Raw genomic sequence first — 72,089 nt, forward strand, 5'->3', positions numbered from 1 at the left:
GCCACACAGCTCCTCCATTACAGCATTTCCATTCGCTATTGCAGCATCTATCGAATACTACATAGGCTCTTTCAGGGCAAGGTCGCGCCTCATTCCCCAGGGAACTGCTAGGTGCCTGTCCAGTGCCCAGCACCTGACAATCAGCGGATGATGCATTAACACGGTTATTACTTAAGCTAGTTACCACCTAACTCTCCCGGGCGAGTCTCGGTTCCTCCAGGTTGACTGCCCCGCCTAGCGCCCACACCCGAGCACGTCGGACGGAAGGACGCATGCGTGACTGGTGGATGGGGGCAGGATGGCCCGGCACGCGCAGGCGCGCGGCCGCACCGCCCGGTCACGCGAGGGGGCGGCTGACGCCTACGCTGGCGGCGGCCTTAAGGGCGGCGGCGGGTCCCGGTCCCCCAGTCGGCCTGTCAGCCGGCTTGGAAGTGCGGCCGGGAGCTCGCGTGGCGACGGCGGCCATGGCGGCTGAGGAGGTGGAGGTGGACTCTGCGGACGCTAATGAGAAGTAAGTGCGGCGGGGGCTGCGTCAGGCTCGGGCGCGCGGGCAGCGCCGAGGACTCTTTAACTCGCCCGGCGGCTCTGTCGTCCGGCCCCGGCGCGAATCCGCGCGGCGCCGGGAGGAGAAGCCCTGGCCTCGCTCTGCCCACGGCGGGCGCCCTTCGGGTCTGAGTGTGACCCAGGCAGCGCCGGGAGGCCACTTGACCCCCGCGCGGAGGGGCCGCCGCGGGGTCGTGTCAGCGGCTCGGCGGGGCGGGCGGCGGGGGTGACCCGGCACTCAGTCCGGGCTGGTCGTCCGCTGAGGTCTCCTTCCGGGCAGAGACGGCTGCGGACCCCAGCCCTGCCCCAGCGCGGCCCGCGAGTGCTGACCGGCGTCCCTGCACCTGACTCGAGTCACGGGAAACGGCTGAGTCACTCTGTCCACTTTCCGAGCGCGGCTCCGGACCTCAGGTACGCGCTGTGTTCGGTCCAGTCCGGGGCGAGATGCCACCCGGCCGAGCGTCTCGGGAGCCTGAGGAAGGGGCGGCGCTTCCTCGGGACAGTGTTGGATGGCGAGCCCAGGTTCACCCCAGAAGCCGCGGGAGGGAAGGGGAGGCTCGGGGGAAGGAGGAGCCCAGAACGGGGGAAAGGGGCTGGGGGAGTGAGTCTGTGGCTTGAGCTTTCAGAGAACGTTTAATTATAGAAAGAAAATTAACACGATACAGGTAGCAAATTCAGAGTCAGTAATCTCTCAAATGGAGATCTTCCTTTGCTTCCAAGTGTTCTGGCCTTACTGGAGAGATGTGTGCGTTTGCTTCTCAGAAGACACATATGTGTAGGAAGCTTTATGGAAGTGGGGGGACAGATGTCTAACGGGAAGCTTTTTTTAAATAATTTTTTATTTTATTGAAGTGCAGTTGATTTACTATGTTGTGTTAGTTTCAGGTGTATAGCAAAGTGATTCAGTGCATATATATATATATATATATATATATACACACATATATATATACACACACACACATATATATATACACACACACACACATATTCTTTTCAGATTTTTTTCCACTATAGGTTATTACAAGATACTGAATATAGTTCCTTGTGCCATACAGTAGGTCCTGTTGTTTATCTATTTTATATATAGTGGTGTGTAGCTGGTAATCCTAAACTCCGAATTTATCCCTCCCCCCTTCCCTTTTGGTAATAAGTTTGTCTTTTATGTCTGAATCTGCTTCTGTTTTGTAAATTAGTTCATCTGTATCATTTTCTTTTAGATTCCACGTGTAAGTGGTATCATGTGATAGTTGTTTTCCTCTGATTTAGTTCACTTAGTATGATAATCTCTAGGTCCAGCCATGTTGCTGCAAACGTTCGTATTTCATTAGTTTTTATGGCTAGTATTCCATTGTGTGTGTGTGTGTTTGTGTATATACACAGACACAATGTATATATATACCACATTTTCTTTATCCATTCATCTGTTGATGGACGTTTAGGTTGCTTCCATGTCTTCCAGCAGTTGTAAATAGTGCTGCTGTGAACATCGGGGTGCATGTATCATTTCAAATTCGAGTTTTCATCTTTTCTGGATATATGCCCAGGAGTGGGATTGCTGGGTCATATGGTAGCTCTATTTTCAGCTTTTTAAGGAATCTCCATACTATTTTTCATAGTGGCTGCACCAATTTACGTTCCCATCAACAGTTTAGGAGGGTTCTAATGGGAAACTTTTTGATATACGAATATACTGTTTGTATTATTCTTTTGCACCTGTAACTTCATGCACTTGGCAGTAGATGAATAGCAGTTAATTAGTGGAAAAATTAAATTGCTATGAACATTATTGCTGTATTTCTCAAGGCCGGTCATTCAGATTGGAAAGTAAATAAACTTCTGTGCTACCCCCCATATATGTTTAATATTTTGACAACAATTCTATTTCAGATGTCGTGAGAAATTAGCATATGAAACATAAACTAAATGACAGAAGGGAATATAAAGTATCATAATAGACGGGGGTATTTGGAAAGATGACAGAGGGGAAAAGTTGTGAAATATTAGAAACTAGGTTCTTCCCTTGAGTTTTGTTTATATGATGAATAAGTCCATTATTTTGGTTTGTTGATGAACTTCCTTGTTAAGGTAAGATGCTGCAGGCCGTGTGAATACAAGTCAGAACCTGTTAGCTTGTTACCCTCTCCTTTGTCACAACATTTTTGGCTCTCAGATTGCTTTTAGGAGGACTCTTTGGCCTCCATGTTGTTGTGGGACTTGGGAGTCCAGGGCACAACCGTGAAAGGAATTTGTGCTTTTGGGTGATAGCAGGAGGTCACTGGGGCAGACTATAAACTATCCTTAGCAGCTAACCAGCTGCAGTTCCTTGTTAGAGGTGGGCCTCCTTGGTGCTCTTGGCAATACAGTTGAGCAATGTCCAGTGTGCAAACTGGTATGGCATTATGAACTGTACCAAGCAAGTACCTGTTCCTGCTGGGTGTTCCCTAATGTGTTCGTATTAAACCTTAAGGTTGACCCTGTGTGCTGGGTATTACTGTTCCCATTTTTCAGGTGGAACTGCAACTGGGACTGCTGCTAGCATCCCACCAGCAAGTAGCAGGGATGGATTGGAGCCCCCTAGGTATCTGGATTTAGTCTAAGGAGCTTTCACATATCTCTGCTGCCTCTCACCGCGATTGGGCTTACTAGGATGTTTGGTTCATGTTTCTTTTGCTTATTCCACTTCATTATTTAATCCTTCATTGATACAGAGCTCACTTAAAATTTTTTTTAATTGGTTAATCAACAATAGAACTATCCCAAGAGCCAAGTGGATTGTGGGAAAACTGAAGTCTTTGAATCAAGTTCCCTATTCTCAAGACATCTCAGATTTATAAGGGATGATGACGTTAACAAAGGAAACAATTATAAAAAAGGTCACCTGAAGGCTTTTTGGAGTATATAATTCTTGTTGTTTCCTTCTTAGTGAAGACAGGCATGCCTGGGAGCCGTTTGGCTTTCAACATCTAACCCTTTTCAGTTGTAATACAGTTGAGAAAGCAATATGTAACAAGAGCTGTGTAGACATCTGTGAATTGCTGCAAGGTTGTCCCAGAGAGTAATTAAGTATCAGTTGAGTTTAGAGGAAGGCTGTCACGGAATTGCTGAGTTGCAGAGTAGACCACAGAGTAGCAGTTTGCAGTGGTGGTCCAGAGTTATTACTAAATTTTCAGGAATTTTGCCAACCATTGGCATCTTGAAATCAGCCATGGTGGTAGTACTTACACCATGGAAATCATCAAATAGTAATAAATAAGGGATTTTTTTCCCCTCCAGTGGGTTTGCACTACTGGATTTCATTAGAGTTTTACTGTATTTCTTTGCCTTGGAAATAAGATAGAGAAGTCCACTCTCCTATCTTTTAAAAGACTTCTAAGATAAGTGGCTCCTCTCTGTTGCCATCTCCCCTTTCCAAATCGTTACCTCCTGACTTCTTAAACATCACAGAACTTCTCAGTGCCACATCCCAGTGGACTTTTATTTTTCTCAATACTTACATTCCTTGGGTCCTTTTTAGTGTTTGACACTAAAGATAGCTACTCGCTTTTGAGACTCTTATCAGACACTCTAGCGAATGTCTGATAAGAGCCATCTTCTGACATTTTGCTTCTTGTCTTACCTGAGATCAGTAGTTAGTTTTATTTGCCCCCCCCATTCTCTAAATGGAGTCATTCTGCAATCTGTCTCCATCTATGTTTTCATTTTTGCCTTGTTTATTCACACTCCTTTTAACTATCCTGTCTGTGGAGAGGGCTGAAATCTCCTCAGGATGGAGCCTTCTTCAGTACTCTAGTGATGTTTCTAACTGTGTGGCAAATGTTTGCAACTGATTCCTCAAATGTAACAAGTCCAGACCAGAATCACATTTGCACCACCTTCCCCTGAACTAACAATACAAAAAGCTCAGTTTTCCCCTTGACTTCCTATTTTTGTTAGGGCACTTAGGTATTTAGTTTCTTCTGGTCATCCAGATTAAGAACTGTGGCACCGGCTTCCCCTCCCCCTCCCCTGCCTTCATTGCTCCAGATGCCAACTCCTTTACCACGTGCAGTAGATTTTAAGTGCAACATCACCTTTCCATTCCCACTGTCACCTGGGGGCCACCTGGTTCAGATCCCGGTTACTCCCTTTTCTGATTTATTGCAGGCTTTAGTAATACGTTCTGTCCCTATGCTTTCAGTGTAATTTGTTTGTTAACTTTCACACCCTCAAGAGGCACAGTCTTGCTTGTAGCACAGCCACACACAGTGGCTTTATTATATGTCCTCAGCCTGACTTCAGAGCCCTTTACAGGCGGCATGGCTCCTGTCTTTGGAGTCTTATTTCCTCCCTGTGCGCTGGGCTCTAGCCAAGCTGTGTCTTTCATTGTTTCATAAACATGTTTCTTGCTCACTTCCCATTTCCCCATGACTTGGTTCAAGTTGTTTTCTCTGACCCAAAACAGATTGTGATGTTCCTTCTCTAAAGGTCCATGGTATTTTCCAAAACTTTCTTCATGGCATCTTCACCATGTCTTGTAGTATAGTTTTTCTATGTTTGTTTTGTCAGCTCATTGAGGACAAAGCTTTTGTCTTATTCAAATGTCTGATAGAACCTAAAGAGGCTTTACAAATAGAAAGCTTCAATACATTTTTAAGAATCAAACACTTCAGCTGTTGTAAACTTAGGCTGACACAAACATTAAGATCAAAAACCTAGTACTTGATTATTCATTTTGCAGTTTGTGATTTAAATTTTTTAATCATAAAATATCCAAAGGACATCAATAGATATATTCATAAGAAATTCAAAGTTTGAACTTGACTAGGACGAGTTTGAGCCATTAGGATCATGAACTTAAATTATATTGGAGGAGTTGGGAATATGATTCTTCTCCTTGACCTTGGATGAACCAACAGGGAACCATGCTTCACTGTTTCGCCTATTCTCCAAAATGCCAATTACAGACCAGCAAATGCAGATTTCATTCCTATGACAAAGAACTTAACAAAAGAGTGTAGGGGCTTCCCTGGTGGCGCAGTGGTTGAGAGTCCGCCTGCCAATGCAGGGGACATGGGTTCGTGCCCCGGTCTGGGAAGATCCCACATGCCGCGGAGCGGCTGGGCCCGTGAGCCACTGAGCCTGCGCGTCCGGAGCCTGTGCTCCCCAATGGGAGAAGCCACAACAGTGAGAGGCCCGTGTACCGCAAAAAAAAAGTCCCGTGGATGGTACACTTAGGAAAAACAACACTGAATAATACATTTCAGAATCAACTGTGTCTCTGAATGAGTCCTTAAAGTCTGTATTATTTATAATAGCCATTCAGAAACATTGTGTAGTTAGATTTTTAGTCTGATTCCACAGTTCTATAATCTCTCACTCCTGATTGTGAATCATAAAAAAAAAATTATATAGAAAGATGATTTTATTAAAACTTATTATTCAGTTTGAGACTTAGGGTTTTTAGTTTTTATTTTCTTTATCTAGTGGATGAACTTATTTTGGAATTAACACAAAATATCACTTGGATTTATTAAACAATGTAAATCTAAAAGTACACATGTAGTTTCTTTAATTATGTATGTTGGATGATGATGTGTCTGATTCTAGAATGGCTTGTTTACTGTGTGCAAGAAGGTAGGAAACAATTGGGGGAAAATATTACCAGCACGTGGCTATGTCTAAAACACCAATTCTCCAGCTCTAGGTCTTTAAAAGTCACAGGTTAGGACAGTAATGTTTAAAAATTGTATAAAATTTTCTTAAAAAATAATAGTAAAAAAAGTAAAAGTTACAGGTTAGAAATGAAAAATAGTTAAAAGAATGCTAATTAATGTGTTAAAATATACTAGAGGGCCTGTGTTGTCATTGGTCTAATGGTTATGATAATTTGAATCACTAGTATTATTTATTTAAAATAAAATGGCATATTAGTCGCTTAAATTATGATTGTGTGAGACATACTCTATTTTTTTTTTCTTCCTCTTTTCCAGGATAGGATTTAAGAAGTCATTTCCCAGGAAAGAAGGTCTTTATTTGCCCAAGTGTGTTATCATTTTCAGCTTGGAAGTTTTCAGTCATTCATTGGTTGAGGAATTATTTCAGAGGAACGTGTATATTCATACGTCTAATAAATTTGGATATTTATAATAAAATCAAAACCTCATAGTTTCTCTAAATGAGATAGACTACTGTGCGTAGAGTGCTTAGAATAGCTTATAGAGAGCAGTAATAAACATAGTTTTTCTCTCTTGACAGTACCAGTATAGGGAGGGAGGCCATTTTAAACAAAATTGTAATATAATGAAATCCTGTTTACTTATAACCTAATTAGAAATGTTATTTAAGTGGCCAAGAGTGTGTGGAAATTGACCAGACTTCTGTATATTTTCTTCAGAATACTTTGAAACCTCTTTCACTGTTTCACAATATTTACAGATTGTGCAAATCAGATTTAGTAATACTATAGATAGTCAGAGAACAAAACAGGAATTATTAGCCAATTTACATGTTGATGTCCTAGGATACAAGTACAATGTTAATGATATTTTTTTTAACAAAAGATTACATAGAGAGTTAAGGGAGGACTTCCCTGGTGGTGCAGTGGTTAAGAATCCGCCTGCCAATGCAGGGGACACGGGTTCGATCCCTGGTCCGGGAAGATCCCACATGCCGCGGAGCAACTAAGCCCGTGCACCACAACTACTGAAGCCCATGCGCCTAGAGCCACAACTACTGAAGCCCGTGCGCCTGCAGCCCGTGCTCTGCAACAAGAGAAGCCACCGCAATGAGAAGCCAGTGCATCGCAACAAAGAGTAGCCCCTGCTTGCCGCAACTAGAGAAAGCCTGCGTGCAGCAACAAAGACCCAGCACAGCCAAAAATAAATTAATTAAAAAAAAAAAGTTAAGGGAAAAAAAATTCAGTTTTATCTCTCAAACTCAGGATACTTAAAATCACATTCTTAAGTTAATAAACTCTGTTAATATGCTAAGCACATCCTGTTTGGCTTCCTTACAGTTGCCACCTTTAGTGTAGTGTTTTAAAGCTTTCAGAAATCTGCTCACTAAAAAGATTCCTTATATCTGTTACAGGTTATAAAGCAAGATTATTTAGTTTTTTGATAAGATGCCTTAGGGCTTAGATCATCAACCTTCCTAATGAGGTCAGTTCTCAACAAATGGACAGTGTAGAAAACCTTTTGGTGCACATTGGTAAGCCTTCCTGATGCCATAGATAGATATAGTTCCTGTAGTGAATGGCTTATCTTTACATTGCGACTGACACTTTTCTTCTCTTCTGAAGTTAGGGCCTCAGCAATGTATGATGGTGTTTATTTTTTATCTGCTTAAATAAATTAGAGAAGTTAATTTTTGCTTTTCTGTGTATTTTCCAAAGTTCTGAGGAGGCAGCCCTGTATCTTGTTCACTGTATTGTGGCCATGGTAAATTTAATTTTTACTTTGGTTTTTGTGACCTCAGAAGTATGGCTGGATATCTGACAAACTTCAGTCTGTGTCCTTACTTCCAATCTCATGTGCTTAGTTGCAGTCTTCCACACACGAAGCCTAGAAATGCAGAACAACGCTGAATGGCATAGGAGATTCTGTGGAAGAGGCAGAGGGTTTCTTTGAAGATGAGGTCATTTTACCCCAAAGACAGGAAGTGAGGTTGGATGGGTGTTTTAGAGCAGGGGTCCCCAACACCCGGGCTGCGGACCTGTACCGCACAGCAGGAGGTGAGTGGTGGACCAGTGAGCGGAGTTTCATCTGCCGCTCCTCATTGCTCACATTACCGCCCGAACAGCCCCCCACCACCCAGTCCGTGGAAAAATTGTCTTCCATGAAACTGGTCCCTGGTGCCAAACAGGTTGGGGATCGCTGTTTCAGAGGGTTGAAGCAATAGAGGTTGCAAGCTAAGGTGTGGGAACTCAGTGAACAAAGGGTGATAACCTAAAGGGTGGAAAAGATAGACCCTTGCTTTTCACTCTTTAAAAATGTTCCTTTGGACCTACTATGTGCTAACAATCCTGTAGAATAACTCTAAGAAAGAAGTAAAGGCAGTTTATATAAAACATTGTCATCTGGTTAAGGCAAAAACTGATTAGATAGAAACATTATCGTGGCTTAGGGGAGAGAGGTATCTTTACAGTTCCGTTAACAGTGAAAATAAAATATTTTACTATGTTTTGTTAAATATAGATTTTTCAGTTTAAATATACTTTAGAAAAGCTCCACTTAAAAAAAATTATCTACTTTGATGAAAAAGCTGCTGTAAAAACTTGGAGAGTATTGGTGCCTCTTGTGGTTGAAGAGCCCTAATTTTTAATGTAATACAGTAGCCTTGCAAACATAAAAACATTGTTTTGCCCCTTCTCTTTGAGTTAAGCCAATCACTAAGAGGCAAAATGCATAGACAAGACAATCCTATCCTTTGAAAGTAGGTTTTGTGATGAGTGGTAAATAGGTGGAGGTAGGCATGAGTCCTGTATTACCGGCTGATATATCACATTTTAAACTCTAGTGCCTTGTGCATAGTAGGTATTCAGAGACTGAATTTTTTTTTAATATTATTTTTTTTGAAGACTGAAACAAAGATTGCATTTGCGTTTTCTCTGCCCCAGCATGTCTATGATGTAAGTGGGAACAGTAATAGGTTATAGTTCATTTCACTTTTATTTGTTGTTGTACTGATCTCTGATTCTCTTTGACCAGGGATTGTGCTATTATTTGAGAGATATTTGTTGAAAAAACTTGATGAGATTGAGTTGTAAGTAAATTCCTGTTGGTACTAGTTCATATATTTGTGACCGAACATAGACATTGATAACCATGTTGTCAAGGACTTTTTTTATTTTAAGCTCCAAAGATCATGAGATTCTTTCCTTTTAGTTGCCCGTTAAACTGCTGTTTTCAACAATTGAAAAAATTGTTGAATAAATTGAAAATTTCATTGCTGAAGGCTTGAGTTGTTTTTCCTTGATAATTTGTAAATAGTTTATATATTTACCATAAACTAATAGTAGTAATGTTTTCCATTATCTTGATACCTTGATAATAAGTTACAGGTAACATTTGTCAGATATGCCTAGAGGTCTTATCTCCTGTTAATTCAAAAGATTTGAAACTGGCAGCAGAGAACATTAGACTAGAGCCTTATTATAATGTAGGCTATTATGGATCTTCTGTTCTATCATTCTTTTTTTTATTATTGAGGCATAATTGACATATACCATATATTTGTTTCAGGGGTATAATATAATGATTTGATAGTTTTATATATTGCAAAATGATCATCCCAGTAAGTCTAGGTAACCATGCATAGTTACAGAATTTTTTTCTTGTGAACTGAACTTTTTAGATTTACTCTCTTAGCAACTTTCAGATACGCAGTACAGTATCAACTATAGTCACCGTGCTGTACATTACATCCCCATGACTTACTTTATTTGTAACTGGAAGCTCTTACCTTTTGACCCCCTTCACCCATTTTACCCATTTTCCACCTCTGGCAACCAGGTTTGGAGGCGTCGCCTGGGCAGCAGTCACACAAATCAGGGCTCCAGAGGAGTGTACAAGCTCCTTTCTGGGAGATATTGGTGAGCTATAGCAAGGCAGAGGGTGAGTGCAAAATGGCATTCCCCAGCCTCTGTTCCATGAAAGCACCTCTGTAGTCGTTAATGTGTGCCAAACCAGAAACCTGCTTCTAAGGCCAAAACTCCTGGACAAATAAATAGGCCACTTTGTCAGAGAGACTAGGGATGTGTTTCAGTCAACTGTCTGTGCGGTGTCCTGAGAGTGGCAGTCTGCCAAGAACTGTCTCTCTGCTTGTTACAGTCCCATGGGACCCAGGAACACAAGCCCCTCTGACTGCCAGAGCCAGGTGAACAAGGGGTGTCCTCTGGGTAGCAAACATAAAAACTGGGTCACCAATCGTAAAATGGCAGAGGGGGAGCAGGAAGACGGTGTCCACCAGTCTCCATCCCTGGAGAGCATCCCAGCAGGCCCCTGCTCCTTCGGCCATTGCTTTACAATTAGGAAATTAGTCTCTTTCACGTAAAGCCCGGGTGCTTTCAAAGGGCTGCTTCTGTGCTGGTGAGTGCAGGTGAGTCTGCACACAAGCCCTTTAAGAGCCATTCCTCGATTTGCCACACCCCATGTATTTCATGGGCTTGAGCCCCATTGGTCTTCAAAGCCAGACATTTTGGGGGCTCATCTTTCAGCTGCCAGTCTTAAAAATCGGGGTGCCCAATGTGGGTTATGAGCCCTTCGCTCCTCAGGGAGAAGCTCTGGGTTTTGAGTTCCCTCCTGACTGTGGGTCGCTGCACCAGGGTGGGGTTTATGGTGAGATTGCATCTCAGCCTTTCCCACCTGCTTCCATGTGGTTTCTCTCTGGTTTGGGTGATGTGGAGGGCCTTGCTCTGCCAGTTTTTAGGTTATTGTCAGAGGAAATTGTTGAATATGTAGCTGTAGATTTCAGTGTGACTGTGGAGGAGGTGAGATCAGGATCTTCCATCTTGAACTGGAGCCCCCACATTCTTTTTTTCCACATAGTATCTCCGTAGTATAACCCACATGCCATGAAAACCTGACCAAATACATCTGCTTATAGTCCTGTCCTTTAATCCTGTGTTTGTGTGTGTGTGTGTATGTGCATACATACATATATACATGCTTACTTGTGGACCTTACTAGGAAGTTTTTATATCTGAAGATAAAGAGACAAGAAGAAAGTTGACTAGCAGATAAAAAGGAAAAATTTATATATATGAGAAAAAGTGTGAGTTACACTGCTTCTCATCACCTTCGTAAATTGTTCATTCTGTTGATTACCCTTTTCTTGACTGATCTTTTTGCATTGACATTTGTTTGTTTTGTTTTGGGGGTTTCAAGCCCGCATCTTGCCCATATCCTGTCGCCTAATAAAGAACTAGTGGAACTGTAAGTGCTCTCTGCCTATAGAAATGAACCTCATTTGCCTTCCTCCATCCGCTTCTTGTATTTCTTTTGACCAAGGCCTTCATTTCACACACACAGTTACCAGGCACTCACATGGCCACAAGCCGGTTAGTGTGTTTGGCACTGGCAATATAAGAATAACTTTTTTTTTTTTAAGAAGATGTTGGGGGTAGTAGTTTATTAATTAATTTATTTATTTTTGCTGTGTTGGGTCTTAGTTTCTGTGCGAGGGCTTTCTCTAGTTGTGGCAAGTGGGGGCCACTCTTCATCGCGGTGCGCGGGCCTCTCACTATCGCGGCCTCTCTTTTTGCGGAGCACAGGCTCCAGACGCGCAGGCTCAGTAGTTGTGGCTCACAGGCCTAGTTGCTCCGCGGCATGTGGGATCCTCCCAGACCAGGGCTCGAACCTGTGCCCCCTGCATTAGCAGGCAGATTCTCAACCACTGCGCCACCAGGGAAGCCCTAAGAATGACTTTTAACGTGGGTTTAGTATTCACTGTGCTCAGAGTGCAGTAGGGCAGATAAATAGTAGACAAGTAACCACAGCAATAGTAACTATACCTGTAACAAGGGCCAGAGGACTGACTAATCACCTGTGCTCTTGGCATCAGGATCAGGGACAGTATCTCAGAAAAGACAAGGTATTCTGGGCAGAGGGAAAAGCCATAGAGGCATAAAATAACATGAAATTTTGGGAGTTATGAGGTATTGAAAAGTACAATGTGTAAAGACAAGATGGGGCGAAGTAACCTGTGGATGGATTGTAAAGCATCTTCTGTGCAGATTTAAGGAATGTGATTTTATTCTGTAGGTAATGACAACTCCTCAGACATTTTAAGGAAGATAGTCACCTGAGAAAAAAAGTGTTTTGAAGTCACTCAGAATTCAGGTCACATCTCTGCTTATGTCACTTAGTAGCTGAATACTCCTGGGCCTGGTCCTTAACGTTTCTGAACCTCAGTGTTCACATCTGTAAAATGGGTGTAGCTTGGACTGAGAGTACCTTGGATTGTGAGTGACTTATCATTCGGCAAACATTATTTATTGAGCGCCTGTTATGCATAATGCCCAGAGAAATTCTACAGGGAAGAGAAATGCAGTAGGATGAGCCTACAAAGCTTAGAAAAGGTAGATGCTATATCAACCCATTCAAAACTTAGCACATTTCTCTATTCACAGCTATTCTTATTCATGTGTTCTCTGTCATTAGTGGCACCTCAGACAGAAGCCTGGGAATCCTCTATTATACCTTCTTTATAACCAATTATCAAATCCAGACTGTTTTACCTTTTTTTTTTTTTTGGTATAAAATTTTATTATGATGAAACGCTAAAGTTTTATGTGTTCATTTGTTAAATTTTGACATATATGCATACATCTCTGTAATCCAATTGTATGTTAAGATGGAGAGCTTCGCTATCATCTGCTTGTAATTCATTGCAACCAGTACACCTCGGATGAAGCAATAACTTTATTCATTCATAGCATGAATGCATATTAATATGGTAGGTATTGGGATAGAAACCGAGAATGCAATGAGTCCTTACCTTCAAGGATCTTATAGTTAGGTGAGGATACTGATGAGTAAATATGAACTTGATGACACACCTTGAGAATTAAGAAAATAGAGCTTGAGTACAGAGTGCCATTGTGTCACCTTGATCTAATTCTCTTTGGGTATGTGGGCAAAGGGGAAATGGAATCTAATCTGAGGTTGGTAAGAAGTATAATGAATCATGCAAATAAGGGAGAGGCATATTCCAAGGATATTCAGGGCCAGGAAGCAAGAGGACAGAGAATGTTGTATGTCTAGAGGATAGAGAATAAGAAATAACAAAAATGATATTAGAGTGTCAAGTAAAAGGCTGAGTTTCCCATTGTAGGTCAACCAGAAGTAGCCTTACCTTCGAGGCAAGGAGTGATGCAAAATGACGATTCTTTGTCAGTTCTTATCTTTGAACTCCCTCTGAACCTTATATAAAACTCCTATTTTATGCCTCATAAGTATTAGTGAACCATTGTTATTGTTGTCATCAGTATAATATCAACTACTGTTTATTGAAGGTTTCTACATGTCGTATGGAGAAGAGGGACGGCACTGTGGTAAGGGGCACAGATAACTGGAGTGACGCTGCCACAGGGTGAGGAATACCAGCAGACACCAGACCCAGAAGAGACTAGGAAAGGGTTTTCCCTTAGAGCCTCTAATGGGAGTGTGGCCCTGCTGACACCTGGGTTTCAGCCCAGTGATGCTGATTTCAGACTTCAGGTCTCCAGAAGTGTGATAGAATAAATTTCTGTTGCTTGAAGCCACCAAATTTGTGGTGATTTGCTATCGGAAACAGTGCCCTTGTTACCTCACAACACGCATGATATACTTCTTTCTGTGCATGTGCTCATGCCCTTTCCTTCCCTGGGAATGCCTGAACCACCACTCCAGCTTTTCTTTTTGGCTGCATCAGGTCTTAGTTGCAGCACGCAGGATCTTTAGTTGTGGCGTGCGAACTCTTAGTTGCGTCATGTGGGATCTAGTTCCCTGACCAGGGATTGAACCTGGGCCCCCTGCATTGGGAGCGTGGAGTCTTAGCCACTGGACCACCAGGGAGGTCCCACCTCATTTTTGAAGTATCCTGTTTATCTGTGAAGATCCAGTCCAAAAGCAACTCTAATCCCTTAAGGGAGAATTAATCACTCTTACCTCTGTTTGGTAACTGATATGCCCCAAGTGAGTAGAATAGTTTCTCAAAGATAGTAAGTGCTCGATAAATAACTGCAGAGTGAATTAATTCTATCATGTATTACAGTTGTTGAGTCACCTATTTCTTCCATTAGTTTTTTCTTTGCTTTATTTATTTTTTAAATTGAGATATAATTAACATATAACATTGTATAAGTTCCAGGTGTACAATGTGTTGATTTTACAGTTATATATTGCAATATGATTCCCACAATAGCTTTAGCTAACACCTCTACCACTTCACATAATTATCTTTTTTTTTTGAAGTAAGAACATTTAAGATCTAGTCTCTTAGCAATTTTGAAGTCTACAATACAGTATTGTTGACTATAATCACTATGCCGTGCATTAGATCTCCAGAACTTACTCATCTCCTAGTTGTAAGTTTGTACCCTTAGCCTGTTTTATTTTTAAATATTCCTCATCTTCTTGTCTCCATCCCTGTTGCCAAAGCCTTCGTTCTGGCTCTTACCTCTCATCTGGAATCTGCAGTAGTTGGTTTCTCTTCTTCTTTAATTCATTTTCTCTTTGATAAAGTTCTCACTTTAAGTGATACTGGCCATATGCTGAGCGCTTGCTAACTGTCAGATGACTGCTAATGCCCTGCATTATCTCAGATTGTTAGGATATGCCTGGGGTCTGCTAGACCAGGAGTTGAAGGCTCACCCTCTCCTTGGTTGGCTACGAGCAAAGTGTGTCAGTTCCAGCCTCCCTATGCCTTTTGTCTCCTCTTGCGCAAGGCCTGCTTCCTTGTTCTCTTTGTTTCGCTGTCTTCTGCCAGATGCCTGGGGCCTTCTTATCATCTACTGTTTGCTGGAATCCAAAGCTTTCAAAAGTTAACCGGTTCATGCTAGGTAGATTGGACATGGGCCCGTCCTCTGCATTTGTACTAGGGGTATGTTCTACACTTAACCATGAGATTTGAAGCTTTAAAAAAAATCTCATATTTTAATAAGATGTCTCTTCTCTCAGCCCTCATAGTAGGTATATTTTGTACTTGCTGTGAACCTGCCATTGAAATGATCGTACTCATGGTCTTTAACTTTTTTGTACTTCCACCCTGATAAGAAACTGTCTTGCAGTGGGGTGGGGGAAGGCCTTTTTTGTCTTTTCTTGTTCTGCCCATTTTTAGTCTCTGCTTGATTATGTGGAATCTGACTATCCATGAAGGTAAGATGGACGTGGAGATCTACTTGTAGGTTCTCAGGTTGAAGGTATCTGTATCCCAGTACTTTATCACAATGCTTTGTACCTATTAGGTGAATTTGTCACATACAGATAGATAGCTTCCTCCTCACACAGATAGTAATCTTTCTATTCTGCTTTTCTTCTCTCTATGTAACAGTTGGGAGTTGAGAAGAGCATTAACTCACTTATTTGTATTTTGTTTTTGATGCTGCAGGTCAGGATGGCTAACTGGTTGGCTTCCCACATGGTGCCCTACGTCAACATCACACCTTAAAGAAGCTGAAGAGAAAATTTTGAAATGTAAGGTTTTCTTCTTATAAGTTAACTGAGCCATTTACTAAAATAGGGCCAATATAAAGCATCACCTTGAAACTGAAGATCAGATTCTGTGGTGTGTTAGTTGTCGGCAAAAGAACTTTTTTTCCTTTTACATGTCATCAGTAAGTGTGTAAATGTGGGAAGAAGGCAAGGGTTCTCAAACTTTTTGGTCTTGAGTCCCTTTTATACTCTTAAATTAGGAAGTACCCCAAGGAACTTTGTTTAGAGGTTATAGCTATCAATATTTACTGTATTAAAAATTAAAACTGAATAATTTAAGATATGTCAACTTATTAATTTATTTTAAAACAATAGTAATAAACCCATTGCAGGTTAAAATAAATAATATGTTTTCTAAAAATAACTGCTTTCTAAACAAATGTAGTGAAAAGAGTAACATTGTTTACAAGTTTACACCTCTATAATACCTGGCTTAACTAAGGCAGCTGGATTCTCATATCTGCTTCTGCATTCAGACTGTTGGTAATCACTTATCATGTGACCTCTGGAAAACTCCACTGTATACCCATCAGAGAATGAGAGTGAAAAAGGCAAATAAAGTCTTAGATTGTTATGAAAATAGTTTTGACCTCCTGAGACCTCCTGAAAGGATCTCTGGCTCACCAGAGGTCCGCAGACTGCTCTGAGAGCAGGCTGTAGGTGTCACAGAGCAAGTAGCCTTGTCTAGTAGAACACATACTGGACTACATCCAGGTAACCTGTTCTAGGCCCAGGGCTGCAGTCCATGGGTTACGGGGTCTTGGGCAAGTTCCTTTTCTCACCTTCCTAGTTTTTGCCCATAAGAGGAGTGGGTGGGGTGATCCTTAGTCTAGTATTCTAGGATTCTTTATGTCTACATTTATAGTAGTGTGGAAACCTTTATCTTTTTTGTTTCTTGTGAGCACTGAAATTTACCCACACTTGTACTGCCAGAGTGTTCCCAGATATCTGTGGGTATACTTTGAAGTAATGGTGTTTACTGTGCAGTTTTGTTTAGAGGAAGAGCTTAAGTGGTGCAGTGCACATACATGATTATTATGTATATTTGTGCATATACTTGTCCACACCTGTTTTTCATACTCTCTGCCACAAATGAATTTTGTTTGTGCATTTGAATGATTCAGGAGTAAGTGACCATAACTGGATATATCCAAAGAAGGGGAGAATTAGCCATCTTATATGGATTTTTACCATGAAAATGGATTTCTACTCTGTATGGTTGGGTAATCTTGTTCTCTACAAAGCTGGCAAAGTTGTCATTGTGATTTACTAAATGAAAAAATTCTTGTCAAGAGATAAAACAAAAGGGTGCTAGATACTCAATTCATGTATTTAACAAACATACTGATTTCCTACTGCTGGGTTCTAGGGATGCAAATAGGAGTGAGAATTGGCCCCTGCTTTAATATCAGACATGGAAGCAAGCAACTAATACAGTGGGGTGAGCTCTCTCATAGAGGTCACACATGGTTTTTATGGGAATACACAGACATCTGTGTTCAGAATGTGGTTTGGCTTGGCACTAGTACCGGATCACCTCCTTTTCTAAACTGGTGTCATTTCCACTCACTCTGGGCTCTGTTAATATTCTGAACAAGTGCTGGGTTTCCCCTTCTGCCACTATGTGGGTACAAAACTAGAGATTATTTGGTTAAAGGGCAGAAACTCCTGGTTCTCCGTGTTTGTCCACTGCAGATGTATATGCACAAATAATTACGATATATCTAAAGTGTAGCTATTCAGTTGATAATTTAGTGTAAAAGAATTTCAAATTGGTTTCCTCTTTAGTCAGTTTTGGGGGAGATTTAAAGCATTTAGTCCTGTAGCATTGAGGGCAAGAAAGATTTTTTATCTACAAAATTGTGATTATTTGCTTTCTCTAGAGAGATTGTTGGATACGAACTCAGACTACCTGGCACCTCATGCTGAGGAGTTCCTGCCATCTTTTTCTACTAAACATTATGATGACTTAAGATTTCAGTTATGTGTTTAATACATGTTAATCCTTCCCTAAATTCATGATGATGTTTTAGGAAAAAAATGTTTCTTTTGAGTCTGAGTTCAATGTTCATTGCTTAATCCTCAAGTGTTCTACACATACAAGGTAGTATTCTATTGTCTGTAAAGCTAGAGACTTTAAAATAATGGATTCAGCAGCCACTAAGTTCCACTCCAGTACCCTCAACTGATAGATATGGAAAGAAGTCCAAAGAGCTGACATGACTTGCCAGAAAACCTAGGCCACAGTTGCTTGAGACTTGTCTGAGATAGATCTTACCACCAAGATGTAAAATATGGTAATTAAGAAATACTTGCTTTGGGACTTCCCTGGTGGTGCAGTGGTTAAGAATCTGCCTGCCAGTGCAGGGGACATGGGTTTGAGTCCTGGTCCGGGAAGCTCCCACATGCTGTGGAGCAACTAAGTGTGTGCACCACAACTACTGAGCCTGCACCCTAGAGCCCACGAGCCACAACTACTGAGCCTGCATGCCACAACTACTGAAGCCCGCTCACCTAGAGCCCATGCTCTTCAGCAAGAGAAGCCACTGCAATGAGAAGCCTGTGCACCACAATGAAGAGTAGCCCCCGCTCGCTGCAACTAGAGAAAGCCCGCGCTCAGCAACGAAGACCCAACACAGCCAAAAATAAATAAGTAAACAAACAAACAAATAAATAAAATTAAAGAAAAATAATTGCTTCGATAAAATGTGCACTCTTTTTTTTTAGGACTGATATAATAAAGGCTAAACTCATATAAATGAATACCAGATGGTTTCTAGATTATTAATTTCTGATTGCTCTGAGAATACTCACCTTCTCAGAAGTAGTGACACTAAGCAGAATTTCTCTTTTATGTTTCCATTAGGTGTCCCCTGCACATACAAAAAAGGACCTGTTCGTATATCTAATGGAAATAAAGTATGGACACTGAAGCTTTCTCATAATATTGCAGATAAGACTCCACTTGTCCTCCTCCATGGTTTTGGAGGAGGTCTTGGACTCTGGGCACTGAATTTTGGAGATCTTTGCACCAATAGACCTGTCTATGCTTTTGACCTGCTGGGCTTTGGACGAAGTAGCAGACCCAGATTTGACAATGATGCAGAAGAAGTAGAGAATCAGTTTGTGGAATCCATTGAAGACTGGAGATGTGCATTAGGATTGGACAAAATGATTTTGCTTGGACACAACTTGGGTGGGTTCCTGGCTGCTGCTTACTCACTGAAGTACCCATCAAGGTAAGTGATGGTGACAAAAGAGAGGCACCCAAGAGCTGGTTTCCAGTTCCCCTCTCTGGTAGTTGTTGGTGTCTGAACCTTATAAGAGACATTGTCTTAAAGGACCCTGTAGACTGAATAGCCACAACTGCTGGCCAATTTAGTAGCAGAAATAATGTTGTCAGGTTTTCCTATTACATATGCTACACATTGGTAGGAGGCTTGTGAAAGGACTTTCTATTTGTTAGACTTAGAATGTGCACAATTTAAGCCACGAGTAAAAACTGTTGTGTTGTTACTGTTTACAGTTACTATTATCATTAGACCTATGGATCCAGCAGGCTTTTCCTAACCTTTTCCAGGTTTTAGTAAGCTGCAGTGGGAAACCAGAGGTTAGAAATTAGAAGACGTAGGTGCTAGTGCTTTCTTTATGGCTTAGAGCAAATCACTTAATCTCTAAATTTTAGTTTCCTCATCTCTAAGCTACAGAAAATACACCTGCATAGAATATCTTTTAGCTTTTTAAAAATTATTGTACTGTGCCCTAACCTTTATTGCTATAGAATTTTTTTCTGAGTCATTGAATTAATTGCTGTTTACTTCAGAATCTTTGTAACATCTCTTCCTTTCTTTACCTTATTTTCTTATGCTATTTCCTATTATTTATGTTGCTAATCTGGGGGGAGGTCACAAAATCATATTTTGTATGATTAGTAAGTATAGACCAGATGATACCGCAGTGTAGCACACAGTATAGGAAGGCGGCAGTTAACCTCTAGGGTTCTCCTTCCCCCTAGCTTTTTTCCTATGTTGCTTTTCGGGATGGCTTTCCTTGGAGCACTTCTCTTTTACCGGAGAAGAAAGAGATCAATGAATAAGAATGTCTCTGTTCTTATAGAGACATCATCTCCTTTGCTGCAGACGTCCTCACTGCTCCGTAATGGTCCCCATTTGTGTTAATTTCTTACCTTACAGAAACATTTTCTGCTTGATCCTGACTAAGCAAATTCATCTAGATTTCCATAGAAGATCAGATGTTATGGTTAATAGCACAGTTCAGCAGACTCACAGATCCAAACGTAGTTAAACACAATTGATTGCTACCAGTATAAGTGTTCATAATTATAGCAAGCCTCATAGTGAGAGATTTACCATTAGCTGTTTCTTCAAGTTGCACTCCTACTTAGCAGACGGGTGGTTGTCAGGGTCTCCATCTGTGTGATCTGAGAGGTTTTACCTGAGCCAGAAAAGCTGCTTGGTGGCATACACATATTTTCTCTGGTGCAGCGGAGTGGTCTGTTTTGTACTGTAAGTAACTACCTACTCTAAATGTCACTTATCCAACTTTAACTTGATCCAGCTACCTTTTTAAAAAGCTTTTTTTAGAGCTGTTTTGAGAGGGAGGTACAGAGATTTCCCATGTAATCCTTGTTCCTACACATGCATAGCCTCCCCTACACGGACCATTTCTATTATGCTGTCATGAGATTAAATCTTTGAGTTTCAGGAAGATTTTGGTGGGGTGGGGTGAGAGGAGGGGAAAAAATGGTCTAATAGAGACCAAATGAGGTTCAGTTAATTTCCTTCACTCACTGTGCATCTTTTCTTATCTCTCTTTCTCTCTTTTTTCTCAAGTGGACTTTGAGAATATGACTTTTTTCTTTGCCTCCTCGGGTATGACAGATATAATCTGTACTTTTTTTTTCTCCTAAGTAAAACCACAGCTCTTTAATTTCTGTTGTTTCTGTGCATGGAGGAAAAAAACACAAAGACAACACTTTTTATACTTGTTGGGACTTATGTCCCAATCCATACCTATTTCTGCCCTTAATCTTTTATGGGCAGCCCCATTCTTTCATTCTTTGTTTATTTTTATAGGACAGTTTGAGGAGAAGCATGAAAATGCCTAGTTTAATGTACTTGTTCAGGAAGGCTCCTAATAATAGAAAATAAATAAAAACTAATTTTTTCCAATTTTTGGTACATGAGGTCAACCTGTGTGCTTCATCTCTATGAGCAGCAGAGTGCCTCTGTCCATAAAAGTTGTTCTGTAGCCTAACTTGTGGCAGTGATCCCATTTTTTCCCCAGATTCTTGATATTGATTAAAAACTGAGTATTCAGCAATTGTGATTCTTTATGTAAAAGTACCTGGATGAGTCCTCCATTGAAATAAACAGGTTGGTTCTGTTTAAATAATGTTGAGTGACTTTGTGTGCTTGTAAGGCTTAACAGTGCATTGGGGGGAAAGACACAAATAACCACATGAGGAGCATGACAGCTGTGAGAAATCTTGATGAATATCTGACCCAGTCTTGGGTCCATTATGGTACCCTAAAGAAGTATAATTTGAACTGAGGCGGAGGTCTCAAAGGGATGTAGCAGGAGGGCATTCTAGGCAGTAGGGACAAAAATTGCAAAGGCCCCGTTCTAGGGGGACGTCTGGGCCATTCTGGAAAGGCCGTGTGGTTGGTGGGCAGAGAAGTTATGAACTGATTAATAGATAACTCCAAATGGAGGCACAAACCTCATGTTCCTTCCCCTAAAATGACCTTAGTTCGTCTCCGTTCTCTTACCGTGATGTGTGATAATTAGAGATGTTGTCTGTAATTTTACTTGTAGATTAATGTGCTGCATTAATTAAACAGGACCACTGTGTGAGGTGTCTTGGGCTGCCACTCTGTAAACTCTTCTTCATCAAGCAGTGTCTGATCACCTTAAGGGGGGAACAAAGGGAATAGAGGAAACCAGCAATAATAGCCAAAGATACCATCTCCTTTCTTTCATCTGTGTACTCAGTTTTTCCTTTTAATTTTCCTTTTCATTCTGGCCCCTGCTGTTCAGAATGCCATACAGAGACTATCTGTATTTTATAGGTATTTGTTATAAACTAAGGAAAAGGACACTGTGAAAACTTTTATTAACTTAGAAAGTGTTTAGCAAAGAGATCCATTCCAAGTCACAACAGTATAGGTTACAACTGGTCTTCTCTACTAAAAGCTTTTCAGATCATCTTGCTTTTGACCTTGCCTGGCTCTGTCTCCTGTCTCCAGACTAAGTGGAGCTGGGCTGAGCATTTCTTATCAGCCTGTCTTGAGAAGAAAGACTGTTCTACTTGACTCGAAGTTGGAGGTATTTAAGTTTATTGCTCTGTGCCCCATCCTCCCCGCAGTGGCTTGGAACCAATGGGAACTATCTGGGGCTGACTTCTTTTTGAGAATGCCTCATTTGTGCACTGACTCGAGTTCTTTCTGGTTCTTTTCCTTGTTCCTTAGTAGGTCCTGTAAACTCCTTTGTACATTTTGGTTCTGGGTCTGGTCATTCCTGTTGTTGTATTATTTCTGGCTGGTTGCTGACTTTAAGTCTTGTGAAAGTCAGGTTTCCATAGACTTGTTAGCATTTAGACTCAGCTGTCCCAGAATGTTGGAGCAGGTGTTACCTAATTCTTTGCCCCGTAGGCTGTAATCTGCTCACCATCTTCAAACTCAAGACCTACTGTAATGACTAACCTGGAGAAGAATGCTTCATTATGTTTCTAAACTGATGAGCTCTTCTCGTATTCCTGCTTTGCTGGTTCTTTGTTTTTCCTGTAGTTTACATTAGCCTCTGATTCTTTCTTTTTTTTTTCTCTTTCTTTTTTTTAGGGGAGGGGGGCACTGCGCTGGGTCTTCATTGCTATGTGCAGGCTTTCTCTAGTTGTGGAGAGTGGGGGCTACTCTTCATTGTGGTGCACGGGCTTCTCATTGCAGTGGCTTCTCTTGTTGTGGAGCACGGGCTCTGGGCACGTGGGCTTCAGTAGTTATGGCATTAGGACTCAGTAGTTGGGGCTCGTGGGCTCTAGAGCGCAGACTCAGTAGTTGTGGTGCACAGGCTCAGTTGCTCCGTGGCATGTGGAATCTTCCCGAACCAGGGCTTGAACCTGTCTCTCCTGCATTGGCAGGTGGATTCTTAACCACTGCGCCACCAGGGAGGTCCCTAGCCTCTGATTCTTGATAAAGATGTCTGATAGGATGACTCACATGCTGTCTGGCTAGACCTGTTCCTTAAGCCTAGATGTGAACTAACAATCCCATCAGGCTATCCTCTATGGGATATTAGAGGGTCAAGTCTGAATTCGTATATGAGTTTGGATATATATTAAAACTAAATAATGCCTGGCAAATGAGGAGATAATCTTCTTACTAGAGAAGCAGGTGAGAAGATAGCCTGGAACTTGGTCTGGTGCAGGATTATAAGGAGTGTGAGCCAAAGCCTGTGATAAAGCTTTTCTGAAGAATAAAAAAAGTTAAATTACTCATTCCTTACATGGTCCCAGCCACTGTCTTCCCATGCTTCTGGAATGAATTATTCTCTAGTAATCTTCCTGTATTTGCTACTATAACTAGCTAGCATTTACTGGGTATTTGTTATTTGATAGCCGCCAGCCTAAGTGCTTTGCATGGTCTCTCATTTAAAATCCTTACAACCAAAAATAAGTGACAGTTATTTTCTGAGGTTTTTTACGAGTGGAGGCAGATGATATATAACTACAGTTTAGACGTTGTTGCAGAGCTTTTAAAAAATTGTTTTCCAACTTTTTTGACTACAGCCCTCAGTAAGGATTATATGTGTGTGTCTGAAACAAAAGTTTTGTTATATGGTACATTTTTCTATTCCAAATTATACAATTTTATTAAAAAGCAGACTGGCTCTGACTCTGTAAGTGGATTTTACTACCCACTAATGAGTAATGACCTGCAAGATCAATATGAGAAATAACAGTGATGTTCTAATGTCATCCAGGGGACCAGAAAAATTCAGACTGGACTAACTCCTATGCTTACTCTGATTATACTTTATAAAGTTTGTACATCATTATAGACAAGGATCAAAAGGAAACTGGAAAAGCACAATATTCCAAATGTTTACTGAGCATCTACCATGTGTTAGGCTGAAGGCATAGGATCAAACAACTAACCGTTGGGGCAATTTACTCCATTTCAAAAAAAAAAAAAAGGTTATCTGCTCCTGTATATATAGTCTGTGTAACTTGTTAAAATCTCATAGATCCATACTAAACAAGGCAAGCCAAAACTAAGGCAAAAACAATACCATCAGTTAACCAGAGATAGGTGAGACTTTCCTCCCTCAAGTTTCCTTTGTCCTGCCCCTTCTTGGGTTAGCAGGTCAGTAAGAGCCCAGAGCAGTCTGGGCAAAATCCCATAACAAATTTGTAACAAAACTTAATCATCTTTTCCTGTACAGTATGTTTTAATAAAGAGTTCGTTTTTCTCTTTAGGTAAGTCAGTAGTGAATAATACCAGCTATTTCCCCGAAATGAATCTTTGCTGCTTTCAATTAGGTGGCTGTTTCATTAATTCCACTCATACCTCTGGCATGTGTCCCCCTCCCCGACCCTCAAATCTCACTGTGGGCTGTCAGGAATTTAGGAGGCAGTCAGAATATGAGAGATAACTTTTTTTAAAAAAATTCATTTTCACCTCCATTTCCATACACTATTAGAAAATAGTCTTATAAAACTTTTAAGCAGTGATGTCACTCTAAGTATATGGAAATCTCACATTTGACATATCTTCACACAGATTCATAGTTACATTCTACAAATCTTCTGGATGCTATGAAATTTAGAGTATACTGTTAGGACTGGCCTAGAGTTGATAAGAGTTAAGCTCTACCTTTACTAATATGTTTATCTTATGTTGCTTGGCCTATTTTTTTTTTTTTATAAATTTATTTATTTTATTTTTTAATTTATTTTTGGCTGCGTTGGGTCTTTGTTGCTGCACGCGGTCTTTCTCTAGTTGTGGCGAGCGGGGGCTACTCTTCGTTGCAGTGTGTGGGTTTCTCATTGCGGTGGCTTCTCTTGTTGCGGAGCACGGGCTCTAGGCGCGTGGGCTTCAGTAGTTGTGCTGCATGGGCTCAGTAGTTGTGGCCGCGGGCTCTAGAGCACAGGCTCAGTAGTTGTGGCACATGGGCTTAGTTGTTCTGCGGCATGTGGGATCTTCCCAGACCAGGGCTTGAACCCGTGTCCCCTGCATTGGCAGGCGGATTCTTAACCACTGCGCCACCAGGGAAGCCCCGGCTGGCCTATTCTTAGGAAAGAGAGCCTTCTGCCCGATGGCTTGTCGGCATCTGTTAGTACTGGGGTTGGGAAATAAGGATCATAGCCCTAGTTCTGCATTGACTAGCTTTAGGTTCTGGAGTGAGTCACATAGTACATCTCAGCTTTCTTCTCATCTGATGAAATGAAAGATTGGGCTGAGTATTCTACAAGGGTCCTTGGAGCTCTGTGCTCTGGGTCTGTGCTCTGAAGCTTTCTGTTTGAGAAAATGCAGTCAGAGCAAAGGATTCATTACTAACTCATCCTTATCTATACTGACAAAAATAAGAAAACTTCTTATATTGGGAAAATAATAGCTGTCTGTTCCCATGTTCTGGTTTTTTTACCTTTCTATTTCAATTATGACTTAAGAAAGGGACTTCAGAATCAGTGTTGGTTCACCCTTGGGAGATTTTTGCTGCCAGTTGTTGACTGTTTTGGCTACAGTTGAATATCGTTTTGTGTCAGGACATTTATGTTTTGTTGAAGATCTTTATGGTGTGTTATACCGTGATACAATCACAAGGACGTGGTTCTGGTTTTCCCTCATCAGAAAGATGCTTCCTAAGATGGAAAAATTAAAACTATTAGTGACCTGAAACAATTTTTATATGAGTTTGGAATGAAGCTTTTCTGTCTCTTTGAAGTAAAGAAGAAGATTAGGAAAGGATTAGGAACAGAATCTCATGCCAGTATATCATGATGTTATGCATAGGGTAAATGTGTTCCTGTTCACCAAACTGAAATCTGAGACTAGGGGTATCATTTCACCCCATATTGTTACATTATCTTCGTGTTTGTCAAACGTTCATTCAAAGTCCTTTTGAATCCACGAAAAGTGCTAATGCCTCATAAATTTTTAGAATGATTTGGTTCATAGGAGATAACTATTGTTGGTGTCCGAAGCTATTTTATGAGTGTAATATTAATCTCCAGTCATTTCTGCAGTGTCAACCATGAGATACATGGAAACATTGGATTTTTCTGAATGGTCAGTGATCTACATCATCTGCCAGAGTATAGCTTAAACAACAACAAATGCTGTCTTTTCTTGTTTCTCAAGAATAACCACAGTTATCATATACCCTTTCACACATCTGTTACTATCCACATTTAGACAGATTAAAAATGAAGCCCTCTTTCTACCATAACAACTCTCAAATCCTACCAAATCTCATCAATTTATGCATAATAAGAGCATGATGTAACCTGTTCAGTCATTAGTTTTTTCTTTAATGCAAGGTTTTTGAAGGAAGTTCATTCTATTTTTACTTTATAAATCGTGTAAGTTCTTTATAGTCCTAGGGTGAATTTGCCAAATGATCTGAAGTCTTTTCTTTCCCCAACAGGGTTAGTCATCTCATTTTAGTGGAGCCTTGGGGTTTTCCTGAGCGACCAGACCTTGCTGATGAAGAGAGACCAATTCCAATTTGGATCAGAGTCTTGGGAGCGGCATTGACTCCCTTTAACCCTTTAGCCAGCCTCAGGATTGCAGGACCCTTTGGTGAGTGCTTGCTTGTATCTGTATCCTAGGAAAGCAAAATGTTTATACATAGCAATAGAGGAGTATTTGCTGATCACCATTGTTAGTTAAAATCTTAAAAACAAACAAAAAAACTGAACCTTACTTTTTCTCCTCCTCCTCTAAAAAGTACCAGTCCATGCACAAAGGTGAATGAAACCAGGCTCCTCTCCTTAAAAAGGAGTCTTTAGGGCTTCCCTGGTGGCGCAGTGGTTAAGCATATGCCTGCCAAAGCAGGGCACACAGGTTCAAGCCCTGGTCCGGAAAGATCCCACATGCCACAGCAACTAAGCCCGTGCTCCACAACTACTGAGTCTGTGCTCCAGAGCCCATGAGCCACAACTACTGAACCTGCGTGCCTAGAGCCCGTGCTCCGCAACAAGAGAAGCCACCACAATGAGAAGCCCGCACACCGCAATGAAGAGTAGCCCCCGCTCACCGCAACTAGAGAAAAGCCCATGCGCAGCAATGAAGACCCAACGCAGCCAAAAATAAAATAAATAAATTTATTTTTTTTAAAAAAGGGTCTTTATATTGTAAACATTACAGATAATTAGCAAGCAGAGGAGGTGGGCAATGCTAAGGATGAGGTTAGGTGACCTTGAACATTCTGAAAAAAGCCAAGCAAGCAGTGTCTTGGGGAAGTTTACCTGCTAGCCCCAGGCATGGGAGTTTATCTGCTAGCCCCAGTGTCCTGTTGAGGAGCCTTTGGCCAGTTAGTGATGTCCAGCTGGCAGGTCACAAAGCCTGACCTGACCGACAACCGTGGGATGACAGGTACCATCACTCAGATTCCTTTCTTGCCCTGTAATGTAAGAGTGTTAAGACGATAAAGTCATCCTTTCCCACAAAGATTTGGGGGACTCCTGATTTGTGTTTCTGGTCATATTTTGAGTTTAGTCTCTGATTTAAGTTATTTGACCCTCAGCTCTTCTGTCTCAGCCTCACAGCCAAGGGAATTTCCTTCCCTCGTTGTCACAGATGGTGATGGTCTGCACCTCTGCCTTTCCCTCTTACAGCTTATGTCAGTTAAGAGGGCTTTTGGCTGAAAGTGACTGGAGACCTCAGCGGTTTAAACCAGAAAGCCTTTTATTATTTCCTTAACAAGCAGTCTGGAAGCAGGTGGTTTTAGCATTTGTTCCCAAAGCTAGCTCCTTGATGTTGGGGTTTGGGTCTGTATATGTGATTCTCTTGACCTTTTACCTCACAGTTGTTCAGTGGTTGCTAGGACAGGAAGCATCATCTCACAAGCTCTCCGAACAAGAAGAAAAGCAATGATGCTCTTTGTCAGGGAAGGAGGTCTTCCCTGGGAGCCCCAGCACACTTCTCCTTATGTCTCTGCCCACCCCTAGTTCTTCCATCAGCAAAGAAGAAGAAATTTCTATGACTGATCAATCATCATTTGTTTACAGGGGCTGGAGTGAGGGGCCTGCTTTCCTGGGCACGTTGCTGCCTAAATGATACACAAAAGTCAGGTTCTCTTAGCAAGAAAAGAATAGAGGTGTGGTGGGTGGGTGAGGGTGTGGCAATACCTGCTGCATAGGTGACTGTAGATTCTGCTACCCCCTGTCCAGGCCTGCCCCCACCCTTGCCTGAGTGCCATCCCTTTGGGAGAGCAGCGGGACTGCAGCAATGAGAAGAGGGCACAGGGACTGAATTGGTGACTACGCTATATGCCCTCAGTACTTGTGTAGGTAGCCTCTTTTCACCGCCCCCCCCAATAGAGCCACACCTTCTTAGGTGCCTGGTCCTCCTTTGATGAGCTGCTTAAGAGCTTTATAGTCCTGACATGTAAGTGGATTTTGCTTGATCACAGTTACACAGGTAGCAATTACGGGGAAAAATAAAGCATAAAAAGAAGTTAGGAGATAAAGATGGGGGAAGGAGGATGCCTAGGAGGGGCCCTTTAAAGCCATGTCCTCTGCCTCCCATTGTTGTTTGCACATGGTGGTGAGGGTGATGCAGAATGTCCACTGTATCATGAGAATTCTTGGTGGAGCTGTGTAATTCCTTCAGAGATGGGAAGGCAGGGCCAGTGAAGAAGTAAGATCTTGCTAGAGTATTGGGCAGTGATAGCAGAGAGGGAAACCGGCCAGTCCCTGGGTCCCCGAAGGGAAAACAGTAACCAGACAAAAGTTCCTGCTCTTCATCCTCTTTCCTTTGGGGGCCTTGCCCCTGTCTCTCACCTCAGGGGTGGGACCGTGGGAGCCACTGTGGATGGCCTTAGTGGGGAGTTCTGCTAGTGTCCCAAGCAGAAACTCTGAATTAATTTTCCCAAGAAATATTTATATACCAATTCACTTCATATAGATGCTAATGTGTTGTAATTGTGGAAGAAATACAAATTATTAAGTTAATTTTATGTATAAGCTGTCCTATTCACCTCCCTTGTTTAATAGAATTTATTTTCCTACAAAAACAAGTCTTAGGCAACTGTTTTTGAGCTCCTAAAGCATATTAGTAAGTCAACATATGACAGACTTCTATTCTTATTTTAATCTTTCCTTAGGGAACTTGAGGAGAGCAGTTTCTAGAATCTGTGCTTTTTTCCACTTAAAATACATATTTGAATACATGTGTAATGTAGCATGTAGTGCTCATTATAGAAGCAAACACTAAACCCTTCTATATTTGTAAATAAATTAAATTATAATTTAAAACATACATATAATTTAAAATGTTTGTTTTCTATTAAATAGGTTTAAGTCTAGTACAGCGTTTAAGGCCTGATTTCAAACGGAAGTATTCTTCAATGTTTGCAGATGATACTGTGACAGAATACATTTACCACTGTAATGTCCAGACTCCAAGGTAAGATTTATCTAAATTTACTGTGTTTGTGTTTTAGGCTTTTATTTTTTGAAAATATATGAATAGTCCAGGAGGTTTTTATCAGTATGTAAATAACTAAATTTAAAAGGACAAGTAGTTAAATGACTAACGCTTCCTAATTTACTCATCTATTCAAGGAGCACCTACTATGTAAAACTTTGTACTGGATTCTGATGAGAGATTAAAAAGCCAGACATACTTTCTTCCCCTAAGGTGCCTGTGGATAGTTGAGGGAAGTCTTGGTCTTGGGCATCTCATTAAGGTGGTCAGAGTTGAGAGAGAAAGAAGCATTTCAAACAAAGCAGCATTCCCAAATGAGTATGAATGTTCTACAAAAAAGGAGTTCTGGGTTAAACAAGAATGGTTTTCTGTACCATGGATCTTCTTAGAACCGTTTTTTAAGCCAAAGATTTTTGGTGGTGTTGTTGTTTGTTTGTTTTTTATTTTCGGCTGCGTTGGGTCTTCACTGCTGCATGCGGGCTTTCTCTAGTTGCGAGTGGGGGCTACTCCTCCTTGTGGTGCGTGGGCCTCTCATTGCGGCAGCCTCTCTTGTTGTGGAGCACGGGCTCTAGGCTCGCGGGCTTCAGTAGCTGTAGCTTGTGGGCTCTAGAGCACAGGCTCAGTAGTTGTGGCACACGGGCTTAGTTGCTCCGCGGCATGTGGGATTTTCCCGGACCAGGGCTCAAACCCGTATCCCCTGCATTGGCAGGCGGATTCTTAACCACTGCGCCACCAGGAAAGCCCAAGCCGAAGGATTTTGAATCTCCCAGGTGCATGGGAGATACTAGGCAGCATTTTCAAGTTCATTTGCTGATCGCGCTCTTCTTTTACTCAGCACTTCTTCACGTCTGTATGTCAGCATGAGAAACACTGCTGCAGCGGTGAGGAGTAAGTGAGGGGTGAGGGGAAGGGGAGTCTGCGTGAATTTTGACAGTGATTATGAGAGAGAGCATAGTAGAGGGAGCAAGAGGGCCAAGCAAAGGTATTTCTTTTTCTTTTTTTTTTTAAATTACTTGTGGATGTTGTGCACGAGGCACCGGTGGGGAAAACAGAGGCTGAAAGTCTTGACGAGCTGGGAGGAGCCTGGAAGACAGAGTCTACAGTCGTTAGGGAGAGGATCAAGAATGGAGTATGAGGGCTTCCCTGGTGGCGCAGTGGTTGAGAGTCCGCCTGCCGATGCAGGGGACATGGGTTCGTGCCCCGGTCCGGGAAGATCCCACATGCTGCGGAGCGGCTGGGCCCGTGAGCCATGGCTGCCGAGCCGGCGCGTCTGGAGCCTGTGCTCCGCAACGGGAGAGGCCACAACAGTGAGAGGCCTGCATACTGCAAAAAAAAAAAAAAAAAAAAAAAAAGAATGGAGTATGATGATGAGAGCTCGAGTTCTTGTGCTGGGTTCTGTACCAGAATTATTGGAGGAGTTTGTCAAAAATATGGTGCCTCAGCAAAGGAAACCATAAACAAGATGAAAAGGCAGCCCTCAGAATGGGAGAAAATATTTGCAAACGAATCAATGGACAAAGGATTAATCTCCAAAATATACAAGAAGCTCATGCAGCTCAATATCAAAAAAACAAACAACCCAATCCAAAAATGGGCAGAAGACCTAAATAGACATTTCTCCAAAGAAGATATACAGATTTCCAGCAAGCACATGAAAGGATGCTCAACATCACTAATCATTAGAGAAAAGCAAATCAAGACTACAATGAGATATCACCTCACACCAGTCAGAATGGCCATCATCAAAAAATCTACAAACAATAAATGCTGGAGAGGGTGTGGAGAAAAAGGAACCCTCTTGCACTGTTGGTAGCAATGTAAATTGATACAGCCACTATGGAGAACAGTATGGAGGTTCCTTAAAAAACTAAAAATAGAACTACTATATGACCCAGCGGTCTCACTACTGGACATATACCCTGAGAAAACCATAATTCAAAAAGAGACATATACCACAACGTTCACTGCAGCACTATTTACAATAGCCAGGACATGGAAGCAACCTAAGTATCCGTTAACAGATGAATGGATAAAGAAGATGTGCCACATATATACAGTGGAATATTACTCAACCATAAAAAGAAACGAAATTGAGTTATTTGTAGTGAGGTGGATGGACCTAGAGCCTGTCATACAGAGTGAAGTAAGTCAGAAAGAGAAAAACAAATACTGTATGCTAACACATATATATGGAATCTAAAAAAAATGGTTCTGATGAACCCAGGGGCAGGACAGGAATAAAGACACAGATGTAGAGAGTGGACTTGAGGACATGGGGAAGGGGAGGGGTAAGCTGGGACGAAGTGAGAGAGTAGCATTGACTTATATACACTACCAAATGTAAAATAGGTAGCTAGTGGGAAGCAGCCGCATAGCACAGGGAGATCAGCTCCATGCTTTGTGACCACCTAGAGTGGTGGGATGGGGGGGTGGGAGGGAGACACAAGAAGGAGGGGATATGGGGATGTATGTATGCATATAGCTGATTCACTTTGTTGTACAGCAGAAATTAACACAACATTGTAAAGCAATTATACTCCAATAAAAATGTAAAAAAAATAATTATAATTAAGACCATTGAATATTAAAAAAAAAAAAAGAAAGTGGTACCTGAACTCTGTCTCTAAGACTCTAATTCAGCAGTTCTGGGCTGCATCTTTAACAAATGCTTCAGATGATTCTAGCCATAGACCATACTTTAAAATATAAAAGTGGTACCTCATCCTTTCTAAGTCTGAAACTTGGGTGAAAGGCTGAGAGGTGAGACAAAGAGACAGCCTCCTTCACTTTTTTTTTTTTTTGTGCCTCTCTCACTTCTGTCAGAGAATATGTACACCTACTTTATTAAAAAGATTGAGGCCATGAGAGCACTTGAGATATAGCTGTAGCCTCAGTCTTTTTAATAAAGCAGGTTAGAAGTTCTCTGCCAAAGGTGAGGGAGGCTGGAGAGGTTTGGGGGTCCCCCAAGGGTTTGATGTTTTGTGACTCACCAGGCAGTTGGGTCTGGTGGATTAGGTCTACACACTTCATTGACTTGTTTCAACAATTTTTAGTGGCCTGTTCCAGGGACATCATCTGTTTTCCTGCATGGTCTTAGTGGTTTGTTCTTCAGTTACTCACATTTCATGATTACGTGTGCCTGTGTAATCCTAGTTTGTTGCCTTTCTTGTGGTGGAACTTGAATTCATAAACGGCCGTTCAGAAGCACACCTAGTACAAGGAAAGAAGAGAAATGACGGCAGAATGGATCTGTCCTAGGAGTTTGCCAAATGTTCTGTATTTTATGTGATCGTCAGTCAGCTGTGGCCATGAGAGAAGACATAGGAGAGGCTCAAGAAAACAAAGTTTAGTATACTCACAGGTCCTAGAGAGGGGGTCACTGAATGCTGTGAAGGGTCACGGGGGATGCACCAGATTTTGGTCAGGTAGCAGAAGACAGGAGTGAGGGGAAGTCCAGGCAGGAGCCTTTACTGGGTTCTGCAGGAGAGGCAAGGCAGCGCAGGGTAGGCAGTTTAGGATTTGCTAGTGGAATAATTTCGGTGGGCACTAAGATATAGGGGCGGTTTCTAGTTGTCTGGCACCTGGCCCTGGGATGATTAAGGCAGAGGAACATTGCCTCCGGGGATGTGCAAGCCAGACAGAAGAGGTGCAGCTCTGGATTGGTTAGTTTGCATATTAAGGCAGTCCCAGTTGAGTCCTTTGCTGTCTCTACGAATTGGCTAGCTCCAGGAGGCTGTCTCTCCCCAGCCGGAAAGGTTTTTTGTTGTTGTTGTTTTTGTTTTGTTTTGTTTTGCGGTACGTGGGCCTCTCACTGCGGTGGCCTCTCCCATTGCGGAGCACAGGCTCTGGACGCGCAGGCTCAGTGGCCATGGCTCACGGGCCTAGCCGCTCGGCGGCATGTGGGATCTTCCCGGACTGGGTCACGAACCCATGTCCCCTGACTCGGCAGGCGGACTCTCAACCACTGCGCCACCAGGAAAGCTCCCGGAAAGGTTTTTAAAGATGGCAAACATCAGAACAGGCAGAAAATTTTAAATATAAACAATACACAAAGAATATTTAAGCTGAATTTGTTCTTATCTTGGTATTGGTTTTGCCATTGTAGGTAAAATGCTGGTGCGATGAATATGTGGAAAAGCTGCCTTGTAAATAAGTTAGAGTGAAAAAACATATTTCAGCTATCCCCACAGGAAATTTGATGATTTTATGATAGGGACTTAGGGTTGCATGTTTTGATTTGGAAGATGATCATTTTTTTTAGAGTTTAAAGCATCCTTGTTTATCTAATAAAAGCATATACCTTCTTTGGGGTTTGTTCCTTACATTTCCTAGTAAATTATTTTCTATGTAAGCTGCTGTTTTTCTTAAAAGGGGGAGAAGCTAAATATGAGTGTGTTTTGATAGAGGTGGGAGTGTGATACATACTTATCCCCCAGAATCATACATATGATTTTCTCCCTTTAAGTGGTGAGACTGCGTTCAGAAATATGACTGTCCCATATGGATGGGCAAAAAGACCAATGCTGCAGCGAATTGGTAAAATGCACCCTGACATTCCAGTTTCTGTGATCTATGGCGCCCGATCCTGCATAGATGGCAATTCTGGCACCAGCATCCAGTCATTACGACCACATTCATATGTGAAGACGATAGTAAGTGTGTGGTTTATTTTTGGTTTATAGTTGTAGGCGAAGTCTGTTCTATTATCTTTGCTTTCAGTGAGATTTCAGGTCATCCCTGTGCTTTCACATCTAAGCTATACCTGCAGCCTTGGTCAGAGACCTGCTGTCACTTGTGACGGGGGCAGGGTTTGACCCATACAAATCTTCATGTCCAGACAGCGAATCCCCATTCTTAGGCCCTTGTCTGTCCTAGAGCCACAGCATCTCCGCAGTGGGAGAGACTGAATGAGGGACAGACAGGTCCAATAGCACTGCGACCACCTCCCAAGGCAGCACATTCTTACTTTGTTCAGTGTTTCTGTTGGCCCTATTGTTAGAGGTCAATTTAGAATGTTATTTTTGCATATGAAAATTTTAGTAAGGTTCCCTGGATTTTCTCTTTATTCTCAGATCCTTTATTTAATGAAGTATATAATAGTTACTACAGATCAATATTGCTTTTTCTTTTATGTTTTATATATAGCTGTTCTCGCTTTCATTGCTAAGTGTCTTTGTGTGTGTCATTGTGTTTTATTAAATGCTTTTACTCACTGACCATCTGACTGCTTTTCCTTTCCTAGGCCATTCTCGGAGCAGGGCATTATGTGTATGCAGATCAACCAGAAGACTTTAACCAGAAAGTGAAGGAGATCTGTGACACTGTGGACTGAGCACACTGCAGATGACGTGGGAAATGCACATGGCTAATACAGTTCCTCAGCAATAATTTACAGTCTGTGATGCAGAGTAAGGAATCTCACATGAGAACCAGGCAGTCTTCTTGACTCTACTTTCCCCATGTTTTCTTTATGAAGCTGCTAGCACATTTAAGCCAGGTAGTGCCTTCTAGAAGAATGATTTTCCTTTCTCCAAAATCAAAATATACAAGAGTCTCCAAATCTAGTAGCTTTAATAAAAGGTTATTTGTCCCTCTGCTGTACTGAAATATTGTAATTTTTCAACTGAAATTTTTATTTCTATCTAACTTTGCTATATCAAGTATTTTTTATATTGCAGTCTGTATTGCCAATTTTAAAAAGTGATTCCTGGGTTTATTATTTTATATGATGTAAAGGTGCACCTTATTTTCCTTGCTTATATATACCATGTCTAATAACTGATAGAGTTAAACAAAACTCGGTGTGTTTTTATGTAAAAATTTGTCACTTTCTTAGAATGCTTCACTTTGTTTTTGAAATGGAGTGTTGAGACAGGGTTTTGGTTAAAAAGATGGGAGTTGATTTCTAGCATTGATTTTTCTTTTTTTCCTCTGTTCTCTATTTAAGCCTGCAAAGCCATGTTCACTGTTTTAAATGTGATCCATCCTTAAGTATTTCAAGTACTGAAAAGCCTTAACTGAAAGTCTATCCTATTTTCCCCCATTAATACTCTTATTCTTTTCTTTGAGCCAGCATGCAGCAGAAGGAATAGATTTCCTCACTGAGGAGTCATTAAGACTGTTACCTTCCAGTAAGCCAAATCATATATTTTCATCTAACTCTTGTAGATGGGTGCTAAAACTGGATTACATTTTTACCACTAAAATATAAAAATCAGTGGTGCTGTTATATCTCATGGCACCAGAAGTCAGCTAGTACTTGGGGTTTTTTTTGTTTTGTTTTTTTAAGAGTTTTGTGTTGATTAAATAACTTACATACTTGAAGTTATATTACAAAAATTCTGCAAGGTTGATTGAACTATTTGACAGTAACTACCATCAAGTGTAGCACTTTCTTGCTGTTTTTAATACAAGGAAAGCTTATCTGAAACTGTGAAAAAACTCCATGTGGTAACTGGCTACTACTGAGAAGACCCTCCGCAAAAGAAAGTTGAATAGGATGATCACCAGCAAGTCATCTTTGCCTTATGTTTTGCTTAATGTTGCTTGTCTAGGAGAAAGGTGGTTATGTAAATAAAAACAGTGAACTAGAGCAAATAATTACTTCATAGTTTTGATTGTTGCATTTAAAAAATGATTAATTAGGAAATATTTAGTTGTTAGGAAATGTAAGGTTGTATCACTGTTGATTAACTGTGAGGAAGACGAATGTTCTGTTTTCAACAATATCTCCCCTGGCCAAAAAATAGGCAACATTTCACTGAAGCACGACAAGTAGCTTCCCAGTGAGCAATTTGTCTCAGTTGTGGGATGGACTAGGTTAGTGCAGAAGGTAACAGGAGAGCCAAGTCAGATTTCTCTACCTTGAGAATGAAAGTAGTCTTTACTTTTTTAGTTTGTGTCTTGGATGGCCAGATTCAAACCTATAAGTGGTGCAGATAATTTGGGTCATTTTTGGTGTTTTTATTTGACACACTCTCCAGTCTCTCTTAATTTTCCTTTGCTGGGTGAATGACAGTTTTCAGTCGTACAGGAGGGTTTCTGCACAGGAAACGTGGTCTCAGACCTTAGAGGGAAGTTACTAGGTTCACTTAGTAGACGGGGCTTCTAGCCATAGACGTGTGAAGTGATTCAGGGAAAAGATGTACGCAGGTGTCAAGTGGAACTTATTTTCCTAACAACTAATTTTGGTTCCTTTGAAAAATATTGCCATAATTCTTTTTAAAAGGTGAATTTTACCTTGGGCTATTGTATATGTAATTTTGTGAAGATTGAGCTAACACAGAAGGTCCCAATCCTTGAATTCCTGAAAATAGAGTGGGTCCTAAATGTTTTCTTTAAAAAAAAAAATCTACTTCAGTATTTGATCTTTGCTAAATTATGTACAACGTACTTTATTTTACAGAAAATAAAGGAAGGAGGGTAACACTACTAGATATTATAACATACTATAAAAAATTGAGAAAAAGTCCAGGAATTTAGTATATGATAAAGGAATCATCTTACTGGTGGAGAAAAAGACTTAAAAAACAGTGTCGAGACAAATGTGGTTAAGCACCTGGAAGACAGTAAAATTGAATCCATTTCTCACACTCTACAGAAGGATAAAATCCAAGTGGATTAGAGACCCAACTGTAAAAATGAAACCTTCTAAATAACTGGAAGAAACCATAGGTGAATTCCTTTATGATCTGAGAGTGGGGAAAACATTCCTATAACTGAAAATCCAGAAGCAATAAAAGGAGGAGTTTATATCTAACCGAAAGAGATTTAGATAGCCAAAACAAGCAAAGTTAAAAAGTAAATAATAAGCTGGCAAAAATATTTGCAACATTTATCACAAAGGGCTAATATAGCCCTAATATGTGAAGAATTTCTAAACTTTGAAAAGAACCAGAAAGAACGGGCAAAAAGATACAGACAGGGACTTCCCTGCGGACGCAGTGGGTAGGACTCCGTGCTCCCAATGCAGGGGGCCCGGGTTCGATCCCTGGTCAGGGAACTAGATCCCACATGCATGCCACAGCTGAGAGTACGCATGCCACAATTAAGGAGCCAGCAAGCCGCAACAAGGGAGCCCGCCTGCCGCAACTAAGACCCAGTACAACCAAATAAATAAATAAATAAGATATGGACAGTTCATAGAAAATAAATTGCAAGTAAGTAGCTCTTAAACGTATGAAGATATGCATAATAAGAGAAATGCAAATTAAAACTACTGAGATACCATTTCTTGCCTGTTGGATTGTGAAAAGTCCAAGTTACACAGTGCACTCTGTTAGTGAGACAGTGGGGAAACAAGCACTCCAGAAAGTACAGATTCCTGTGGATGGAATTTGTTAATAACTATCAAAATTAAATATGAGTTTATCCCTCAACCAACAGTCTCACTTCTAAAAATCTATCCGAGGTGTACTGGTAAAAATGTGAGATGGTGTATGCACAAAGATCTTCATTACAGTTCTATTTATAGCAGCCAAAGAGTGGAAGCCACCCAAATCTCCATCTAGAGGGGATTGATGGAAGAAACCTGGCACATACATACAGTGGAATACTGCACAGCTGTTAAAAAAAAAATGAGGGAACATCTCCAGGAGGGAAGAGGGAGAAGGCTGCAGAACCACACACACATGGAGACACATCTCAGTTGGTTTCTAATCTTGTTTGTGAGGATTCTGCCAGTTGAATGCCTGAAAAGGGAGGTGGGATGGCCTTCGGATTGTACCAGCTTGGCTGGCGTTGCTAACCAACTGTTGCAGGCTCTGAAAATAAAAACAATCTTGAACTCCTGCCCCCTACCCCCCCCAAAAAAAAATGCTGTCCTGGAGTCCTCTTCAGAGTAGAGGAAGTGAAAGTTAAGAGCAGGTTTGTTGTGCTACCTGATTGTGTAAGAAAGGAGGAGACAAATGAAAAAACGAGCATGCATTTACTTATGTTAAAAAAAAGAGGGGCTTCTCTGGTGGCGCAGTGGTTGAGAGTCCGCCTGCTGATGCAGGGGACATGGGTTCGTGCCCCGATCCAGCAGGATCCCACATGCCGCAGAGCAGCTGGGCCCATGAGCCATGGCCGCTGAGCCTGCGCGTCCGGAGCCTGTGCTCCACAACGGGAGAGGCCACAACAGTGAGAGGCCCGCGTACTGCAAAAAAAAAAAAAGAAAAAGAAGAATGGAAGGATTAATTACATCAATAACTAATAAATCAGTTCCCTTGGGAGTGGTGGTAGGGAGCTGGCCAGAGATGGCACCTAGGTCTGTATCTTGTTTTATACTTTTTACTTTGGGACCCAGTCAGTGTTTTCTATAATTAAAAAAGCAACTCTTAAAACTAAAACTTAACTATCTATCAAATTAGTGGTGTAACCACACACAGAACGATTACTTCAAGTGACTTTAAAGCCCAGCGTTTGTCTGCACTTTGCTAATGGAATATATCCTGTGAACTACAATGAAAACTTAAACTGCATTTAGTATTTTTATTTTTAGCAATGATATTGGTGTTGTCCTTTTGAAACTCTATGTATTTACATATGATAAAGCAAATATTAAGTCGAAGTAAGAGCCAAGATTTTTAGTACAAGAAAGAAGAGATACAAGAATAAAATTAAGTAAAAACCCTGTAATTGTATATTTCAATTGGAAGTACCAGCAAAATACAGTGATTTATTTTTCCTAAAAAATACATGTTGCATAGCTTTATCCACTGAAAAGTCCTAGAAGCAATCAGAAGTCAGTGGCAAGGCATACCCTAGCACCAAGACTGTCCCATTAGAAGGGGCAGGGAAGGGACAAGATGAGGCTGGACCATCTTGTGTCTGAAAGCAAGGAAGCAATCAGAGTAAGGTCATGTCAAAAGGACCCAGGAGCCAACTGGAAGGGGCTTCCATTGGCCAAAGATGGAACAATTTGAGCATCAAAAAGAATAACAATTGACATGAAGTATATAAAAATCTATGAGGTCATAATGATAGTTTAAAAAAATCTATTAGTCACCTTTGGAGATTATTAGGGCACTAACTTACTATTTTGAAAATTAACTGGAAAAAATGAAGTATTTATCCTGATTTCTTTGTGTATCAGGTTAACCTGATAAGAGAACGTTTTTCACTTAAGAATCATAACTAAATGCCAGAGAATTGATAGGATTAGGAAATCACCCTATTTAGTAACAATACGTTACTAAATAACAGATCACTGAAGAAGTCAGAGGAAATCAAAAAATACCTAGAGACAAATTACAACAAAAACACGATGATCCAAAACCTGTGGGATGCAGCAAAAGCAGTTCTAAAGGGAAGTTTATAGCAGTACAGTCCAACCTCAAGAAACAAGAAAAATCTCAAACAATCTAACCTTACACCTAAAGGAACTAGCGAAAGAACAAACAAATCCCAAAGTATGTAGAAAAAAAGAAATCATAAAGATCAGAGCAGAAATAAATGAAATAGAAACAAAACAATAGCAAAAATCAATAGAACTAAAAGATGGTTCGGGCTTCCCTGGTGGCGCAGTGGTTGGGAGTCCGCCTGCCGATGCGGGGGACACGGGTTCATGCCCCGGTCCGGGAGGATCCCGCATGCCGCGGAGTGGCTGGGCCCGTGAGCCATGGCCGCTGGGCCTGTGCGTCCGGAGTCTGTGCTCCGTGACGGGAGAGGCCACAGCGGTGAGAGGCCCGCGTACCGCAAAAAAAAAAAAAAAAAAAAAAGATGGTTCTTTGAGAAGATAAACAAAATTGATAAACCTTTAGCCAAACTCATCAACAAAAAGAGGGAGAGGACTCAAATCAATAATATTCGAAATGAAAAAGGAGAAGTTACAACAGACACTGCGGATATACGAAGCATCATAAGAGACTATTACAAGCAACTCTTTGCCAATAAGATGAACAACCTGGAAGAAGAGGACGAGTTTTTAGAAAGGTATAACTTTCCAAGACTGAACCAGGAAAAAATAGAAAATATGAACAGACCAGTCACAAGTAATGAAATTGAAACTGTGATTAAAAATCTTCTAACAAACAGAAGTACAGGACCAGATGGCTTCACAGATGAATTCTGTCAAACATTTTGAGAAGAGCTAACACCCATCCTTCTCAAACTCTTCCAAAACATTGCAGAGGAAGGAACACTCCCAAACTCATTCTACGAGGCCATCATCACCCTGATACCAAAGCCAGACAAAGATGTCACAAAAAAAAGAAAACTACAGGCCAATAACATTGATGAACATAGATGCAAAAATCCTCAATAAAATGCTAGCAAACAGAATCCAACAATTCCAACAGCACATTAAAAGGATCATATACCATGATCAACTGGGATTTATCCCAGGGATGCAAGGATTCTTCAGTATACGCAAATCAGTCAATGTGATACACCATATTAACAAATTGAACAATAAAAACCATATGATCATGTCAATAGATGCAGAAAAAGCTTTTGACAAAATTCAACACCCATTTATCATAAAAACTCTCCAGAAAGTGGGCATAGAGGAACCTACCTCAACATAATAAAGGCCATATACAACAGACCACAGCAAACATCATTCTCAATGGTGAAAAACTGAAACCATTTCCTTTAAGATCAGGAACAAGACAAGGATGTCCACTCTCACCAGTATTATTCAACATCGTTTTGGAAGTCCTAGCCACAGCAATCAGAGAAGAAAAAGAAATAAAAGGAATACAAATTGGAAAAGACGTAAAACTGTCACTGTTTGCAGATGACATGATTCTATACATAGAGAATCCTGAAAATCCCACCAGAAAACTACTAGAGCTAATCAATGAATTTGGTAAAGTTGCAGGATACAAAATTAATGCACAGAAATCTCTGGCATTCCTGTACACTAACAACAAAAGGTCAGAAAGAGAAATTAAGGAAACAATCCCATTCACCACTGTAACAAAAAAAATAAAGTACCTAGGAATAAACCTACCTAAGGAGGTAAAAAACCTGTACTTAGAAAACTATAAGACACTGATGAAAGAAATCAAGGATGACACAAAAAGATGGAGAGATATACCATGTTCTTGGATTGAAGGAATCAACATTGTGAAAATGACTATACTACCCAAAGCAATCTACAGATTCAGTGCAGTCCCTATCAAATCAGCAATGGCATTTTGTATAGAACTAGAACAAAAACTCTTAAAACTTGTATGGAGACACAAAAGACCCCAAATAGCCAAAGCAATCTTGAGGGAAAAAAACGGAGCTGGGGCTTCCCTGGTGGTGCAGTGGTTGAGAGTCTGCCTGCCGATGCAGGGGACACAGGTTTGTGCCCCAGTGTGGGAAGATCCCACATGCCGCGGAGCGGCTGGGCCCATGAGCCATGGCCACTGAGCCTGTGTGTCCGGAGCCTGTGCTCAGCAATGGGAGAGGCCACAACAGTGAGAGGCCTGCGTACTGCAAAAAAAAAAAAAAAAAAAACGGAGCTGGAGGAATCAGACTCCCTGACTTCAGACTATACTACAAAGCTACAGTAATCAAGACAACATGGTACTGGCACAAAAACAGAAACATAGATCAATGGAACAGGATATAAAGGCCAGAGATGAACCGACGCACCTATGGTCAACTAATCTGTGACAAAGGAGGGAAGGCTATACAATGGAGAAAAGACAATCTCTTCAATAAGTGGTGCTAATATATACAATGGAATATTATTCAGCCATAAGAAAAAACGAAATTGAGTTATTTGTAGTGAGGTAGATGGACCTAGAGTCTGTCATACAGAGTGAAGTAAGTCAGAAAGGGAAAAACAAATACCCTATGCTAACACATATATATGGAATCTAAAAAAAAACACCAAGTTCTGAAGAACCTAGGGGCAGGACAGGAATAAAGATGCAGATGTAGAGAATGGGCTTGAGGACACGGGGAGGGGGAAGGGTAAGCTGGGACAAAGTAAGAGAGTGGCATGGACATATATACACTACCAAATGTAAAATAGATAGCTAGTGAGAAGCAGCCGCATAGCACAGGGACATCAACTCGGTGCTTTGTGTCCATCTACAGGGGTGAGATAGGGAGGGTGGGAGGGAAACGCAAGAGGGAGGGGATATGGGGATATATGTATACATATAGCTGATTCACTTTGTTGTACTGCAGAAACTAACACAACGTTGTAAAGCAATTATACTCTAATAAAGATGTAAAAAAAAAAGTGGTGCTGGGAAAACTGTACAGCTATATGTAAAAGAATGAAATTCAAACACTCCCTAACACCATACACAAAAATACACTAAAAATGGATTAAAGACCTAAATGTAAGACCGGACACTATAAAACTCTTAGAGGAAAACATAGGAGCAAGATCTTTTTTGACCCACCTCCTAGAGTAATGGAAATAAAAACAAATAAACAAGTGGGACCTAATGAAACTTAAAAGCTTTTGCATAGCAAAGGAAACTATAAACAAGACAAAAAGACAAACCTCAGAGTGGGAGAAAATATTTGAAAACGAATCAACAGACAAAGGATTAATCTCCAAAATATATAAACAGTTCATGCAGCTCAATATTGAAAAAACAACCCAATCAAAAAATGGGCAGAAGACCATTTAATAGACATCTCTCCAAAGAAGACATACAGATGGCCAACAGGCACATGAAAATCTGCTCAACATCACTAATTATTAGAGAAATGCAAATCAAAACTATAATGAGGTATCACCTCACACCAGTTAGAATGGGCATCATCAGAAAATCTGCAAACAACAAATGCTGGAGAGAGTGTGGAGAAAAGGGAACCCTCTTGCACTGTTGGTGGAATGTAAATTGATACAGCCACTATGGAGAACAGTATGGAGGCTCCTTAAAAAACTAAAAATAGAATTACCATATGATCCAGCAATCCCACTACTGGGCATATACTCAGAGAAAACCATAATTCAAAAAGACACATGCACCCCAATGTTCATTGCAGCACTATTTACAATAGCCAGGTCATGGAAGCAACCTAAATGCTCATCAACAGACGAGTGGATAAAGAAGATGTGGCACATATATACAATGGTAAATAGCCATAAAAAGGAACAAAATTGGGTCATTTGTAGAGACGTGGATGGACCTAGAGACTGTCATACAGAGTGAAGTAAGTCAGAAAGAGAAAAACAAATACTGTATATTAACGCATGTATGTGGAATCTAGAAAAATGGTACAGATGAACTGTTTGTGAGGCAGAAATAGAGACACAGATGTAGGGAACAAACGTATGGACACCAAGGGGGGGAAGTGGGGGGAGGGGGTGGTGGCGGTGGGATGAATTGGGAGATGGGGATTGACATATATACGCTAAGATATATAAAATGGATAACTAATAACCTGCTGTGTAATAAGTAAAATAAAATTCAAAAAACTAAATAATTTAAAAAAATCATAACTAAATGCCAGAGAATTGATAGGATTAGGAAATCACCCTTTTGTCACCTGTAGTGAAATAATGGATCTAGGCTGCTGAAAGTATTAGGTAAAAAATTTATGGGAGGGGCTTCCCTGGTGGCACAGTGGTTGGGAATCTGCCTGCCAATGCAGGGGACACCGGTTTGAGCCCTGGTCCGGGAAGATCCCACATGCTGCAGAGCAATTAAGCCCATGCGCCACAACTACTGAGCCTGCGATCTAGAGCCCGTGCTGTACAGCAAGAGAAGCCACCGCAGTGAGAAGCCCACGTACCGCAACGAAGAGTGGCCCCCACTCGCCACAACTAGAGAAAGCCAGTGCGCAGCAACAAAGACCCAACACAGCCAAAAATAAATAAATTAAATAAATTTTTAAAAAATTTATGGGATGGGGCTTCCCTGGTGGCGCACTGGTTGAGAGTCCGCCTGCCGGGGCAGGGGACACGGGTTCGTGCCCCGGTCCGGGAGGATCCCACATGCCGCGGAGCGGCTGGGCCCGTGAGCCATGGCCGCTGGGCCTGCGCGTCCGGAGCCTGTGCTCCGCAGCGGGGGAGGCCACAGCAGTGAGAGGCCCGCGTATCGCAAAAAAAAAAAAAAAAAAAAAAAATTTATGGGAAATGTTTTATTGGATGGCTCAGGTTGATAACATCTGAGCCCAGTGATCAACCTTAGCATTACTAAAAAAGGAACAACCAGAAGTTACATGCCTCTGACGTGTTGCAATAGCAGCAACCCAACACCAGCCATGATGAATTGTTGCCCAAAACAAACAAAATAGAACCAGAATCTAAGCAAGCCTTTTACATCTAACGATCAATTTGTGAAAGCATGGGATACTGAGGAACATGTTAAACAACAGGCTTAATCCAGAATGTGGGAAAGTCCACAGGACGAATAATCCACTTTATTCAACAAATTGAATGTGTAAAACAAAGATGGTGGTGGTGGGACTTAAAGATTGGAGAAACTTAATGGACTTGTTTGGATCCTGATTTGAACAAAACCAACCTAAAAAGACATTTTGGGGAACAATTAGAGGAGAATTTAAGACGGATTGGATATCAGATGATATTAAGGAATTATTAATTTCACTGGGTGAAATAATTGTATAGTGACTGTGTTGTCTTTTTTAAAGCTCTTATTTGTTAGAGATACATACTAAGTATTTGTGGTTAAAATTATGACTGGGATTTACTTGAAAATATTCCAAGAAGGAAAAGGTAGGGGACAGGAAATAGAGAAAATGAGCAGAATGTTATGTTGAAGCTGAGTGAGATACAAAGGAGTTTCTTATTCTATTTCCTTTACTTTTATGCATGCTTGACAATTTCCATAATAGAAATTTAAAGAATAAAAGAGAATGAGAGAATGAGGGAGATTGGAAGTTGCCAGTATAGACAACTATTTTTTTTTTTTTTGGAGTAAAGAAAGAGCAGATCTGTGTCTTTATTCCCGTTTTACCCCTAGGTTCTTCATGACTTTTTTTTTTTTTTTAAGGATATGGGGAGGGGGAAGGGTAAGCTGTGACAAAGCGAAAGAGAGGCATGGACATATATACACTACCAAACGTAAGGTAGATAGATAGTGGGAAGCAGCCGCAGAGCACAGGGAGATCAGCTCGGTGCTTTGTGACCGCCTGGAGGGGTGGGATGGGGAGGGTGGGAGGGAGGGAGATGCATGAGGGAAGGGATGTGGGAACAGATGTATATGTATGACTGATTCACTTTGTTATAAAGCAGAAACTAATAAAAAAAAATAAAATAAATAAATAAATAAATAAATAAATAAATAAATAAATAAAAAGAGAGAGCAGAAAAGTATGTAATAGCTGGTAGGGGAACCTTATGATTAACTTGGCAGAGAGGGGGAAAATGATGATGCAGGAGAGAATGGTTGGAGTGATGTATTAGCAAGGCTAAGGGCAACTAGGAACTCCCACACACTGCTGGTGGGACTGTAAATAGGTAATCACCACTTTGAAAAATAATTTACAATATATTGTAAAGCTATATGTGCCCCATACTACTTGACATGGCACTTTCATTTCCAGTATTCAGTCCCACAAATACAACAGCACCAGTGTGCCAAGACAGCTACAAGATGTTCACTGCAGCACTGTAAGATTAAAAATCTGGAACCCGATATATGACTGATTAAATTCCACACTGGAATATTATGCAGCCTTAAAAATGAGGTGGATCTCAATATATACATGTATCAAATCATCATATTGTACACTTTAAACTTACTCATGTTATATGTCAATAAGGTTGCAGTAAATGGAATGTATGAGATAGGTCTATCTATAAGTGACAATATGGAAAATTTCCAGAATATCTTTAATGGAAAAAAACAAAGGGGAAACCCCCCAAAATTCAGACTAGTATTCCATATATATATATATATATATACATACACAGACATATAAATATATGTATACAGAATACACTTACCGTGTACTCATATATATAGACATTTTGAGGAGGGTAAACATGTACGTGAGTTTGTTAATAATGATTAGCTTTGAAGGGGACAGTTTGTTCTGTTGTATATGCTTTTGTAAATTTTGGATCCTTGCGCATTCTTTGTTTTAATAAAATCCCTATAAAATATAGAAAAAGTCTTGTTTACATATGAAATAGTTAAGAAAATAACTGAAGGGGCTTACTGGCTCGGTGTTCTGTGTGGATGTGTAGACCCAGACTGGGGGGCGAGGGACAGGTGTTCAGAGTATGGAAGGCTGTAAGTCTCAGTAATTTAAATTGTTGAAAATTGAGCTATAAAGTTATAACTGGTCTTTGACCTAAGATAGAAACACAGTCCCAACTTGAAACTGCCCTCTTCATTTGCTCTCTTTTGCTTAAACTTGTTGAAAGGGTGACCTGAATTAGAATATCTGTCTCCCAGTTGGAAACCAGACTTAAGTGCAGGTCTTCCCTCTAACCCTTACTCTTTTCACGTTTCCTCACAGCCCTCCTCTTTCAAATAAGTCCTGACGGGCAGCAGAGAAAGGGTTTATTGATAATGTTGCTATTTGGTGTTAAGTGATGGGGCTTTTTCTTCTCTTTTTATTGAGGGGGTGGGAGTTGGGTGTGTAATTTATAAGTACTTTTGCGCATGATCTGTCTCTCCCTTTTCACACCCCTACAATTCTCTAAAGGGGCAAACAGCCTTCCCTCTGCCTTGGATTCTGAAGTGTTCCTGTTTGTCTCATCCCAGCCCTGGCCAGGTACTTTTCTTTGATTTTTAATTTTTTTTTATTAAAAGATACCAATATGAGATTAAAACAAAAAAATCTCCGTATCTATGAAGCTCTACCTCTATTTCTGTCTCTCCCCATCTCATATGCACTCCTGTATTTCTCTTGCTACTTCCTTTAAAACCAATCTTTAGAAAAAATTTTGTAACATTATACTTAATTAGAACTAGAATATCTTTTTTTCTGTAGTCTGGCTTTTAGGATTACTTAATTAGATTAGCTCCCAGATTTAAAATTGAAAAACACTTATCAAGTAGTTTACTAAATAAATGGGTAAAGAATTTTATTCAACCATATAGTTTAATCCTTAAAAAAATTTCTGTATACTCACTTAAGGCTTAGAGAGTTTCCATGAAGTGGCCATTAATTGTTTGAAAATTTAGAATAACCCAAGCCTTTTTCCTTATTAAACATTGAATCCATTTTGAGAGAAGGGTGACTTAGCTGACAGATGTGAGGGCTGAGAGTTATAAATCGGGTTTGTCACACTGTATGACTTGGGACACTTGTTTTGAAGACAGGTATGAAAAGCTAAATGACTGGGCCCATGTCCTTCTTGGTAAAATTAGACGTATTGGTCACAGTGACCAGGGTGGGGGGATTAAGTGCATTACAGACATTACTGCTATGTTTGTTGTGTTCATTATGAGCTATTTCCTAGTTTTTACCTGTGAGTGTTTTTATAATTGGAAGTTACAGCAATGGAAACAATGTTGAGACTAAGATGCCAGACACAAATGATTGGTATTTCGGGCTTCCCTCGTGGCGCAGTGGTTGAGAGTCTGCCTGCCGATGCAGGGGACATGGGTTCGTGCCCCGGTCCGGGAAGATCCCGCATGCCACGGAGCGGCTGGGCCTGTGAGCCATGGCTGCTGAGCCTGCGCGTCCGGAGCCTGTGCTCCACGATGGGAGAGGCCACAACAGTGAGAGGCCCGCGTACGCGCCCCCCCCCCAAAAAAAAAAAAAAAGATTGGTATTTCACCTTCCTGTGCCAACCAGCTTGCTATATTTCTGCAGATTTGCAAAAACTCCAACAGATCTTTAACCTACATCTATTCAAGTCTTGAAAATGCTGCTTTCCATGGGGTGGGGTGGGCGGGGTTCGGGGGATATGGAGGGGAAAATATGGCAGAGGGACGCCTTGTGCTGACATGCAGGAGACTACCGAGGGACCAGTGTCCTGTCTCTGTGTGACGGGACATATCCTAAAAGTTTTCAGTGATGATCTTAAGAAGGGAAGTATCTCCTCTGTGTCTCCAAGTGACTTCTCAGCTTCCCGTGGCCAGCACGAAAGATGTGGGCAGCTGACACATCTTCCTTGGCAGACAGACACCGTCTCTTCAAGTGCAGCCTGTTTCAGCCAACGTCTGAGCATGCGGTGTGGACTACATCAGCTCTCAGAGCAGTGAGGCTCCAACTCTGCTCGAGTCATTGAAGCTCCTTTTTTTTTTTGTTTTGTTTTGTTTTCTTTTGTTTTTTACATCTTTATTGGAGTATAATTGCTTTACAATGGTGTGTTAGTTTCTGCTTTATAACAAAGTGACTCAGTTATACATATACATATATTCCCATATCTCCTCCCTCTTGCGTCTCCTTCCCTCCCACCCTCCCTATCTCACCCCTCTAGGTGGTCACAAAGCACCGAGCTGATCTCCCCGTGCTATGTGGCTGCTTCCCACTAGCTATCTATTTTACGTTTGGTAGTGTATATATGTCCATGCCACTCTCTCACTTTGTCACTTTTGACAGTGCAGAGTTGAGGCCCTACCCCCAGGGGATGCTGATGCTGCAGATCTGTGGGTGTGGCCTGGGAATTTACACTTTGACATCCTCACCCCCACCCCCAATACATCTGACACAGGAGCGTTGGTTTTTTGTTTGGTTTATCAGGCAGTTAATTTGATTGGACTCAAACTGCTACAAACGCTGTCTCTTGGTGGCAGCTGAAATCTCAGTTCAGTCATTGTATCCTTAGCTACAGTCTGGCCCTTACAGCCAGCTGGAAATTTGGGCAGAGATTATATCCAGACTTTGAGGTTCCCTTCTCTGGTTCTCCCCTTTCCAGGACTCCCTGTCATTTTGCAGTGACCTTGCTTGCCCTGAACTCTCTGGTTCTTGAAGCCAGAAAGACTGCTCGTTGTCTCCCAGAGTTCTGGGCCCTGGGTTGTGACATCCCCTCAGGCTAAGAGCTGTGAAAATGCCGTTCTCTACTCCAAGTATCAAGTTCCTTCCTGACTCTGCTTGCCTTTGATCATTCTCTAGTGCTTTCAGAGTATTGTTTCTTGGTCTTGTCCAGTTTATAGTTGTTATAGGTGGGTTTATTGGTCCCCAGTAGGATCTTCCCTAGCTCTTCTGGAAGTGGAACTCTTGGATCAGACTTTGAGATCACCGTTGTCTAGTGTTTCTTTTGTACAAGCTTGAGACCTGGCTAGGAAGAGGCTTGTATCACTGAAAGACAAAATTGCATCTTACTTCTGTACTTAGCAATCTGTGGAGAGTTCACTTTACTGTAGAAATGTCAACAAGAATTAGCCAAAGCAGGAAATGTGGTGTGGTATTTGTACTGCTTTTAGAGAGTTTGGCCCAAAACTAGCTGAGATGAAAACCAAATATAGTTTGCAGTCAATATCCCGTCTGGAAACTGCCATTTCTACCTCATCTCCCTAAAGTAGCTTCGTTTTAATCCTTTCTATCTTTAGCTTTTGCTGGCCTCATAGGCCTTGCTTACCATGCCCACCAGTGGCTCCAGAGCTTGCAGTGTTTTGTTGGCCCATGATTTCTGAGTCCTTTGCCCTCTCTAGAATTATATTTCTCATACTTATGGCTGGAGCCATGCTGGTTCACTGTCATCTAATAGCCATAGTGCTGTACATTTCTACTAAGCCAACAAAACCAAAGGGCTTAAATTCTTAAGAAATGCCAAATTCTCATAAATCAGGAAGGTTTGGACAACTTCAGATAGTAAAGTACCCCAGTATTCTGCATTGCCCAGAACCCCATGGCACCAACTGTAGAATGAGATTAATGAAATCTTTTTAGTCTGGAAGTCAGCAAAACTCTTGAGGGATGAATGCTTTTAAACTTCTGCATTGCTGATGGAAACGATTCATAATTCTCTAAACTAACCCATAAGAACCCTAAGAAGTAATGCTCCTGACACATTCCCTCCATATCTCCACTCCCTGATGCTGGTAAAGAAGGAATCTGGAAATAATAAGCTGGCTCTTCTAAGGGGTTTGTTTACTAAAATAATGGAATTTATGTACTAATATAATATGGAATTCTGTGAATCACAGTCCTGTGACCTGTGAATTGGAGCTCTGACATCCAGCTCATCCTTCATTCATCTTTGGCTTGTGGGGACAGGAGCCAGCCAGCCATTAAGGCAGGTGTCACACACATACCTATTGCGCAGCCTCCACTATCAGTGACACAGCTGAGAGCCAAGGAAGAGGAATCAGGCCTGAGGGCTCAAAATGGACACCACCAAGACTTGCACATAAAGCCCTGGATGTCCGAAGATGCAGAGACCCTCCTTCAGCATTCGAGCAGCTGGCATTCTCACCACACTTCCAAACGGCTCTTTTTAAATCTGATGTGTGGCTTTAATCCACATAAAAGCAAGGATTTCCTGGTTCCTAGCCTATTTTCTGGGAGAGAGTCAACAGCAAAGAGTAAGTTGGTTCATTTTAAAATATAAGCTTTTTATGTTTTCATGGCAGCTCTAACCATCATGGCCTTGGATGGAACTCCCAAGAGATCCACTCTCTTGGTAAAGCAGTAGGTCCCCTCCCTGTAAATGAGGAGTTAAAAGAATGTTCAGTGGTGGTGACCTCATGATGAGCTTGGCAGAGAATATACAATTAGGAACCTGATGTTTTTGAGGAATGGAAAGATGGTCATCTCAGAGGACTGGAGGAAGATGGGGGTCCTGTGGATGAGAATGGGGAAAGCACAGCACTTTTATAAAGGTACCACAAGTACCTTACCTCATCCTAACTATCTGTTCTGGGTACCGCATAAGATTTTGGATTTCATTCTAAGGACAATATATAGATGTGGAAGTATATGGGGAAGGTGGAGGATGGAACCAGGTACATTTGAAAGGTATCTCCATTTTCAAAAGGAGGAAAATGAAGCTCAGAGAGGTTAAATGACTTGCCCAAAGTCATACAGCTAAAGAGTGGTCAGCCAGGACGTTGGAACCAAAATAGTCTCATTCCCTTTAGAGTTTTTTCATTTGGACTTCCTTCTGCGTAATGTTGCCAAATATTATAAATAATGTGCAGGTTTGCCCTGCCATGTGTTTGAGTGGGCAAGATCTTTACAGAAAACTAAAGACAGGACAAAGGTCATTTGATTAGCTAAGTTTTGATCTAGGTCTCACAAAACTGCCAGCACCCGAGTGAGGCAGAAGTACGTAGGTATTTTCAGAATGATTACAAGTTTCTCTATGATAGAAGGTGCTCAAACAAATGTTATAACAGTACAGGCCACATTCAGGACAATGAGTAAGGTGTACACCCTCTCCTACTGGGTCATAAGCTCTTTGGGAATCTATTTCTGCTTATCATTCTTTTGTGTGCTTTTGTTAACTTACTGTAAGATAAACATATTGCATTGTTGCAAAGGGAGAGGAATTGCATCTGGCCTGGGGGGATCAGAAAACTGGAAAAGGGAGGTGGCATAAGAAGCTGGTGTTAAGAAGCCAGTGTTTAAATACTATTCATCTTTCATAAGAACTAACGTTTATGGAGCACTAATAGTGTGCTTGAAGCTTTGCAACATTGTTTTATTTAAGCCTGATAACATTGTTTTATTTAACCCTGGGGAAATATACAGTTATTTCACAGATGTAACTTGTTAGAGCAGATGCTACTGATGACAGTGCCCATGTGGCTTTTGGTGAGTCAGCTTCTACTGGCATGGCTGTCAGCTGGTTCACCCTGACCGTTCTATTGAGGAGTACTGTTGGTTGACAGAAGAAGCCTTGCTTGGAGATGTAATCTGGAAGGCAAAGTCAAGGAAATCTGACAAAGAGATAAGAAATAGGAAAAAAACAAGCTGATGAGAGGTATGAATATTGGAGTTTCCGGATCTATCTTCCATCTAATAAACATTCCAGAAGGAGAGACTTTAAAATTTTTCTATTTTAATAGGGCATAGAAAATAGTGGGGGGTTTTTGTTTGTTTTGTTTTGTTTTTTTAAAGTGAATTGCTTTGAGGTGCCCCCAGGTTGTGAGAAGCAATAACGGGGGAAAAAGTCACACACAGACATCACCTAGTAAGTTTCAACCTCTTAAAGATGCCAAAGATCCTTGGCTAAGGATAAGGAGAAAATCCTACAAGTTTCGAGAGGGAGATATACCCGTGAAGTTTCAACAAATAGACTGGCATCTGATTGCTTGTCCTCAAAGTGGGAGCTATCTACAAAATTCAGAAGGAAAATGATTCTGAACCTAGAATTTCTGTGCCCAGTTTACTATCATTAAGTGTGAGAACAAAATAACAATGTCCTTGAACATGCAAAATGCCAGACTGGACTGGATGTATAATTTGTGGGACACAGTGCAAAATGAAAATGTGGGTCCCCTTGTTTAAAAATGTTAAGAATTTTAAGATGACAATATCAGAACATTAAACCAAGTGTGAGGCTCTTCTGAATGCAGGGCCCCAGGCAACTACCCAGGTTCATATGACCATGACAATCCCCTGGACCTAGAAAGCTTACCACCTGTGAGCTCTTTCCGGAAAAAAGAAAAATTAATAAAAAAAAAAAAGGTGAGGGAGGAATTCCCTGGCGGTCCAGTGGTTAGGACTTGGTGCTTTCAACTGCCATGGCCCCGGATTCAGTCCCTGGTTGGGGAACCAAGATCCTATAAGCCATGTGGCGCAGCCAAGAAAAAAAAAGTGAGGAAATAAAACAAACAGGACAAAACACCAAAATACCCTCCCAGTAAAACTTCTAAGTCCTCTGTGGGTCATAGTTTGCCAACCCCTGATTTAGAGTCATATAACATAGGTGAATCAGGAGGGGTCGGGGTGAGACAGGAAGTGTGAAGGATTAGGGTTAGCAGGGCATTGCCTCATTCACCTCAGGCTGTGTAAATGGCATCCCACGGAGTTGTGCAGTGCACAGACTCTACAACCGTACATGACAGTCCTGAGGGTAAGATTAAAAGAAAACAAACCTTCCAATCTAGACTGTCCTACCCTAGGAATGGCTAAGTGCTGAGGCCCTAGACAGCACCCTGTTCCTTGGTGGGGTGGGAATGACAGATTGTGAAAGGGCCTTGGAAAAGGAAAGTAGGGGTGGGGTGGGGCCCCTCACTTGCTGAAAGGTAATGCACTTCCAAGAATATCAGGTTCTCAGCAGTTGTCAGGATCGTGCAATGTATTACTTCCCAGAGGATGATGAAGGCAGACCCACCCGGTGACCTGGTCTCATGGAATTTGGCCTCCCTGCTTTGTAGGGCCTGTCCAGCTCTGCTCCACCGTGGAAGCAGGGTCAGCAGTACAGAAGGGAAACCCTCGTGAGGCAGAATCATGCATCTCAGAAAGGACCAAGAAGGTCATCGTTCTCACTTTCCTGGAACTCCGTTCCTGGGCTCCTGGGCCAGTTGGACACACAGTTGTGCAGTAAAGCCAAGGTAAACTTTGGCCACTCCTGACAGCAGCTGCTCCAGCAGGTCAAGATCAGGACAAGGTACAGGAGAGAGATTAAAGTGGTTGCTGCTTTCAGCGGGTTTGACTAAGGCTGGGTAAGAAAGATGCAAAACTCATTCGTCTGACAAGTTCCAGGCTGTTGGCAAAGACCATCACGAGAAGTTCTGCTCTGGACAGGGGAGTTTGCCCAGCAAGTGCTGGGACAAGGGTGCCATGCTCGGGAGTTGGGGGATAAATGAGGCAAGGCTGGAGAAATGGACTTGGAGCCACAAAAGGAGAAGTCAGAGCAAGGGAGGTCCTGGTGGGAGATGGGGAAGGCCACTGCTTTGCCAGGGTCTGGCCTGCTTGGCAGGACCATGGGCATCACCTAACAAAGGAAAAACACAGGCCTGGCTCTGGTGAAAACAGCAGCATCTCCACCAGCTACTTTTAAAATCCTCATCTTGGTTGTGGAGCTGGGGATCCATTATGCGGCAATAGCATTCACATGGCTCACCCAGAAAATCAACTCAAACTTCTCATCTCTTGCTTTGACTCAAGTCCCCATGGGTGTCCTGCTCCGGAGCTGGCTGTGTACTCAGGGGTTGAATGAGTTGCTCAGGAAAGTTTATGAATTGAATAACACCAGGATGAGTAACCAGAAGTAGTTTTCTAAAAAAGATCACCAGAGAAAGAAGACCACTCACAGGTTCTGAGACCTGTATAGGTGGGTTGCTTCCTGGAGATCAATGAATGCACTGGGTTGAAGGTTTTTGAAACTGGTAATGTAGCAGAACGACCTCAGGGTCTTGTTAAAAGTTCCGAGGCCCAGACTACGGAATCAGATTCTCTTGGCAGGGAGGCCAAAAATCTGGATCCGACGGGTTTCCTGGGTGCTTTAAACATACAGCCTGGTTTGGAAATCCAAACATAGCGGACCTCCAGGGATTATTACTGTCCCTAGAGCAGAGCTGAAATGACTGCCCCAAGCTGCCCACGCTGCCCCGCTGCTCCTGTCCTGTGTGCCTGACTGTCCTACAGTCCAGAAGAGGGAAACCAGGAGTGCTTGGTTAGGACATGATACCTGCCTCCAGAAGCCCCCAGTGCAATGTTTAAATCATGGCACCAGCTACATGCCCCTCCACAGGCAGATACAAAGTTCGGGAATCCAGCCCTTGAATGGAGTAAATATGGCAAAGCAGGAAAGTGATTAAGAGTTGTCTTCCCAGTGTGCAATGGCTGCAAACAGCAGCCTCCTTAATAGTGTATGCAGCCTGTTGCCCTAAGGGACCTTGGAAACAGCCCTTTCCAGTGGACACCATGACTGGCATGCTGTCCCCAGTCTAGGCTCCAGACGGGTATGCGAGGTACCTTTGGAAAGCCCCAGGGTGCAGTGGCCAGAGTCCACATTGGCCAAGTCATAATGTCCATCCTCACCAAGCTGCAGAATAAGGAGCATGTGATTGAGGCCCTCCACAGGGCCAAGGTCAAGTTCCCTGGCTGCCAGAAGATCCACATCTCCAAGAAGTGGCGATTTACTGAGTTTAATGCAGGTGAATTTGAGAACGTGGTGGCAGAAAAGCAGCTCATCCTGGATGGCTGTGGCATCATATACATCCCTAATCGTGGCCTTCTATGGCGGGCCGTGCGCTCGCAAGAGACTTGGTGCTGTCCCCTCCTTACTCGTGCCCACCAATAAATCCTACTTTCTTGTCAAAAAATTAAAAAGAAGAGTTGTCTTGCTGTTTTGGTGGTGGTGGTGGTGTTTGTTTTGTTTTGTTTTGTTTTTCATTGATGTTGATGAAAATCCAAAGGAGCCATGTTAGGCCACTCTCAAAGGCAATTGGTACAAGGGATCATTCACTTCTATCTGCACATGTTTAAAATTCCATCAGCAAGGTCATAAAGCATATAGAAAAGAGAAAGGAAAGGGAATTAAAGCTTCTAATGGAAGAATAAGAAAATACGCTAAAATACGCAGAATGAATATGGTGATTAAGGACGCAAAGTCAGAATAACTGTGCCTATATTCTAGTGGTCAGTACTGAAGATACAAATATATAACTAGACACACAAACTAGAAATACATTTTAGGTTAAAATGAAAATTTGTGCTGATGGAAAGAGGATTAAGATCTAGAAAATCATCCAGACAGAGCATTTTTTTTTTAAAGCAGATCAAAGTTATCAGACTCTTCAATGTTTGGTAGACTCCTCCAGTGAAATGCAGAGGCCTGGAGATCTTTGTGGTTACAAATTCAACTTCTTTAATGGTTGAATGGTCCTCTAACCATTAGAGAAATTGAATTCAGAGTTCAAAATTTCCTGAAAAAATAAATCTCTTCTGGTTTCAGCTCTGACATGTAAAGAATCTGGAAGTCATTACTCCCATCCTTAAGAAAAAGCTTTAAAAAACTGAAAGTCCGTGACTTTTCTTGGACCCATCACAGAACTGAGGTCACAGGGCAAACAGCCACTTCAGAACCTGGACAGACAGGCAAATCCAAAGAATCACAGCCAAGATCTGTTTACCTGGGGCAGAAGCAAATGGTGAACTGGGGCAAATGGTCTTCAAAGATAGAATAGACAAAAGGATACTGTCTTTAGCAGATAAAGGGCTGACACCCATGATGCGGAGAACATACAGACCCCAGAGAGAACGTGAGCAAAGACTATGGATAGGCAAGAGGAGACATAAAAATGCTCAAAACAGTTGTGGGAATAAGTTCAAGTTCACTAACGATGAAAGAAAAGCAAATTAAACCCCCGAGATAGGTTTCCTAAATTCTCTCCAAGCTGGCTGGAGCAAAGACTCTCTCTGGTGGCCACATCACACTGTTACATCCTTTCTGGAAGGCAGTTTAGCAGCTAATGTCAAGAACCTTAAAACACTTGTACCCTTTTGCCTAGGAACTCCAACTCTAGGAAACTGCCATGAGAAAAACAGTTGGGGTCAAAGGCTCACACCCAAACATGTTTGCCTCACACTACAGTGATAAGGAAATGCCAGAATATGCAAAATGCTGGCAAGGAGCGAGTGTGTAAACAATTCATGGTATCTATTAAAATGAATGTGGAGAATCCACTAAAATTCCACTTAGAAAACGTTCTTGATGATAGGATAAAATGCTTATGGTGCTGTCTAAAGGGGAACAAAGAATACAAATTTGTATAAATCACATATTTTCACCTGCACTTAAAAAAAAGCAGTCGAAAGGAAACATACAAAATATTAAAAGAGTTTATGTCTGGGCGAGAGCTGGCAGGGAGATTGGAAAATAGAGATAAATATTCTTAAAACTAGAATTTCAATATAAACAAGCAATTTTATGTTCAAGACTTCTACAAATCGTTTTGTTGAGCTTAAAAACCTTTTTTGGACTATAAAAGTACATCAACTCAATGAAAGTTAATTAACGAACAATGTGCTGAAATAATTAAACTGATAAGAAAACTCATGGAATTTTCTAAAAGCCCTGACTACTTACTGTGATTATGTAAATTGTACATAACAGAGAAAATTATTTTAGTGATAGGAGGAAAGGGAGAGGGGATGGACCATGAGCCTATGTCAAAACCAGTGTGTGTGTGTGATGGAGGGTTTGTGTGATTCATTTATGTAATCACATCGAAGAGCAGTTCTTTCTCCATTTTTCTATCCCTTTAAAAATATTTTAAACACAGAAAGGACAGAATAATATAACCCACTCCTAGATTCAACACGTTAGCATTTTGCTACGTTCAGATTCTTTTATTTTTTAAATTAATTAATTTATTTTTAATTAATTTATTTATTTATGGCTGCGTTGGGTCTTCGTTGCTGTGCACGGGCTTTCTCTAGTTGCGGCGAGCGGGGGCTACTCTTCATTGCGGTGCGCGGGCTTCTCGTTGCGGTGGCTTCTCTTGTTGCAGAACACGGGCTCTAGGAGCACGGGCTTCAGTAATTGTGGCTCGTGGGCTCTAGAGCACGGGCTCAGTAGTTGTGTCTCACGGGCTTAGTTGCTCTGCGGCATGTGGGATCTTCCTGGACCAGGACTCGAACCCGTGTCCCCTGCATTGGCAGGCGGATTCTTAACCACTGCGCCACCAGGGAAGTCCCCAGATTCTTTTATTTTTAAGGAAATAAACATGGATACATTTGAATTCCCTCCTTAAAACCCTGCCCCCTCCAGTTCATTCTCTCCATCCCACCCGCCTCTTGTCACACTCACCGCTGTTCATTCACTGCTTTCTTATCCTATGAGAGAAGCAGTTGTCAGAATTGTAGCCATGAACTTCATTTATTTGTGCATCCAGTACAGCAGAGGTTTCCCCCACCATAAGCCTGTCCAGGCAGCCTCTGCCTGGCCAGGTGGCTCCCTGTTGTGAGCCTGTGACCGTGTCCCTCAAAGGGCACCCCCCTCCCAGTCAGAGGCCCTAGACACTCTTCCTGCTCAGCCCCATGGGCTGTGTGACCTGAGAAAGTCTTCACTGTAGGACAGCCTCTTCCTTGGTACCAGAGGCATCCGGGCTGTGATTTGTGGTCCCTTCAGGCTCGAGAGTAGGAAGCTAGGCAGCATCTCTGGGTCCCTCCCCACACCGCAGCCTGTTTTTCTAGCCTTCCTTTTCATCTTTCCTATGCTGACTCTGAGAAGTGTTACCCACATTTCATCCTTTGGGATCTGTAATGGTGGAGGAAGCGGACACGTGGAGGGCAGTGAAGAGCTGGGGGCTGTTACCGTCTGTCCGCAGGGTGCTTTACTCACTAGCAGCTGCTGGGTTCACTCATCAAAGATTTATTGAGCCCCTGTTCTATAAGGAAGCACTGTTCCAGGCTTGGGCAGACACAGACTCAGCTTCTATCTTGATGCTGCCTCTTCCTGCTGTAATAAATTACTGCAAACTTGTGGTTTAAAACAACACAAACATACTGCCTTATGATTCTGAAGGTGAGAAGTCTAAAATCAAGGTGTGGGCAGGCCTGGTTCCTTCTCAAGGCCTCAGGGGAGAATCTGTTATTAGCCTTTTCCATCTTCTAGAGGCCACCCGCATTCCTTGGCTTGTGGCCCCATCCTCCATCTTCAAAGTGTAACCCATCACTCCAACCCTGATCTGTCCTTCCATCTCCTTTTTCTGATCTCTGACTCTCCTGCCTCTCTTTTATGAGGAGCCTTGGGATTACATTGCACCCCCACCCCGCCAATAATCCAGGCTAATCGCCCCATCTCAAGAGCCTTAACTTGATCACACCTGCAAAGCCCCTTTGCCACTAAGGTAACATATTCACAGGTCCTGGAATTTAGATGTGGACAGCTTGAAGTGGGGGGATCAATCTACCTACCACACTGTCCCCGTGGCAGTTTTCACTTGTGATTAGTTGTTAAGTCATAGCAAATGCAGAGGGAGGAGAGGTGGAGAGCCTCAACAGGGAGGTCAGAGCGCTCCCCAAGGAAGCGACTCTTATGCCAAGACTGGGAGGCTGAGGTATATTGAACATTTGCAGAGGGAACGGCCCCTGCGGAGGCCAGGCAGCAGGATGAGGCCGGGTGGGTGGGGGTGGGGTGGGGGAAATGATGAACTCTCTGAAGCCTGATAGGTCAGGAGGAGAGAGTGGCCTGAGAGGAGGTCAAAGGGGGTGGCTGGGGCCAGACAGTCCAGGCCTAGGGATTTGGTTAAAAGATATTTTTCTTACTATCAGTGGAGATGTGTAAACAGGGGATGACTGACTGACTTATTTTTGAAAGTCCCCTCTGGCTGTATTGTATGGAGATGACCCTGGGGAGGGTATTCTGACCTTGCCCTGTGTGATGGAGAATAAGGACTCCCCCAAAGATAGTCATGTCTTAGAGAAAGACAAATATCACATGGTATCGCTTATATGCGGAATCTAAAAAACGGACACAAATGAACTTATTTACAAAACAGAAACAGACTCACGGGCTTAGAGAATGAACTTATGGTTTACCGGGGGGAAGGGTCGGGGGGAGGGATAGTTAGGGAGTTTGGGATTGACATGTACACACTACTATATTTAAAATGGATAACCAACAAGGACCCATAGTATAGCACAGGAAACTCTACTCAATATTATGTAACAACCTAAATGGGAAAAGAATTTGAAAAAGAATAGACACATGCATATGTATAACTGAATCACTTTGCTGTACACCTGAAACTAACACATTTTTAATCAACTATACTCCAATATAAAATTAAAAGTTTAAGAAAAAAATGTATGTATATGTATAACTGAATCACTTTGCTCTACAGCAGAAATTAACACAACATTGTAAACCAACTATACTTCAATAAAATAAATTTTTAAAAATTGTTAAAAAAAAGGCCATGTCTTAATACCTGAAACCTGTGGATGTGCTGTTACGTGGTCAGGGGGAATTGAGTGGCAGATGGAATTAAGTTGCTAATCAGCTGACCTTAAAATAGGGACAGTGGCCTGCATGACCCATGTGGGCCCTGAGGTCTTCAAATGTGGAAGAGGGAGGCAGGTGAGTCAGCATCACAGTGATGTAAGGAAGACTCAACTAGCTACTGCTGGCTTTGAAGGCAGAGGACAGGGCTTCGAGCCAAGGAGAACAGCAGCCTCCAGAAGCTGGAAAGGCGAGGAGATGAATCCTCCCCTTGAGCCTCTGGGAAGGAGCATAACCTTACGGACATCTTGATCTTGGTCTAGAGAGATCATTTTGGACTTCTGAACTCCAAAACTAGAAGACAGTGAATTTGTGTGTTGTTTGAAGCCACTAACGTTGTAGTCATCTGCACAGCAGCAATAGGGAGCTAACACCCCTGCAAGTTCCGGGACACCATTGAGGGTTAAGTCGGGGAACAGGGAGTCGCCAAGGGAGGGGACTTGATCGATTGTTCTCTTAAAAGGCCTTGATCCTGGGATCTGGGGAGCTGGACACTTCATTTTATGAAAAAGGAATCAGAGGCTTAGAGTGAGGGATAAAGCACTTTACCTAGGAAAGAACAAAGTTAAGAATTACATCCAACTTCTCAGAAACCATGCAAGCAAGAAGAGCGTGGAGTGAAGTATTTAAAGCATTGAAAGAAACCACCAACCTAGAATTCTGTGCTTTGTGAAACTATTTTTCAAAAGTGAAAGAGAAATCAAGGCTTTCTCAGACAAACGAAAATGGAGGGTATTTGTTGCCAGTAGATCTGCCTTGCAAGAAAATGCTAAAAGACATTTTTCTCCAAGAAGGAAAATAATATAGGTCAGAAACTCAGGTCAACATAGAGTAAGGAAGAGTATCAAGGAATAAGTAAAGGTAAAATAAAAAACTTTTAGTTTTCTTATAAATGGATCAAAAAGATACATTTGCTCAACGTAATCACCCACAATGTATTCGCTCATGGGTAATTGTGCTCAGGCCGCACAGCTGGAAGTGGTGAAGGGAATAACCAAACCCTTGTCAGTTTGGGAAGGTAAAGCCCTGCTGAGAGCTGCAGCCCTGCACATGGCGTCAGCATATTACAGGTTTGTGCAGCATCCGTGGAACTGAGCGGTCCAGAGTCCCGTTGGGGAAGAACTTGTCCAGCTGCAGGACGCAAGCCGTGAGTATCTTCACATCTGCCTCACCCAAGGTGGGACACCAGCACATGCGGCACCTGAGCCAGCCAGGGGCATAAAAGCCTGGCCATGTGGGTCAAATGTGGATGCTGCCAGGCGATCCTTGCTGCAGAGCCCTTTGCGAGACCAGAAAAGTCTTTGGACGGTGAAGACAGTCCTTGGAGACAGAAATGCTGCAACTAGGGGCTGAGGGAGCCCAGCTTTGCATTCTAGGTAGTATTTACTCCAGGCTGCTTTTGTTTTCAGCACAGAAAAATGAATCAGGGGCCTCCCCATCTTTAATGCTTGTTTTGGTTTTTGCTCTTTCTTTTGAAGGTGAGGAGTGGGTGCTTGCACATGTGTCTTGATAAGGGAGAATCAGAGTTCTTGGACGGTGGATTCCTGGGGAACTAGCATCCTCCTACCCTGGCCAAGTCATACTCATGCCTCTGCCTGGCTATACATCTCATCTTCCTGCCCCCAGCTGCCTGCAGGCAACAGAATGAATTCAGCACTGTGCAGGGGCACCACATTATCACCTGATTCACAGTCTGAGAGGGAAGCTGACCATACCCATTCAAAGGGCAGGGGGAGCCATTTGTCCCCACTCATCACAACTTCCTCCTGGCTCCTGCCTCCAACTTCTGGGAAAAAAGAGGGCACTTTATCCACATCCGCACGGTAGCTTCTGGTGAGAATGGAAGGGGTGGAACAGGGCTCAAGCAGCCATGAGTGAAGCCTCAGAAAGCTACAAGGACCATGTAACAATAAGGATGCGGATACCAGCCCAAATCATTTTTCTATGTCAATCCCTGAACACTTTGTTTTTCAGAAATTCACTCTCTATATATGCAGAGATTTTAGTGTTTCAGCTTCACATGTAAGGAGCTTGGAAGTCACCATTCTGTCCTAACAATACATAAAAAGCTGAATAGACTGAATAACTCCTCCTGGATCCATAAGAGAGGAGGACGCCGTCAAACCACTGCCCTCCAAGATGGCAGCGGCAGACAGGTGAATACAGGGAGTGCTGGCTTAGCTGAGCAGAGACTCATGAGTGGAAACCAGTGCGGGAACCAGTGCCTGGGTAGGAAAATCTCAAGGTAATTGATGAATCATTGGAGCTCACTGTGGACAACTCAGAGTTAAAAACTCCAGGGGAGCCCCAAAAGTCTAGGGGTAAAAGACTCCTTGACACTGTGAGATTTACCTCTAGGAGTTCTACCAGTATTCCCACAATAAATATCTGAGAAAAACCTACTCAGGAGGCTGGCAGGCGGAGGGAAAAAAACACTCTGCAATATGCCTTAACAAGACTGCCCCCAGGAGAAGCTAGTTAACCAGAGCCTAACCTGCTGGGGTGTTATCAGAGCCTGAGTGACCCGGGGAAAGAGAAATACCCAACTCCAGCCCACTCAAGCCATCCTGTCCCACCTAAGGGGAAAAGAAAAAACAAACTCTTGTGAAGTTCACAGACCAGGAGCACAGGCTCACTGAAAGACTGAGGCCTAATCACAGGACTATAGAACACTGCCCTGCCCCACTACATTGCTAAAGGCCTATTTATAGCAGTTCCTTTTTTTTTTTTAACTGAATATAGCAGTTCCTTTTACCCAGTACATCATGTCTGGTTATGAAGTAAAAATACAAGGCATACCAAAAGACAACACTTTGAAAAGAAAGAATAAGCATCAGAATCAGACATGGCAGGGATGTTAAAGTTTAAAACAACTAGGATTAATATGGTAAGGGCTCTAACAGCTAAGATAGCACACAAGAGCAGATGAGCAACGGAAGCAGAGAGAGAAATCCTAAGCAAGAACCGTAAAAGAAGCACTAGAGCTAAAAACTACTAACAGAAATAAAGAACGACTTTGATGGGCTTTTTCGTAGAGTGGACATGGCTGAGGAAAGAATCTCTGAACTTGAGGGTATCTCAATAACCAAAAAGCGAAAAGAACAAAAACAGAACAGAGTGTCCAAGGACTGTGAAACAACTACAAAAGTATAACGTGTAATGGGAATACCAGGGGGAGAAGAGCAAAGAACAGAAAAAATATTTGAAGAAATGATGGCTGGGAATTTTCCAAAATAATCTCAGACATCAAACCACAGATCCAAGAAGCTTAGAGAATGACAGGGATAAATTCCGCCCCCCCCCCCAAAAAAAACCCCACCAAACTACACCTAGGCATATCATTTTCAAAGTACTGAAAATCAAAGATAAAAAACTCATGAAAGAAGACAAGGGAAAAAAAGCACTTTACCTATGGAAGAACAAAAGTCAGAATTACACCCAACTTCTCAGAAACCATGCAACAAGGAGAGAGTGAAGTGAAATATTTAAAGTGTTGAGAGAAAGAAACCACCAACCTGGAATTCTGTACGTTGTGAAGTTATTTTTTGAACATGAAGGAATAAAGACTTTCTCAGATAGACAAAAATTGAGGGTATTTGTTGCCAGTAGATCTGCCTTGCAAGAAAATGCTAAAAGACATTTTTCCTCTCTAAGAAGGAAAATAATAGAGGTCAGAAACTCACATCTACCTAAAGTAAGGAAGAGCATCAAAGAAAGAATAAAGGTAAAATAAAAACTTTTATTTTTCTTATTCTTAATTGATCTAACAGATAAATTTGCTCAAAATAATAGCAAAAATGTATTTGCTGATGTATAATTGTCTTATGTACATATATATGCTTATGTATGCTTATATCAGTATATAAGTGCAATGAGTGACAGCAATGAAACAAGGAATGGGAGGGCGGAAATAGGATGATTTTATTAGTGTAAAGAAATGCAACAGATTTTTGTATATTAATCTTGTATCCTGCTACCTTGCTGAATTCATTTATTCTAATAGTTTTGGTGTGGAGACTTTATAAAGTTCTATGTCATAGAGTATCATGTCATCTGCAAATAGTGACAGTTTTACCTCTTTCCTTCCAATGTGGATGCCTTTTATTTCTTTTTCTTGTCTGATTGTTGTGGTTAGGACTTCCAATTCTATGTTGAATAGAAGTGGTGAGAGTGGGCATCCTTGTCTTGTTCCTGAATTTAGTGAGAAGGCTTTTAGTTTTTCACTGTTGAGTACTATGTTGGCTGTGGATTTGTTGTAAATGGCTTTTATTATGTTGAGATACGTTCCTTGTATACCTGTTTTGGTGAGAGGATGATTGTTTTTATAAGGTACTCATACTTCCCATGAAGTGGTATACTAATAATATTTGAAAGTGTACTTGGATTAGCTGTAAACATATATTGCAAACTCTAAGACAACAACTAAAAGTAAGAAATGAAGTATATAACTGATATTCTAAGAAAGGAGAGAAAATGGAATCATGTAAAATGCTCAATTAAAACTGCAAAAGGCAGAAAAAATGGAAAACAAGAATAAAGAACAAGGGTGACAATTAGAAAACAGTAAAGAATATGGCAGATATTAATCCAACTATATAAAAATCACTTTGAACATCGATGGTCTAAGTGTAACGATTAAAAGACAGAGATTATCAGAATGGATCAAAAACAAGACCCAGCTATATTATTGTCTACAAGAAACCCACTTAATTTATTATTTTATTGGCCCCACTGCGCAGCATGTGGGATCTTAGCTCCCTGACTGGGGATGGAACCCGTGCCCCCTGCAATGGTCACTCAGAGGACCACCAGGGAAGTCCCAAGAAACCCATTTTAGAGATACATATAGATTAAGAGCAAATGGATGAAGAAAAATTTACCATGCTAACACGAATCAAGAGAGAGCAGGAGTAGCTGCATTAATTTCAGACAGAGCAGACAGAATTCAAAGCAAGGGAAGTTATCAGGAATAAAGAAGGGTGTTTCATAATGACAAAGGGGTCAATTATCCAGGAAGAGTAACAATCCTTAATGTGTAGGTACCTAAAAACAGAGCATCAAAAACTAATAGAACTGTGTGATGAATTGGAAGATTGTGATTGACATATATATACTAATATGTATAAAATGGATAACTAATGAGAACCTGCTGTATAAAAAAATAAATTAAATTAAATTTTTAAAAAAACCTAATAGAACTGCAAGTGAACCTAAAACTTAAAGTGTTAATAATAAAAATACCATCAGGAAACTTTCTTATGCATGTCTTTTTAACGAGAGGTCAGAATACCAGAGGAGACAGAAAGCAGTGTGTGTCTTCTCTAACGCAATCCAAGCAGTTTCCCCTGTTACCCCAGTAGTATCACCTTTGCACATGTGTGTACTGGTGTGCTAGTAAGTGGTTGAAAGCTCTGATTTGTAGCCTTTGCCGATTTCCGTGTTATAAACATTCCCCCCATGGCTGATATCAAGCTACCAAGGTGACATTACTGAACACAAGAGATGGGCAGCAGCTCACTGTTTTATAGTATATCCACCACTCCGATACAATAAACATAAATAACCTCAAAGCACAGAGAACAGAAAAACATAGTGAAATACTTAGGGAGTGATGAATTTATTACCTTTGTTTTTAATATCATTTAATTGTAAATGTATATAATTTAATTTTATAATGGATGTGTTTAACAACCAGCTCACGAAATTCCTGAACATTTAATAAGCAGTTCTCATGGGGCAGGGAAGAGCCGGCTCCAGCACGGTGCCACATGTATGGCCATTTAGCAATTCCATGTCACTTCATAGCCACCATCCCAAATGCCACTAGGGTTGAGTCTGTGGGTTCAGATACAATAACAGATGATCTGTGTGGCCCCTTTTCCCCCCACCCTCAGCCTGTGCTCTCCTCTGCAGTATCTGGAGGTATCATCAGATGAACTTCACTTCTTGGAGGGAAAGAGCATAATATAGTGGAAAGAGCACAGGCTTTGGAGTCAGAAACAGCAGGATTTTTCAGTTCTGCCACTCACTGTGGAGTGACTTCGGGTGAGGTAGTTAACACTCTGAGCCTCAGTCTTTTTTTCTCTAAAATGGGGGTAATAGTGACTACCTCATAGGGTTATTATGGTTTTTGACAGGGATTACTAACTATACCCCATTCTCTCATTTAACATAGATTTAGAATTTTTAGCCAGACACATACCTGTCTGGATGAAAGATAACATTTCCCAGCCTCTATTGCTGCTAGATAAATACGTTCTGATTGATGGGATGAAGGTGGAAGTGATGTGTGCAATATCCAGGCCATACTCCTAAAGGGAAGGAGCATTCCTCCCTTTCCCATGTTCTGGCTTCTTGCTGGCTGGAATGCTGATGTGATGGTGGGGGCAGAAGCAGCCATCCAGACCATAAGGGGGAGGCCACATGTCAAGAGTGGCAGAGTACTCAGATAGAAGGAACCTCGGGTCACCTGGCAATTGTGGGGTCACCTTACCAGCCCTGGACCACCTGTTTAGCCTTTTATGAGTGACAGGAATGGTATTTAAGCCTCTATTATTTTGAGTTCTCTGTAAAACTTTTTTTATTGCCATAAAATATAAATAACATAAAATTTATCATTTTAAGTGTATGATTCAATGGCATTAAGGATATTCACAGTGTTGTGCAACCATCACCACTGTCGTTTCCATAACTTTTTCATCATCCCAAACAGAAAGTCTGACCTCTTAAACAATAACTCCCCATTTCTCTCTCCCTTCACCCCCAGGTAACCTCTCATCTACTTGCCTCATATAAGTAGAATCAGACAACAGCTGGCCTTTTCTGTCTGATTTATTTCACTTAGCATAATGTTCTCAAGGTCCATCCATGTTGTAGCATGTATCAGAATTTTGTTCCTTTTTAAGGCTGAGCAGTATTTCATTGTAGATATATACTATATTTCATTTATCCATTCATCTGTTGATAGATATTTAGATGTTTCCACCTTTTAGCTATAGTGAATAATGCTGCTGTGAACATTGGTGTACAAGTTATTTGAGGTCTTTTTGTGAAAGAAGTAGAACCAATATACCAACTAATACGAGTCTGAAGTTAAATATTGCATACAAAATGTCGTCCCAGTGACTGTATGCGTGTCCCCCCACTACTCATTCTTTTTCGAGAGAGTAGGTCAGGGGGTGTGATGAAGCAGTTTGGGGTAAAACCAGTGGTGTGACAGAGCTGGCTCACAAGAGCCACTGATTCAGCTCACAAGAGCCACTGATTAAGTATTCAGTAAATTTGTAAGCTGGCTGTTAGAATCTTGGTGACCTCAAATCAGCCATGGCGGGGGTATTTACACTATGGTAATTGGCAAACAGTACAAATCAGGGCTTTTCGGTTTCTTGGAGAGCTGGTTGTTGAACGAGTAGCACCTCACTGGTGAAAGCCATCCCTTGCTGGAGGCACAATCTTTACTGCCTACAAGACTTTATTATAACCCCCTCTTAGGTGTAGCAGGTTGTGGTAATGTTAACTCCATTGCTGGAGAGTGTGGATTGTTGTGTATAAAGATTATGAAGCAGACATTTATTTGTGCATGTAAGTACCTATAACCCTTGCTTAAGGTAACAGCAGAGAGGACACTAGCTAGACATGCCAGAAGTTGGGGGCTAAGAAAATGCACGATTCTTCATGCTCTCTTCCCTGTTGGGCCACGCTCGGAGGCTTTGTGTTATGATGGCTGTTCATGACAGTAGAGCCTCCATCAGCCCCGGGGTCCCTGATGGGTAAGAATAAAAGTCCCAGCTGACATGTGGTGGACAGGAAGCACAAGCAAGAAATAACCCTCTGTGGTTTTAAGCCGCTGAGACATTGGAGTTGTTTGATCTGCGTTGTAATCTAATTTATCCTGACTGATAAACCTCCAAGTGGAGCTGCCGGGTAGGTAGCTGCATAATATAAAGAAAGAGTACTGGGCTCCATGTAGGTGGCACTGAAATCTCTGGGATTAGATGAGGTCACCAAGGGAGTGAGTATAAATTGAAAAGGAAAGAAGTCCAAAGACTGAGCCCTGGGGCTTCCTCAGTGTGTAGATGTTAGAGGGATGAGGGGGACCTGGGGAGGCAGGGGAAGCCAAGAGAATGTGGGATCCTGGAAGGCAAGTGTATGGGGCAGGAAGAGGGGCAAATCTGTCAGGCTCGACCCAGAGTTGTCCTGGCACCAGCAAGGGCACGGGTGTTCTGGTGACCTGTGATGGGGGGTGGTGGTGAGAGGCTGATTGGCACTAGCTCACAGCAGATGGGCAGGAGGCGAGCTGGAGAGAGGAATTGTTGCAGGAAGGCGGACCCCTTCCGGGGCCTGAGAGTGGGCTCTTGTCTAAAGCTCGGAAATGAACTGTCTGAGGAGACACACGTGCTGACACAGCAAGAGACTTCATTGGGAAGGAGCGCCTGGGCGGAGAGCAGCAGGGTTAGGGAACGCAGGAGAACTGCTCTGCCACGTGCCTCGCAGTCTCGGGCTTCACAGTAATGGGGTTAGTTTCCGGGTTGCCTCTGGCCCATCCTCTTGCTTGACCTGTAGTCTGACTCAGCGTCCTTCAGGTGGCGCGCGCGCGTCTCTCGGCCAAGATGGATTCCGGTGCAAAGGACTCTGGGAGGTTGGTCGTCTCCGCCCTCTTCTGGCCCCTCCCAACTCTTGCTGGTTAGTTTTCCAAGGCAGCTCCGTGTTCCTTGTCTGGACCTCCTGTCGTGAGACACCTCAGGCAAGTGGTTATCCTCGTGCCGGGCTGAGGCGGGCGGGCGGGCGGTTTCGTTCCCTCACAGAATTACACGCAGCTTTTCAAGGACAGGGCTCCAAAGGGGAGGAGAAATGGAGCAACACCTGGGAGGGAAGTGGGGCTAGGAGAGGGTCATTTTTGTTTTTTGTTTTGTTTTTTTTTGCGGTACGCGGGCCTCTCCCTGTTGTGGCCTCTCCCGATGCGGAGCACAGGCTCCGGACGCGCAGGCTCAGCGGCCATGGCTCACGGGCCCAGCCGCTCCGCGGCATGTGGGATCCTCCCGGACCAGGGCACGAGCCCTGCATTAGCAGGCGGACTCTCAACCACTGCGCCACCAGGGAAGCCCCGTTGTTTTTTAAAGAGAAGAAATAAGACCATGTTTGTGTGGCGGTGAAAGGTTGCAGTGGAGAGGGGAGAGTTACCGGTGTGTGAAGCACTGAGAGAGGAGATGGGGACTCGGGCCGAAGGTCCCTCTCCAGTACCAGAAGGAGAGGGGACTGAGGAAGAGCGCAGAGGATGGGGCGGGAGAGGGGCTGCGGGCTTCCCTCCAGTGGCTTCTGCCTCCTCTGTGCAGTAAAAGGCAGTAAGAGGCAGGGAAGGGGCAGGAGCTGGCGGTTTGAGGGATGGTAGGACCAGAAAAGGCAGAAAACTCGGGAACAAGGTCAGGACTGAGGTGGGGTCATGACTGCCGCTTTGGGCAGGAGAGAAACTACACACAGGAGTGCGTACACCTGCTGCCTTTCCTTCCGCCACGGGCAGGACGCTCAAAGGGAGGAATATGCTGGTGTCTTGGCTGCTTTCTGCCTCAGGGGAATAGGGTCTCACAAGGGAAACTATCAAGAGCAGAGAGTAAAGCTAGAACCAGAAATTATTCCTCTTAGGCTGTCTGTGGTCAGATAGAAGTAGCCTGTCGTCTACCAGTCAGTCCGTCAGTCAGTCAGTCAACAAACATTCATCTTACAAACACCTACTAAGCTCCAGGCACTGAGCGGTTGCTGAGGATATTAAAATACTGTCTTTCTTACTAGACTAACTGTTATTTAATGTGGCTGGAGCTCTGTCGGTGAGGACGCTCTGAAGAGGGAGTGAGTCTTTCCGCCCAAGGAGAGAGGGCAGAGGAAGACCCCACCAAGAGCTGCCAGCTCTGCTTTCCTGGTTGGACCCTCTCTGTTCCTTGAACACACCTCTCACGCTGTTCCCTCTGCCCGGGGCTCTCTGCCCTGGCTCTTTGCATGGCTGACGCTTTATCTCTTAGGTCTTATCTCAAAACCCTCTAGGCCTCTACCTAGAGCACCTTTGGACTCTGCCTGGAAGGCTCTTCCCCCACTCACCTGTGGCTCCCTCCCATTTGTCTGTTCTTTTTTTTCCACTTCAGCCTTACTGAGGTCTACTTGACAAATAAAATCGTAAGATATTTAAAGCATACATGCTGATTTGATATACGTACACCTTGTGGAATGATTCCCCCAGTGAGTTAATTACCATATCCATCACCTCACATATTTACCTTTTCTGTGTGTGGGAGAACATTTAAGCTCTACTCGTAGCAAATTTCGATTATACTATACAGTGCTATTCACTAGAGTCACCACGTTTTACATCAGATCCTCAGACCTTGTTCATCTCATAGCTGAAAATTTATACCCTTTTACTTTTACCAACCTCTCCCTATTTCCCCCTCCGCCAGCCACTGGCAACCACTTTTCTACTCTCGGTTTCTATGAGTTCGCCTTTCTTTTTTTTTACATTCCTCATGTAAGTAGTAGCAGGCAGTATTTGCCTTTCTCTGTCTGGCTTAATTGACTTAGCATAATATCTGCTAAATGCATCGTGTTGTGGCAACTGGCAGGATTTCCTTCTTTTTAATAATATTGAATAATATAATATTCCATTGTATATATGCACTGCATTTTCTTTATCCATTCATCCATCGATGGACGTTTTGTTCAGCTGCTACCTGGTGAGTCTCTCTGGCCATGTCCAGCACATCCCCTCCTCTTCCTTCCTCTGTGGTCCTTCACCACACTCATCCATTCTGACAAAGTTTCTATTTCATTTTTCTGTCTCTCCTACCAGAATGCAAGCACCACAAGGCCGGGTGTTCTGGCCTCTTTTCTTCATCCTGTATCCCCAGGGCCAAATGCCCGGCAGAGAATACATGCTCAGTAAATCTTTCTTGCTTCAAGGAGTGAAGGAAGGAAAGGTCACCTTGAAGAGACACGCTTCAAGGTCAGAGAGACCCTCCCCGCTCTGCCCACAGTTCCTCCTGCACCTGCTTGTTTCCCTTATAGCCCTCACCGCTCTTTGAAGGTCGTCGTTTTTTCTCTCTACCCATGGAGAAGATCCCTGGGGCTAGTTTTTCTGTTGGGCTTGTTCATAGCGTTTTCCTCCAACATCTGGAAAATAGCACAGAGTTAGAAGTGTGCAGTGAACAAGTGAAAGAGTGAACGGGTGCACGTGGCTGCCTGGCACACATAGAGGTAGCAGGGGTCACCCTGGGCATTGGCGTTGGGGTGTGGATGGGAGCGGCCAGCCCTTCCTGTTGGGCGAAGTTATGAGAAGTGTGAAGAAGTTTCAAGTTACGTATGAGGAAATCGTGTAAATATTTAACACACACAGAAAAATTCAGTAAATGGCGGTCAGCATGTTTATTTTCAATTTTATCTGTCTGTGTATCTTACATAGGTGGGGTTTCACAAAGAAATGTCATAATTCCTGGCTGTGGCAAAAAGCAATACAGAGGGTCTCCAGGGAAACTTCGATATTACAGATCATGGGATTTCTTAGGATTTATGGCTAATTAGTAACTGGCCTAAATCTCTTACCAAAAACCTTCAGTGAGGGCTACAAATTGCCCAGTTCTCCACAGGGCTGGAGCCCGGGTAAGGAAGGCTGTGCCTGCAGCCCTGGTGCTTGTGAGAAATCACAGCTGCTCACTGCCTCCACCCTGGGATTCAGAGGAATGAGCCCCCATTCTGCCAGCTGGATGGGGGGGCGGGAATCGTTTCTCCCCACTTCCCAATGCCACCTGCCCCTCTACTTCCAGGAGCGGGACTGGTGGACAGGCCTGAGACCCTGATTTTTTGGTCTCATTGGTACCAGGGTCAGAGGCAGCCTCTGAAGCCCCCTCACCCCTCTGGGCAGTCACCGCTAGGGGGTCAGGGGGCCCTCAGTGGAGTTGTGTGGTTCCCGAGTCCAACCATAAACGGCACTCTCTGGTCCTGCTGGTG

General features: G+C 42.2%; 1 protein-coding gene across 2 annotated transcripts; it reads left to right on the forward strand.

The window, feature by feature from the left end:
- The first annotated feature begins 431 nt into the window (after nt 1–431).
- Nucleotides 432–35,989, forward strand: ABHD5 (abhydrolase domain containing 5, lysophosphatidic acid acyltransferase). 2 transcript variants are annotated; one of them, XM_079713274.1, is made up of 8 exons: nt 450–511; nt 6,516–6,566; nt 15,616–15,701; nt 18,586–18,958; nt 26,385–26,539; nt 29,257–29,368; nt 33,855–34,041; nt 34,632–35,989. In XM_079713274.1, the coding sequence occupies exons 1-8, from the start codon at nt 465–467 to the stop codon at nt 34,719–34,721; spliced, it is 1,101 nt and encodes a 366-aa protein (XP_079569400.1). In that variant the 5' UTR covers nt 450–464; the 3' UTR covers nt 34,722–35,989. The 2 variants fall into 2 exon arrangements, with proteins under 2 accessions (XP_079569399.1, XP_079569400.1); XM_079713273.1 differs by lacking the exon at nt 6,516–6,566 and having other exon boundaries at nt 432–511.
- Nucleotides 35,990–72,089: the final 36,100 nt, after the last annotated feature.

The sequence above is a fragment of the Hyperoodon ampullatus genome (genome assembly GCF_949752795.1).
Source record: "Hyperoodon ampullatus genome assembly, chromosome: 10".
In the NCBI taxonomy this organism is placed as follows: domain Eukaryota; kingdom Metazoa; phylum Chordata; class Mammalia; order Artiodactyla; family Ziphiidae; genus Hyperoodon; species Hyperoodon ampullatus.

Bases quoted from the DNA above. Each gene is read 5' to 3' on its own strand.
- ABHD5 (XM_079713274.1), top strand. From the start codon at position 465: ATGGCGGCTGAGGAGGTGGAGGTGGACTCTGCGGACGCTAATGAGAA. The intron at 26,540-29,256 runs GTGAGTGCTTGC...TCTATTAAATAG, and splicing joins CAGGATTGCAGGACCCTTTG to GTTTAAGTCTAGTACAGCGT. The intron at 34,042-34,631 runs GTAAGTGTGTGG...TTCCTTTCCTAG, and splicing joins ATTCATATGTGAAGACGATA to GCCATTCTCGGAGCAGGGCA.